Raw genomic sequence first — 72,089 nt, 5'->3', positions numbered from 1 at the left:
TCCCAAGTATTTCATTTTCTGGGAACACCATCTGAAGGGAAAAAGGTCTTCCAGGGCTGTGAATTCCCCTTGTGGGACGGTGATGTTGAGCACTTCACATTTGGATAAGTTAAGTTTAAGCCCTGAGATCTTGCCAAACTCGTCAAAGGCTAGCAATAGGCAGGGCAATGTGATGCGGGGTGATGAGACATAGAATAGGAGGTCGTCCGCGTATGCGGCGACCTTGTGTTCCACCTCGCCCCAAGGGAACCCCCGGATGTCTGGATGTTGTCTGATGGTGCAGAGCAGAGGTTCCAGGTACATGGCGAAGAGCAGCGGAGACAGAGGGCAGCCTTGCCTCGTGCCATTTGTGATCGCAAAGGTTGTGGTGAGGGCTCCGTTAATCCGTACTGTCGCTCGTGGGTTGTTGTAAAGCGCTCCGATCCAGGTGAGCAGCCTGTGTCCCAATCCCATTTTGGTCAGGGTCGCGATCATGTAGGGCCACTTCACCCGGTCGAATGCCTTTTCGGCTTCCGTGGAGAGAAGCAGGAGGGGGTGTTGTGATGTTTTCGCCCTATGTTGTATTGCGAACGTCCGTAAGGTGCTGTCCCTCGCCTCCCGTCCGGGTACGAATCCGGTTTGGTCTATGTGCGTCAAAGCGGGCAGGACCGTCTGAAGTCTCGTGGCTAAGACCCTCGTGAACAATTTGGTGTCCACATTTAGTAAGGAAATAGGTCTATAGTTACCACAGTCCATCGGATCTTTTCCTGGCTTCGGCAGGACGGTTATTATAGCCGCCAAAGAGTCTGGTCCCAGAGCCCCTCCGTCCGTTATGTTATTAACAGCTTTTGTGAACCACGGTAGCAAGATCGAGGAAAATGTTTTGTAGTACCCCGCGGAGAATCCATCTGGTCCTGGTGCTTTGCCTGTTTTAGTTGATTTCAGGGCTGCTGCGATATCTTCTGTCGTGATAGGGGCCTCCAGCCTCTCCGCCTCGTCCGGGCCTATTGTGGCCAGGTCAGTCTTGTCCAGGTAGTCCTGGATGTGCGTGCTATCCATGTCCACTGCGTCCTGCCGATCCCTTGCGTGGATGTTGTAGAGAGTTTGGTAGTAGACCTTGAATTCCTCCGCTATTTTGCTCGGGGAGTTCGATACTATCCCTGACGAGAGGCGCAGGCTACGCACCTGTGTACGGGGGACATTCCCCCTCAGGAGGTGTGCCAAGTATTTACCCCCCTTGTTGGCATGGGTATAAAAGAAGCCTTTGGATTGTTGTAAGGACCTGAGGTAACGTTTTGTGAGGATGTCCCGCAGGTCCCGTCTGGCTTGCATCAGTTCCCCGTATGTTTCCATCAGCTGGGATCGCTTGTGTTGTTGTTCCAATACCGCAATCTTCTTATAAAGGTCCGTCATTTCTTGTAGCGCTCTCTTTTTTTTTTGTGATGCGATTCGTATAAGAGTGCCACGAATTACACACTTATGTGCCTCCCAAATTGAGATCGGGGAAGTTCCCTGTCCGTCGTTGTCCTGAAAATAATGGTTCAGTGCCTGGGAGACTTGCTCGCGAGTATCCAGATCGAGAAGGAGAGCCTCATTGAGCCGCCAGGTCCAAATAGAGGGTCGAAAGAGGGGTGAGTCCAGTTCCACCCTGACCGGACCATGGTCCGACCACGTGGCTGGAGCTATCTTAGCCAAGATCAGACGCTGAAGACCCACTTGTCGTATGAAGATGTAATCAATGCGGGAGTATCGATCATGTAAGGCAGAGTAGTGCGTGAAGTCTTTGGTGGTCGGGTGGAGAGTCCTCCAGCAGTCCACCATTTCCAGGTCGCTGAGAGCTCTCTTCATGGAGCGTAGATGGAGTTGTGAGATACTGCTGTGGCCCGTTGAGGAATCCAAAATGGGGTCCAGAGTAACGTTGAAATCCCCTCCCAGGACGAGGGCTCCTTCAGCGAAGGTGCGCAGTTTATTCAGTGCACTCCTGAGGAATTGCGCCTGTCGTCTATTCGGCAAATAGAGATTGGCGAAGGTGTACATTGTGCCAGCGATGAGCCCTTTCACATATATGGAGCGACCCTGGGTGTCCGTAAGGCAGTCCAGGACCTGGAACCCCAGGTCCGCCGCCAACAGGATAGCAACACCTGCCTTTCGTGCCGTTGGGTGGTCACTAAAGTAGTTCGTCGGGTAAAATTTGTTTTGTAGCTTGGGAGCCATGTCCTTTCGGAAGTGTGTCTCCTGTAACAGTGCGACCGATATGTGTTGTTTCCTCAGGTCTCGGAGCAAGTGCGTCCGTCGCTCTGGTATGTTCAGCCCTCTGCAATTGAGAGTGAGGACATTCAGGGAAGCAGGGCGATACGTAGCAGCGTCACCTAGCCCGCTATTATTATCACCCATATCTATAACTATAGCCTCTGTCTCCCCCTCCCCCCGAAGGGCCCCCGCCAGGCACCTAAATCTCAGATGCAGAGGAGAAACCCAACCAGGGAAGCAAGACCGGACCGGCCCCGCGATAGAGGAGAGGATGCCGCCCACGGAGGCCGGAGCCGAGGGTCGAGAGTGGGAGAGAGAGAGTAGATAAGGAGAAAGAGTTGAGAAGGAAAGGGTTAGGAAGGTGAGGGTGAGGACTGCGGTGCCTGGTACAGCAGGCACTGAGGTCGAGAACAAGGATGTCTCAGGTGTGTCACCTCCTCGATGGAGATGCCTCGTGCTACGACAGATAGCGCTGAGGCTCCGTCCCGGTAACCAGACCAGGAAGCGGGGACCCTCAGGGCTCTGCCGTGCAAAGTGATGCACGAGTGTGGGTTGAGGTACGTGGCCTGAAACCGGTCACAAGGTAAGGATGTGAGAGTCAACGGACAGAGTTTGCCCTCCGCCCCCCCCATCAAAACAATCATTGATTAGTGCGTAAGGTGATCCATAGCAGTTATGAGCTTGAATGTATAACAGTGTAACAGAAATAACATATGAACCATCTAACATTGCAAACATTTGTAGGTCTTTCTTCCCCCCCGCCCTCCAATCATAATGTACCCACCATCCCACCTCCCCCGACCCGTATTGTCATTCTCTTCCCTTTGTTGGCTCGGTGTCCGGACTATCTGACTAATTCTAGCAACCTGAGAGTTCTATCAGTCACATGTCCTAACGTCTTTCCCCCCTGCGGTGTCTTTCGTCACTTTCCCTATTGCGCAACACGCACTCCGAGTGAGTGCTGCGGGGTAGCGTCCGCATGGGCAACGTGTAGGTAGTCCGGTGGTGGCAGCAATGACATCAGTCAGCTCGGGGAGTGGTTTGTCAGGGAACCATCCCAGATAGCATGTGAGCGTGTGTATTGTATGACAGTGCGGGTAGCAAGGGTATGGGGTTCCCCCTGGGGAGCACGGTCTCCCGCAAGTGTATGTCATGGGTGGATAACCTGATGTGTCGCCCCCCCATTCAGCTATAGGCCAGAATTGGGTCCGCCAAGTCCCTGTAGACCTACCCAGTCTGCTGTGCTAGTGCCGGCCCCCGTCACGTCACCCCTAGTATTCATACATAATCACATTGAGGGACTGCAGGTTTCAAAAGACATTTTCATACGCATTTGTTTCCCCACCAATCCCTATAGTTTTAGCAGGCAGTGAAACAATACATGCATGTCAAGTGTGAATTATTATATATAGAGACTATATTAATTACTATGAGAGGCGGTTAACAGTGCCAATAGCGGTAGAAGTGCTAGATTGTCGTGCCTTGAAGCTGGGGGGGGGTGTGCCGGCTCAACTGTGTCGTGCTCCGCTCACAGACAGTGGGCTAGTAGATGCTGTCCCCAAATCCCCCATTAGGATACCCAGGGCGTCAGGAACTTGGCACCACGTGTTGGCTGTCTCTAGTCTCCGGGTCAGTCTGCCATTGCCTTCGTTATGAGCATATGAAGAGGCGGGCAGTGTATCCCCCAGATCCCCCCACCCAAAACGTTGGTTACTGAGCATCTAGGCAGTCGACAGAGGGGCCTCCCAAACACGTGTAGCCCTAGACAAGCATGGGGAGCATTCACCACACCCAAGGGGAACGGTCGGGTGTCATCCATTTAGACTGACAATATGATGCTCTTTGGTCAAAGATTGGAGCGTGTCAATACCCCGTATAGTGCCCATGCCCAGCCCTCCCAAAGGAGTCTCGTCAGGAGCCCCCCCCAATCGTTGCTGTATCAGCTATGTAGGGTGAGACATTTGTACCATCCGTCAGGGGCCCAAATGGTGCTGTAGGGAAGGATGGTCGGGTTCTGGTGGGCTAGTGAGGTACTTACTCCGCAGGGTTGTCAGGACCCTGTCTGCGTCTCGGGGGCGGCCGCCCTGGTGGGGATCTGCCTCCGCGTCTGCGGGCTCCCCGTTGTAGCCTTGGCGGCGGTCCCAGCTGGCCTAGGACCCAGTTAGCGACTGGGGTAGGCGGCAAATTGAGTTCCTCAAGAAAACGTGGTACGTCCTCAGGCCATCTAGCTGCCAGCCACGTGTCATTATGGCGTGCCATTAGTGCGAACGGGAACCCCCACTTATATGGTATATTATGATCTCGGAGCGCTGCCGTCACCGGTCTAAGCGCCCGTCTGGCTTCCAGCGTATATGGGGATAAGTCATTAAATAGTGACACCTGGGCCCCTTGAAATAGCCAAGTGGGTTGTTCTCTAGCCTTCCTAATGATGGCATCTTTCATGGGGAAGGAGCGGAGACAGCAGATCAAGTCTCTGGGGCCTTCTTCAACAGAGCGTGGTCTCAGGGCCCTATGTGCTCTTTCAAATTCAAAGTTTGTGGGGGCGTCTGCTTGTAAAATATGCTGGAATAATTCTGTGAGGAGTTCCACTGCATTTTCACCCCTGTCCGATTCAGGGACCCCCCTAATCCTAATATTGCACCTACGACCCCTGTTGTCAAGGTCTTCAAGGTGTCTGCGCATCTGGAGAAGTAGATCTCCCTGTTTGGCTATGGCAGAGTCAGAGGCCACCTGTCTAGCAGCTTGGGCGTCTGTGGAGGCTTCTAGGGCCTCTATGCGGCCTGTGTGTGCACTAACCTCCGTTCTGATTCCAGCTATCTCCGCCCTCAGAGCGTCTTGTATGGTAGTCGTGAGGGTCAGCAGGTCTGCCTTGGTGGCCATGGCTGCTGCTATGGTCCTCAGTTCAGCTCCGATTCGCTCCAGGGTCGCGGGGTCGCCGCCCGCCGTGGAGGTAGGAGATCTGGGCGCCATGCCAGAGCTGTCCGGGCCGCCATCATTCCCGCGTGGCGGGTGTAAGAATCCGTCCATGGTGCCTTGTTGGGGGTCTGGTTGCGGCTCCCTGGGGTTTTGGGAGTGTTCCGTGCGGCGGTTGCGACCCATCTGTACACTGCAGCTTGTTGTGGATCGCTTGTTGGGGTTTAGCGGTGCGGAGCTCCGGAGTTAGGCTGCCATCTTGGTCGGTGATCAGGCCACGCCCCCAGTAAAAATCTTATATATCTTTTAATTTGTCCGTGCGGATTGCAATATGTGGGCCGGACTATTCGCCCTTTACACAAAAGAGTGTATGAACATATATACAATATAAAAAGGGGTTTTGAACAACACAGCGTTTCAGCTCATTTAGTTAGCTATATAGAAAGATGGATAAGTGGATTTTTAGGAACTTGTATCTTCAAGTAATCGAGAACTAAGACACTAAAGCATCCTATCATAGGGGACCAAGGAAGCATCACTAGCCAATCCATTATATTTAGGATTTATCAAATATCGTCACAATCCAGTTCAGGTGCAGACAGGACACACACTGCATTGGTGGAGAAAACATATATCATAGTGTTCTGTTATAAAGAGTGGTCAAAAGAACTAGAATTGGGGCAATCATCATGAAACCACTGGAACCAGCAGGCATATTCTAATGGTGACTCCTCCCTTTTTCCATTTTTGTACCACTCTTTAGAACAGACACTTTGATAAATCTCTCACATGTAGGGTTGCCACCTAACTGGTACTTTACTAGCACAGCCGGTATTTAAGGTTGTATGGCCGGTGCCGATATTGCAGAAATGCCAGCAATGCAAAGGCCGCTATTTTTTTTTCTGTGCTGTGCTCTGTTCTCAGGTGATGTGGATCCAGTGGGGGAGCAGCAAGAGAAGTGCAACCTGACCATCCAGGTATGCATACTGGGTACTGGTGTTATTTTTCTGTAAATGCATGTAATACTTTATCGCTGATTTGTAGTACATCCTGAGGGGAAAACGTATTCACATAGGATCCTCCTGCTCTTCTGTTTGGGTCCTACTTTCATTCCTCCTGCTGTCCTCACTGGCTCCTCCTTCACATCCACCTGCTGTCCTCACTGGCTCCTCCTTCACATCCACCTGATGTCTTGCCTGACTTCTCCTTCTCACCGTCCTGCTGTCCTGACTGGCTTCTCCTTCCCACCCTCCTGCTTTCCTCACTGGCTTCTACTTCACATCCTCCTTATAACCTGCCTGGCTCCTCCTTCCCTGTCCTATTGATATATCCTGTCTGGCTCCTCCTTCCCTGTCCTCCTGATATATCTTGTCTGGCTCCTCCTTCCCTGTCCTCCTGCTGCCCTGCCTGGCCCCTCCTTCCCCATCCACCTGCTGCACTGCCTTGCTCCTCCTTCCCCATCCTCCTGCTTACCTGCCTGGCTTCTCCTTCCCCATCCTCCTACTGTCCTGCCTTGCTCCTCCTTCCCATCCTCCTGATATCCTGCCTGACTCATTTTCCCCATCCTCCTGCTTTCCTGCCTGACTCCTTTTTCTCCGTCCTCCTGCTGTCCTGACAGGCATCTCCTTTACCATCCTCCTGCTGTCCTGCCTGGCTCCTCCTTCCCTATCCTCCTGCTGTCCTGCCTTGCTCCTCCTTCCCATCCTCCTGCTGTCCTGCCTGACTCCTCCATTCCATCCTCCTGATATCCTGCCTGGCTCCTTTTCCCCCATCCTCCTGCTTTCCTGCCTGACTCCTTTTTCTCCATCCTCCTACTGTCATGACAGATATCTCCTTTACCATCCTTCTGCTGTCCTGCCTGGCTTCTCCTTCCCCATCCTCTTGCTTTCCTGCCTGGCTCCTCCTTCCCCATCCTCCTGATTTCCTGCCTGGCTCCTCATTTCCCATCCTCCTGCTGTCCTGTCTGGCTCCTCTTTCCCCATCCTCCTTCTGTCCTGCCAGGCTCCTCTTTCCCAATCCTCCTGCTGTCCTGCCTGGCTCCTTTTCCCCCCATGCTCCTGCGGTCTTGCCTGAATCCTTTTTCCCCATCATTCTGCTGTTCTGCCTGGCTCCTCCTTTCCCATCCTCCTGCTGTCCTGCCTGGCTTCTTTTTCCCCATGCTCCTGCTGTCTTGCCTGAATCCACTTTCCCCATCCTCCTGCTGTCCTGCCTGGTTCCTTTTTCCCCATCCTCATGCGGTCTTGCCTGGCTCCTCCTTTCCCATTGTCCTGCTGTCCTGCCTGTCTCCTTCTACCCCATCCTTCTGCTGTCCTGCCTGGCTCCTCCTTCCGGATCCTCCTGCTGTCATGCTTGGCTCCTCCTTCCCCATACTCCTGCTGTCCTTCGTGGATCCTCCATAGGAAGTATTAGAAAAGGGACAAAAGGTGAGGGGGCATATGGAGCAATTTATGGTGTGGTGCAAAATATGGAGCAAGTTAAAGGTGTGTGTTAAGGGGATATGGGAAAAGGGGCAGAAGTTGGTGGGATATGAAGAAAGTGGTAGGTGTGTGTCTAATGAAACGACCGCAAATACGATTAAAATGCTGGCTGTATACTGTTGTATGTCTGATTATAATAGAGAAGTTAGGGGACACAAAGTGGGAAGAATATAGAAAAAGGTGAATGTTTGTGGGCAGAATGGGGAAAGAAATGGAGGATAACATACACTAAATGGGTGGTAAGATACAAGTTAAGACATTAGAAAAATAGGATAAGAAACACAAAAGTGGAGTTAAGAGACACACAGGTGAAGATGGATTTTTTTTATAAAAGACTCTAATGCACAGCTTTCTGAATTTTGTGGTGCAACACATGTGTCGGCCACACTGTTTGAATGTGTCGCACAGAGGTGTCCGACAGAAAGGGGAGCACATTGCACAGCGTTACCCTCCTGCTATCGCTTCATGTAGTGTGGCCGAGCTTCTGTTTCCCCCTACCCGGTCTAACAGGAAGTGCTCACTGAGAGCACAGAACTGCTTCCTATCAGACTGGGTAGGAGAAACAGAAGCTCATCTACGAGTGGTCCACCTGCTCGGCCACTCTACATGGAGTGAGGTGAGTTTGAGCACGCATAGGGAAGGGGAAAGACAAGGGCACAAGGGGCAAGGGAGGACTAAAAAAGGGCATAGGAGGGGTGGGGGACAGAACAAGGGCTCAGGAGAGGGGATCTGAAGAAGGGCAAATAGAAGAGAAGAAATAAAACGCTGTCTCGACCATCACCGTGTCGGAAATGGATACATGTCTGAAAAAGTGTGTCACCAATGTGAAAAGTTTGGAAAGCTCTGCTCTAATACTGAGATGGCCTCTGTTAGTGAGACCCCTCTCTGGGGCACATTATTATTATTTCTGGCATTTATAAAGTGCTGTGGGAGGTTGTGAGTGCAACCTGGTGCTGTGATGTGAAAAGTCCTGTGGGTGCAATATGATGATGTGGGTGCAATCTGGTGCTCTAGCTGATGTTGTGCATGTTGCCTATTGCTGTGGCCAAATGCAGATTCTACACTTTTATTTATAATTCAGTTATAGTGAATTAAAAGTATAACAAAAAATAACTCAAGGGGGCGGGGCCGGGCCGCCGAGCCGAGCGGTCGCAGGGGAGAGCAGCTCCTGCTTAACATGCCCCATCCATGCTATAAACTGTGGCTTTCTCGGACCCAGATGACCAAGCACTGCGACCTGCAATGAAGAGGGGCTACCGGAGCCGGGGAGAGGCTTGCTCCCGGAGCTCAAGTCCCCCGGAGGAGGATTACCTGCAGCAACCAGCGGGATCCGGCCTGGCGGTGAGTGGAGCGGACGGCCGCCGCTTCACTATCCTGCCCCACGGAGCCCGTCATGCACAAGGCACAACGGCGGACCCGGTCCTGTTCCCCCCCCCCCTCCGGACCGGGGGGGTTATCCCGGTCCTAGTTCCAAGCCTACACTCGGAGGCATTACTGGACCACCATGCAAACCCAGAGCCAAGATGGCGGAGGCCACGGGTGCTGGGTCCGACCTGCAGAGTCTAAGGCTGTTTACAGATTCCACCTGGCATGGAACACAAAGCAGCACACATATGACGGCCCACACTGTAACGAAGGACTCAAGCCCGGAGACACTCCAGGCACAAAGCACCGAAGACCCTGCACGCTGAACTACTCACGAGGACGACACCGCCCACGAGACCGCTCGCCCTTCTTCTGGGCTGGGTGCTCACACAGAGGAACCCCTCTGAAGCCTGCCATACACCCTGGGGGAAGAATGGGATCGGAACCCAGGGCCCTCGATCCTGCTGAAGGGATCAAGGGCACGAGCGCCTACAAAGGACACAGCGCCACCACAACACTGGGGAAACTTGAAGACTAGCAATATCCACCTCGAGACGCAACAGCAGGCCCGGTTGAGTGTACAGACGGGCAGGGGATAAGTAACGGACACGCTAGCTACTACCACGCGGACTTACAAGTGCTTAACCTGGACTTGGGCCAAAATCTTTGAAACAGCCGGTCGAAACATCTATGTAAGCTACTTTGATCAGCATGGTTGACTAACCACACACACCACGGGGTGCAGCTAGCAGGACCTATGCTCACCGGGACGTAGCGGGCATGTTACACTGGGCAACATGCAGCACCAAGCGGGGCATAATTAACCTAAGCAATTACTGTGTATATTGGGACTCCTGCATAAATTTTCTAATTGTGATTAGTTCAGTGTGAATATACTTCAGCCCACACTAAACGGCGAAACCTTAATTTTGCTGATTCTGTTGTCCCTCTCATGACCCCTTGTGATAGGCAGGATTCAGCAAGGGTTAGCCTGTACAATATAAAATGTTCCTGTCTTAACGCTTCAGCCCTACTACTGTCCTCTAGGTGCAGCTATAAGGGCCTAAGGGGTGATGTTAACCACCTCACATCTAAGCATGTGCCCAGCAAATCATACACAGTATATAATGTCTGCATGCTCCCCCTGTTTTTCCTTCTCTGCCTCCTAGCCACTTAATCTTTAGCCTCCGCATAGCTCAAAGTCTGGTAATGATGCTGTTAGTAATAATACTAATGTTATACAAACGAGATCGCATTCAACTTAATTAAACGGACCCTTATTGTTTAGCTTGATTAGCTTGCTTTAGTCTGTAATAATGATACTAATGGTGACGACACCACTAGCAATAATATTACTGTCCTACTAGCGAGGTCACATTCCACTCAGTTAACCGAACCGTCATTGTCTAGCTTGCTTAGCCTGTAATAATGATACTTCTGGTAGTGTTGCTGCTAGTAATAGTGCTACTGTTCTACCAACGAGGTCACATTCAACTTCGTTCAGCACACCTTCATTGTTTTAATTGCTTAGTTTGTTTAACCTGTAATGACAACTCTACTGTTAAAATATAAAAAAGAAAAAAAAAAAAGAGAGGCCGCTATTCTTGGGAATACATGCAACTATTGTGTACATCACTTATGCAAACTATGTTTTACATGCATTAACCCATTACTTTACTTTCTGTACTGAACCATCATACGCCTCAATAAAAACAAAGATTGACAAAAAAAAAAAAAAATAACTCAACTGGAAAAACTTTGCATTTCGGCTTTGTTTTGAGTTCAGCTACTTTAAAGTGAACATTTTAATTGACTTTAATTCTGACAATTCTCAATTTAGTGAATAACCTGTCTGAGAAGCTTAGAGTGATGGGTATTGGCATACATTAGAAATACCGAATGAGATGGATTTGGTGGCTGCTGGTTCTAGGGTTGATAAGTCTGTGGAGATGATGGCTGTAATGGGAGAAGATGGCGAGTGTTATAGAAAAGGTTCTGGTTACGTTGTTACAGTTTTAGTGCGCAATAGGTATCGTTCTATCTACTGTCCTGATCAAATGGTACAGACGCTATTTTTATTTTTTATTTATTAATGAACAAAGTTTGACATTTATACTCACTGAATATTTCCCTAGTAAGGAATAAATTGGATCTATTTTTCGATTTTAAGGGAGTTTTACTTAGTAAGATATTAAAATAATAGCATTTTCCTCTGAACAATATATATTTTAATAGGATAGGCCATCTTTGTATTCCTTTATTTCATGTAAATAAGTCAATAAAAAGATCAACATTTCATTTCTATACAGGAAATTTCTTAAGGACTATTAAAAAATGACTACAGTTGCAAGAAAAAGTATGTGAACCCTTTGGAATGATATGGATTTCTGCACAAATTGGTCATAAAATGTGATCTGATCATCATCTAAGTCACAACAATAGACAATCGCAGTCTGCTTAAACTAATAACACACAAAGAATGACATGTTGCCATGTTTTTATTGAACACACCATGTAAACATTCACAGAGCAGGTGGAAAAAGTATGTGAACCCTTGGATTTAATAACTGGTTGAACCTCCTTTGGCAGCAATAACTTCAACCAAACGTTTCCTGTAGTTGCAGATCAGACATGCACAACGGTCAGGAGTAATTATTGACCATTCTTCTTTACAGAACTGTTTCAGTTCAGCAATATTCTTGGGATGTCTGGTGTGAATTGGTTTCTTGAGGTCCTGCCACAGCATCTCAATCGGGTTGAGGTCAGGACTCTGACTGGGCCACTTCAGAAGGCGTATTATCTTCTGTTTAAGCCATTCTGTTGTTGATTTACTTCTATGCTTTGGGTCATTGTCTTGTTGCAACACCCATCTTCTGTTGAGCTTCAGCTGGTAGAAAGATGGCCTTAAGTTCTTCTGCAAAATGTCTTGATAAACTTGGGAATTCATTTTTCCTTCGATGATAGCAATCCGTCCAGGCCCTGATGCAGCAAAGCAGCCCCAAACCATGATGCCCCCACCACCATACTTCACAGTTGGGATGAGGTTTTGATGTTGTTGTGCTCTGCCTCTTTTTCGCCACACATAGTGTTGTGTGTTTCTTCCAAACAACTCAACTTTGGTTTCATCTGTCCACAGAATATTTTGCCAGTACTGCTGTGGAACATCCAGGTGCTCTTGTGCAAACTGTAAACATGCAGCAATGTTTTGTTTGCAGTGGCTTCCTCTGTGGTATCCTCCCATGAAATCCATTCTTGTTTAGTGTTTTACGTATTGTAGATTTGCTAACAGGGATGTTAGCATTTGCCAGTGACTTTTGTAAGTCTTTAGCTGACACTCTAGGATTCTTCTTCACCTCATTGAGCAGTCTGCACTGTGCTCTTGCAGTCATCTTTACAGGACAGCCACTCCTATGGAAAGTAGCATCAGTGCTGAACTTTCTCCATTTATGGACAATTTGTCTTACCGTGGACTGATGAACAGCAAGGCTTTTGGAGATACTTTTATAACCCTTTCCAGCTTTATGCAAGTCAACAATTCTTAATCGTAGGTCTTTTGTGCGAGGCATCATTCACATCAGGCAATGCTTCTTGTGAAAAGCAAACCCAGAACTGGTGTGTGTTTTTTATAGGGCAGGGCAGCTGTAACCAACACCTTCAATCTCATCTCATTGATTGGACTCCAGTTGGCTGACATCTCACTCCAATTAGCTCTTGGAGATGTCATTACTCTAGGGGTTCACATACTTTTTCCACCTGCACTGTGAATGTTTACATGGTGTGTTCAATAAAAACATGGCAACATGTAATTCTTTGTGTGTTATTAGTTTAAGCAGACTGTGATTGTCTATTATAAAAAGATATGGAAGGGCTGCGCCAAATAAGGGTAGATAGTCAAGTAAAGTATTGCTAGGGTGCCAATAGATGGTCTAGGATACTTGATAGAGTTCCTCTGTGGATGCGTCTAGTGTAGACCGTTCGGTATATGTAAATACAAGAGAGGTAGAGGCGACTAATGGTATAGTAGGAAAGTTCAGGGTGTGATAGGTAACAAAATGTAGAGAACTCACATTCAAGAGAGCTATGGCCAGCTCTGGTGTGGTTTGCGTACAGCGGTATAATCCCCACTTATGGGATATGTAGGGAGGGGGTAGTCCAGAACTTCTGGTAGTCCAGAACTCGGAAAAGAAAGACAGAAAGCGACAATAGTGCTCTCAATTTTGATGTGGTTCAGTGTGCAGATAAGTAGAGGTAAAAAACTCACATTTGAGGGAGCTATGGCCAGCTCTGGTGTGGATAGCGTACAGCGGTATAATTCCCACTTATAGGATATGTAGCGGCGAAACGTCCGTCAGCACCGTCTGTTGATCCAAGGCTCCAATATAGAAGAATAAAAAGCAGCAATAGTTCTCTCAATTGTGATAGGTTAAGAGAGTAGTAGAGGAAATAAAATAATACAAAGATAGAGCAGAGGTACTGTTCTATGGATAGGCGCTGGTGGTATGATCCCCACCTAGGATTTCTTGGAGTACTGGAACTTTAAAATTGCCAGTGGAAGTAAAAGTAACCAGGAGAGGTTAAAATGCCAGGAATAGGTAAAAAAAAGTTTAAAGTGCAATAAAAAGAGGATTGGTACAATAAAGTAGCCAAAAAACTTTTATTGATCTAAAATACACAATAAAATACAGAATTAATACCCATTAACGCGTTTCACCATAAGTGGCTTCTTCAGAATGGGATAAAAGTAGTAACCTGGCAGGGGTTGTTTAAATAGGGCTATGTTAATTAGAAAATTGTGCCAAAATTGTAATTGGCCAATCAGAGACAATTTTTAAAAACACTTTTAAAAATTAGGATTCAAAAGTATGGGAGTGATGTTATAAAGGTGATGAGTCCATTTAAATTATTTAAATGTAAAAACGAGGGTGAGAAAGTTGTTTTTTAAAAGTAAAAAAAAAAAAAGTTGTTTTATAAAGTTCATAAAAAAAAATACGTCCCATATCGAAAAAATAAATAACACATAAGTAGATGGTTTAAAGGTACAGAGATACAGAGATATATGTAAATGGAGTATGCATGAAAAGGGGGTAATATAATCACAAACATAATGATTTAAATAGGGGTTAAATGATACCCCAGAGTAATAATATATTACAGATGTTAAATGAAAATAATAGATAAAAGAAAAAGAAAATTAAATAAAAAATAACACAGAATACAAGATACATAAATGGAAAGGCATAGATGAAAAATTAAAAATTATTATTATGAGGGTTGGTTAGGTCCAAACATAAAGAATAAAAGCATGTAGATAAGGGTTGTATATAGGAATTTAAATAAAATTGAACAGGTCAAAATCAACATTTAAACCAGATAGGGTAAGAGTTTTTAGATTAAAAACCCATTCCATCTCAGCTTTACCTAATATGTTCTTAATGTTACCACCTCTCCATGGTATTATAATTTTTTTTTATGCCGATGCATTTAAGGTGTCTTATGTCGTTATTATGTGTATAAAAGTGTTTGGAGACTGAGTGATTCAGGTAGCCTTATTTGATATTTCTACAGTGTTCACTCAGTCTCACTTTAAGACTTCTTGTGGTCATGCCTACATACTGGAGACCACAAGGGGACTCCAACAAGTAGATGCCATTTTTGGTATCGCAACTGATAAAATCTTTAATTTTATAGGTTTTGTTAGTGATATTAGATTTAAAACTGGTGGTTTTGGAAGGGACGGAGGGGTCTGTGTTTTTGCATCCGATGCATCTTTTACATTTATAAAAGCCACTGGCATTGGGCATAAAAGAATTAAAAGTAGGTTTGGTTTCTTTTGTAAATTGGTGGTTAAAATGGATTTGAAGTTTGGGGCACCTCTAAAGACAACATTAGGTTTGTCAGGTATAATATTTTTAAGTACTTTGTCTTCTTTTAAGAGGTGCCAATGTTTTTTGATAATTTTTTTGACATGGCCACTTTTGTTATTCAAATTGAAAACAACAGAAAGGGGCATGGGGTTGGTGGTGGGTTGGGTATTGTAAGTTAGGAGGTTTGCTCCATCTTTTTTGGTGATGGTATTTATAGTGGTGTTGAGGCGGGTTGGTGAGTAATTTTTCTCAATACATTTTTCTTTTAGATAATTTGATTGTTTGTTAAAATCTTCTATTTGGGAGCAATTCCTTCTGAGACGACCAAGGTTTGTAATGGCAGCTAGATCTTTCGATAGCTGTGTTGACGCAGACCTTTTTAAAGAATGTTTTGGTGTGGATGGTGTTGTCTGTAATGAAGATGTTGAGGTCTAAAAAATTAATAGATTCCTTACTTGTTTCGTGGGTTAGGGTAATGCCTCTATTGTTGATGTTGAGGTGGTGGATAAAAGAGTAAAAAGAGCTTCTGTGCCATCCCAGATAAAAAACGAATCGTCTATATATCTAAAATATGTTACAAGGTTCGTACACCAAGCATGCCTTCCCCATGTGGCCGTGGATTCCCAGTCGGCCATAAAGAGGTTGGCGTAGCTTGGCGCAAACCTTGTACCCATCGCATTGCCTTGTTTTTGTAGGTAAAAGGAGTCAAAAAAACAAAAATAGTTGTTGGTTAAAATTATATTAATACTCTCTAAAATAAAATCTATTTGGGCTGGGGGGATTCTGTTTTCTTTAGTTAAAATGTCTCTGATTGCCTGGCATCCTATATGGTGGGGTATAATCGTGTATAGGGATTGGACATCACAAGTAGCTAAAATTTAATTAGTTTGCCATTTGAATTTGTCTAAAAAACGTAGTAGTGACATAGTCTTTTAGGTAAGAGCGCATTAATTTAACGGATGGTTGGAGGAGTATGTCAATGTATTCTGACAGATTGCAGAGTAGGGAATTTATCCCTGACACAATGGGTCTGCCAAGGGGGTTATTAATATTTTTATGTATCTTTGGTAAAAAAATATATGACAGGGAGTTTAGGGTATTTGATATTAAGATAGTTGTATTTGTTTTTGGTTAGGATGACAGAATCCAAGCCTTTTTGTAAAAAAGTGGATAGGGTAATTTGGATGGTAGGGGTGGGGTCAGAGGGTAGTTGGTTATATGTTTCCTTATCGTGTAGTTGTCTATGTGCCTCATCTATGTACATCTTGCTAGATAGGATAACGATCCCACCTCCTTTATCTGCCGGCTTTATGACAATATCTTTGTCTTCTTGTAGTTGTTTCAGTGTGTTGCGCTCGGCATGGGTGAGGTTGTGTGAGTCATATTTGTTATATTTAATTTTTTCAAAGTCTTTTAACACAAGTTTTTCGAACATGAGGGGTGCAGATTTGCAGTAGGAAGGGTAAAATTTGGATTTTTCTTTCAAATGAGTGTTGATGTTATTGGGGTAGTAATATAATTTTAACCAACAACTATTTTTGGTTTTTTGACTCCTTTTACCTACAAAAACAAGGCACTGCGAGGGCGGGGCCTGACCGCAGAGCCGAGTGGTTGACAACCTCAGGAGCTCCGGCACAAATCCGAAAATAAAGCCACCTTTCCCGTCCAAAACGGAGACTAATCGGGTCAAAAGACCCAGCAATAGACAGGGAACATCAAGCGGAGGGCAATGATACCCATCAAGCGGCGAAATGAGCAAAAGATACCGGACAAGCGAAGGAGGCCTACCCAACCGGTGGGAGCGGGAGAGGCGGCCGCTCTCCCCCCACCACGGGTGAGGACCTCGGTATGGAAGGGTCCCAGTTCCCCCCCCTCTGGACAGGTGGGGGTTATCCCGGTCCACCAGCATATGGCGAGCACCCACCTTTGGGACGCAACTCAGCGCCACACCACACAGTCTGGCCCACGAGGCCCAGCCAAGATGGCCGACGGTGGGGTTACTGACCTGCAGCAGCAAACCGCTGAGGAATGGGCGACGGCCTTCAAGGCTAAATTTGATGCTGTCTACCTGCGCTTCTGGGAACGAATGGAGGCAAGGCGCTCACATCCCAGACCGATGCCTTCTTCACCGGCAAAGAATCATAGCACACCCCCTAAAAAGCAGCCGGGACACCCATGCACAGCGCTGCCGATGCGGAGGAGCGTGCAGGGCGCTGGAACTCAGCAGATGAAGCGACAAAAGGGCATTACCCGCACAAAGCGGCCTGTTGGAAGCCATGCAAAGGCACCACAGCCACCCACGGGAAGCTCCGGCGGACCGTCCACCACCCTTCAGGGCCACAGATGCCCACAACCAACATGGCACCACAATCAAAACGGAAGCCCAAAGTCATCTCCCGCTCACCGCACCGCCGGCTCCACTAAGGCAAGACTGACGAGCAGGGACAATACAGCTGACTAGTGCTTACATGTGCAAGCCTCCACACCGATGGCAGATCTCTCGGACGGCGTTGTGGGACTTTGCAACTCACCTACCAAGGTCTCTGCACTTCCCGTTGATGGGTGTCGGCTGATCGCGAATGTACCTTCTGCTGCACAGGTCACGCCAGAAGTACCCGATATGCCGGACCCGATTGCCTTATTGACTAGGGACATGGTTAAGTTTGATGCTTGTTTGCCTTATGTTCTCCAGCTAATGACAACCTGTCCCCCCTCTCCCTCCATGAAGCGTAGGAAATATACGTCCCTTGTTCATCCCCCTCCCTAACACACTCGAGACAACCGAGCAGCGCTGTCTAGCATTAATCTCAAATTATATTTCCAAGCCACACATACTACTCTGTTGGTTCCTCAAATATAAAACCTAACTCATACCAAGCGTGTTACAATATTACAGTGCCTTATCGTAAAGGTTAAGTTGGATGTTTTGTTTAGCTAGACAATAACCGATAACTGTTGTACCCTGCATAAATATAGAGAGAAACTTGTGTGACTATGCATGCCACTGTTTAAACTCCATTATATGCTGATATATGTCGATGCAAGCTGCTATGACTATTGTGGAAACTTTGTGGTTCATCTTAAAAATGTGCCAATACTCAAATGTCATACTTGTAAAAACGCTTTTTCTCAACAAAACTTAAAAAAATTGTGCAGTATATTCGTATGCCATGCTTTGAATGTTATGCCTGTTTCCGCTTACGAATACTATTGTGGCTGAATAAGCCTACTGTCATACCATGCACAACAAAAATAAAGATTCTAAAAAAAAAAACAAGGCACTGCGATGGGTACAAGGTTCGCGCCAAGCTACGCCAACCTCTTTATGGCCGACTGGGAATCCACAGCCATATGGGGAAGGCAAGCTTGGTGTATGAACCTTGTAACATATTTTAGATATATAGACGATTTGTTTTTTATCTGGGATGGCACAGAAGCTCTTTTTAACTCTTTTATCCACCACCTCAACATCAACAATAGAGGCATTACCCTAACCCACGAAACAAGTAAGGAATCTATAAATTTTTTAGACCTCAACATCTTCATTACAGACAACACCATCCACACCAAAACATTCTTTAAAAAGGTCTGCGTCAACACAGCTATCGAAAGATCTAGCTGCCATTACAAACCTTGGTTGGAAAGTGCCCCTCAAAGCCAATTCCTTCGTCTCAGAAGGAATTGCTCCCAAATAGAAGATTTTAACAAACAATCAAATTATCTAAAAGAAAAATGTATTTATAAAATTACTCACCAACCCGCCTCAACACCACTATAAATACCATCACCAAAAAAGATAGAGCAGACCTCCTAACTTACAATACCCAATACCCTAATTCCTGTCTCTCAGGGGGGTTAAGGTACGAACAGTGGGTCTGAGGTGGGAGCAGAGGTGGGTACTGGGGGGCTGAGGTGGGTACAGGGTGGCTGAGGTGGGTACTGGGGGGCCGTGGTGGGTACAGGGGGGGCTGAGGTGGGTACTGGGGGGCTGAGGTGGGTACTGGGGGGCTGAGGTAGGAGCTGGGGGACTGAGGTGGGTACTGGGGGGGCCATGGTGGGTACAGGGGGGCTGAGGTGGGTACTGGGGGGTTCAGGTAGGAGCAGGGGGGGATGAGGTGACGTCAGACGGGTAGGAGAGGTCACCAGCGCCGAGGGAGCCCAGCGCTGGATTAAGGAAAGTGGCTGAAGGCGTTTTTAACCCCTTCAGCGCCACGGGAGGGGGACCTTGAGGGTGGGGGCACCGTCAGGGCACTATAGTGTCAGGAAAACCGATTTGTTTTCCTGACACTATAGTGATCCTTTAATTGCTGGGAAGGCACGCCAGCAAGGGTTACTCCATCTAAGAACAGTGTTTATTAATACACTGTTTTTGGTTGGATTAACTCCTTAAAAGTAAATCTGGCCATTTTTGTGGGCTCTTTTAGTGTGGGAGTCAGGGCTGTGTGGCTCTCACACAGCCATTCTGTGTGCTGGGCAGCCTACACATAATATATGTGTAAAAGCAGCAAGAAGGGGGAGACGAGTAGCAGGGGACTAGAAAATCTTGTACCAGGACCAAGAGGGGGGCCCTGTGAGTGGTCAGTCCACCCCTGCTAGGAATAATATAAAAGGGGGGCACATAAGATAAAACAGTAAAAACGTGCGGGCCGGGGGGAGAAAGGAGGGGCACTAATAACTTCCAAAACTAACTTATACAGCTAAAAAAAAACAATGTGACAATGTGTGTGTAGGGGGTGATACTGTGTGGAATGATAGGCTATTTAAGTGAGCAACCTTCCCAGACTAAAATACCTAAAATACCAATGGCCATGATATTCAGTCCGTAACTCTGCCAGGTGCAGAGCTGCAGACCATGTGTCTCGCCAGGGCCGATCCGGGCTGGCTGCTGTGGTTGGCAGGCAGTCTGGCTGCTGTGGCAAGCCGGCTGGCCTCTCTCTTCCACCAGCAGGTGTCTGTTTCTTCCCCCAACTCCTTTGTGTGTCTTTTTTTGCTATCCCAGCCCCACTGTGCGTCTTTGCCCCCCCCCCAGTACTTCTAGGTTCCTCCTTGTCCCACCAGCCCCTATGGGTGTCTACCTGCCCCCAGACCCTCTGTGTGTCTTTTTTTGCTTCCCCAGCCCCACTGTGCGTCTTTGCCCCACCCTAGTACTTCTAGGTTCCTCCTTGTCCCACCAGCCCCTCTGTATGTCTACGTGCCCCCAGACACTCTGTGTGACTTTGTCTCCCCTTAGCTCCTGTGTCGCTCTATGCCCCCCAGACCCTCTGTGAGCCCTTTTCCCCAGCACCTGTGTCTTTGTGCTCCCCCTCCTATGCACTCTTTAGCCCACCCCTCCCCACCTGTGCCCTCTTCCCTCCTGTACCTGTATGTAGCCCCACCCCCTCCCATGCCATTATGTAGCTCTCCTTCCTTCCTATGCCTCTTTAGCCCCTCTCCTGTGCCTTTATGTAGCCCCCTCACCTGTGTCTGCTCACCTTCCAGCTCAGTCAGGTTACCAGGCGCAATGAGGGTGGGGCTTAAAATGAGGGTGTGGCTTAGCACCTCTACTCAGAGAGGTCAGTACCACATTTGAATTGGGGGGGGGGGGGGGGGGCACAACACCATTGTAAATGTTTTCAGTATATTTGCTATTTATGTATGTGGTGCCTAGAAGCCACGTAGCACTGAACAGTCAGTACTGCAGATTTGTAAATACATCTTGGGCTCCAGCTGCAGGTGCACCCCAGTGCCAACATCTTGTGTCGAACTTTTAAACATACAATACTAAAAAAATGTTTTAAAGTTACGGACATCAAATAGACAGAAAGATAGAATTAAAGGACGCTGTATGCTGGAGGTCACTTCCCTTTTTAAAAAAAAATTGTTATGACAAAATATGCCAAACAAGCAACAACTTTCCCATCAGTAGTTACTAATTCTAGTCTGAGGGTTCTGGAATTATCCTATAAACCCTGTACAGCAAATGTTCAAAGATTGCACCTCCAGCAGCAGTCACGTTAATGAGATGTGATTAGAGGAACTGATCAAGTTTTTGGCAGCCATAATGCAGCTCTTATAAGAAGGGCCGTCTTTAATAGTGATTGGACCCTGGGCAAGCATTTGCTTGGGCCTCCCCCTACTCCCTGGCATGCAATCATGCCCTTCACCCCCTCGCAGTGGCAGAACTAAAGTAGAAAGGGCCCTGGTGCAATAATGGTTTTGGGCCCCACTATTGCAAGGGTGGGTAAAAGGTAGATCCCTATCTGTCGTGCAACTCCAGCAATGCTTTGGCAGCTGGATCTCTACCATTTGCCCATGCTTGCAGGGTTGTATGTAGCACTGAGCAGTGTTTTTGTATGGAGTATGTTTGTGTGAATATAGGGTTATAGTGTTGTCATCATCTTGTGCAGGTCAGGGATGAGACTTAAACTGTGGTTAATTGCAGGGTCTTTATTAGAGCTTTTAGACATACTAGTAAACACAGGATATCATATAATTGTAGATATAGGAAGTATAACAGAAGATAAACCTATAAGAGAGATTATAGATTCGATATACAGGAGAAATGGGAAAACAGGATTTAGGTAATATGCCCCAAGTTGCAATACGGTAAACCTATAAAATGTTATAGGCAGTTGGCGTCATGACGTGTGGACGTGCGTATGTACGCTCGCCGGGATGACGGAGTAGGAGGGGAGCCCGCCATGCACTGCCGAGGTAGCCGCGTCTGAATGCCTCTCTCTCTGCCGTGTAAGAGAAGATCACACAAACAGTTTCTCTCCCCAATTGATTGTCCTCAGGGAGGTTTGGTGACGAAGGAAAGGGAAACAACAGCATTTGCGATACACCTCGAAACTATACGCTCAAGGTTCTGAGCGCTGCACTCCGAAAACATTTTTTATTTACTTCTCTACTCTGTAATCGTATGGAAGTACCGTTGAGAGAGAATCACGTGTGTTTTTATACAAACGCCAGGAACAACATGGTGAAGTAGATTTTTGCATATTATAATTCAAACCTCCACATTCTAGCTGCTCTTTGTGGCAGTGAGTATAAACTTATATTTCAATTGGGTGAAACTAAATTTAAACTCAAAGTGCTGACATTTACATTCTGTGTCCTCAGCTCAGTTCAGGTCAATAAGGAAAAGAGAAAAAAAAAAGGGGGGAAGGAGGAAAAAAAACGAGAGAAACACCGTAATGTAAAAAGGCTACAGGTATCTAGACTTAATTGAGGCACTTATAGTTGTGCAATAAGGAGTAAAGGCTAAAAGAAATAGAACAGCTAATTATACCATAGTTAACAGAAAAAAATTAAGACCACATTTAAAAGAAACTTAAAGGAAAGGAGGAGAGGGGCTGAAAAGAAAAAGAGAAAGAAACAGAAGGCAGCAGGGAGAAAGAGAGAAAAAGAAGAAGAGAGAAAGAAGAAACAAGAAATAAGAAGAGAAAGAGAGGAGAATAAGAGAAAATTTCAACAAAACGTGTAAAAAATTTGAAGCCCATAAAATAGCAAGTCTGCATAAAGATCGACTGGTAGGGGCTTGTTCTCTCCATAAGCGGTGAATTGCTACAATATGGCTACGAAAAAAACACACGAAACCAAACCCTGTACAAGGAAAGACAAAAAAGAATCCACCCAAGATAAACTCATGATAAATCACTAACAACATACTTCTCTCCCCAGCAACAAAAGAACTCCAAACAGAGATTAAATGATATGGGCCTGACTTCGAAAAGCCTGGAGCCAGATCCAATAAGAAATCCGGATAAAGATTTAATAACTATCTCCTTGCTCCAAACTAGTCTTAAGCTCAATCTTGATGAGTTTAAAGCTGAACTGGCCTCAACTGCCGCAGATATCAAACTGGATATTAAAACTGAAATAAAAGTTCTCGCTGCAAAAATGGAAATTTTTGAAGACCACCTTAAACAATTAGATTTTCAAGTTAAAAATTTAACAGAAGATTGTGATAAGACACACCGGGAAATTGTAAATTTACAAAATAAATTATCTGATTTAGAAGACCGATCTAGGCGAAAAAATCTACGCTTTAGAGACATTCCAGAAAAAGGCAGACAAGAGGACGTAAAGCAATCTGTGATGGAGTACCTATCTATATTGGGTGTCCCTTTTAAATCTTCAGATCTGATAATAGAAAGATGCCACAGGACATTTAAACCACAAGTAATTCAAAATGATTCTCCTCGAGATATTATTGCATGTTTCTTCTCGTTTGATTTCAAAGAAACCATTTTGAAATTTGCAAGAACCAATCCAGTTTCCGAAGGACCCTTTCAGAAAGTCAAAGTATTTCAGGATCTATCCTTTGAAACCAGAACAAAAAGAAAAGCATTCAGCTTTGCCACCCGATCTTTGAGAAGCCACAATATAAAATACAAGTGGCTTTTCCCCCTAAAACTTAGCCTCTCATATGAAGGCAAAAGAGAAATATTTGAGGCCAATGCGTCTTTAACAGATTGGCTCAAAAATAACAAATTACTGCTGTAGATCTATAACTTTATATTGTAGGGGGTAAATGTAAATATAGGAGGTCAGAAAGTAGAGTAAGAGAAAAAGTGAAAAGAGAGATAAAGGGAAGGGAGGGAATTTGTAGATTTCTTTTTTTTTGTTTTCCTCTCTGTTGCATTATAAGAAAAGCAATTGTTTATGAAACATTTTATTTTCACTATATACTCACTAAGGTAAAACTCTTGTGAAGTAATTAACATATGAAAAAGCAATACTCACTCGTTTTTCTTGGTGCTTTTACAATTGTACTAATTAGTTTAGTCCAGTCACTACAGGCACTTTCCTTGTGTCGTTCCACTAGAAGGATATTCATGTTTAAACTACCACTCTAGTGCCAGGAAAGCATACTCGTTTTCCTGGCACTAGAGTGCCCTGAGGGTGCCCCCACCCTCAGGGACCCCCTCCCGCCCGGCTCTGGAAAGGGGAAAAGGGTTAAAACGTACCTTTTTCCAGCGCTGGGCGGGGAGCTCTCCTCCTCCTCTCCGCCTCCGTTCCTCCCCGTCGGCTGAATGCGCACGCGCGGCAAGAGCTGCGCGCGCATTCAGCCGGTCGCATAGGAAAGCATTCATAATGCTTTCCTATGGACGCTTGCGTGCTCTCACTGTGATTTTCACAGTGAGAATCACGCAAGCGCCTCTAGCGGCTGTCAGTGAGACAGCCACTAGAGGAAAAAGGGGAAGGCTTAACTAATTGATAAACATAGCAGTTTCTCTGAAACTGCTATGTTTATAAAAAAATTAGTTAACCCTAGCTGGACCTGGCACCCATACCACTTCATTAAGCTGAAGTGGTCTGGGTGCCTAGAGTGGTCCTTTAAGTAATGTCATTATCACTTTATATGCACTAAAGCAACATTTTTGCGAACTAACCAATATTTTAAAAAGCAACACTTATTTGATGCTTTAGGTGGTTCTATATATCACAAATCTTTGAATCCTTCCACAAGTTTAATATACTACCTATTAATAGCTAACACAAAATAGATTTATATTACATGCACTATGATTAAGGTAATGATAGACAAATGAAGGCATTTCCAAATGTAATTAAAAAAATATATTTTTTTCTCATAAGAAATATATCTATTTACGAAATATTTTACTTCTACTTTATATTCACTAAGGTAAAACTTTTGTGTAGTAATTAATACCTGAAAAAGCAATATTTATTTACTACTCTTGGTGCTTTTATACTATATAATTTTATTAAATAGGTTAACCACTTACTATAGGTACTATAGGCTACCTGTGTTGTATTATAAGAAGGATATTCATGTTTAAGCAATCTCACTATCACTGTATATGATCTAAAGTAAAATTGTTGCGAATTAACTAACACCTCAAAAGGCAACATTTATTTGTTGCTTCAGGTATATTAATATATCACAAATGTATTAATTCTTTCACAAGCTTAAGTTATTAGCTATTATAGCTTGCACATAATAGATTTATACTATATGCACTATAAGACAATGATAGACCAATGAAGGTATCTACAAATTAAATTAAAAATTATTGATTTTTTTTTCTTCTCTCTCCTCTTTTCTCCCCCCTCCTCTTTTCTCCCCCTCCTCCATATATAAGGGAGAGTGACACTATGAAAGAGGGAGGGCATCTCAGTGGCAGGTTTCTAACTCAGGCATGGTTTGGGGTTTCCACTCTTGTGTAGTTTTGCTACTCGATTTTCATTGCGCCAATATGGCTTTCAATGATTACTACAGCATTAGGTTTTTACCTAAATGGATGACTGTTGATGTGGGTCTTACTCAGTGCCCTACGTCAGATAGTATATGTGTTGGGTTTTATTTTTCTTTCTTTTTCCTTTTCAGTGTGATACGTTATTTTTGGTTTTGTTTCTTTCAGGAAGTCAAAAAATATTGTTTTTATGTATTCCTATGTTGAAGTTTCTATCCTTGAATGTCCAGGGGCTTAACACAAATAAGAAAAGGCATGGATTGTATGACTCGTTGATAAAACTAAACATACAGGTAGCTTTTCTACAAGAAACGCATTGGCTTAAAGATACCAAACAAACATGGGGTGGAGAAAATTTTGTAACTGTGATCCAGGCCTCACTAACAAATAATAAAAAAAAAGGGGTGTGGCAATTATATTTAGAAAAGACATCAATTTCGATATTCTACATATTGAATTAGATCCAGAAGCGAGGTTTATAATTCTGGTATGTAAGATCGAAGATAGAGTCTTTACATTGGTCAATGTTTATTTACCTAATGTTGACCCAATGACCAAATTTTCCCTGATAATGGATAAAGTTGATAAAATTAATAGGGGACATTTGATCATTGCCAGGGATTTTAACTGTGTTAGTGATCCATCCATGGATAGAACTACTTTGTCCACCTCGTCTAATAACAAAGGACCTATTACACAAGCTAAAAAACTAAATAATATCTGTAAGCAATACAATTTATACGATATGTGGAGATTATTGCACCCCTCCGAAAAAGATTTTTTCCATCTATCTGGGGTCTATGGTACTTACTCCCGGATTGACTTCTGTTTAACAAATGCCAATACAATTCCGCTTTTTAATCATATTAATCTTAAGAAAAACACATGGTCAGACCATAGTTTTGTCCTATTTGATCTTGGTAATTCTCCTCCTCTACATCGCAATACTTGGAGACTGAATGACACCATTTTAAAGGACTCAAGTAATAGGGAGGATCTAACCAAATTATTGGAATATTTTTTGGCAGAAAATAATCTGGGAGATACCTCCCCTTTAATAAACTGGTGCACTCATAAATACGTAATGAGGGGCTATATAATTAAAATAGACCATTTTCTTAAGAAAAAGAACGGCACAAAATTGCCTGATTTATATATTGAATTCTACTCATGCTCTAAAAAGAATAAATTACAATCTTCTCCGGAGTTGAGAACTCATTTAAAAGATGTACAAACTCAAATCAATTTAAAAGAAGAGTAAAAAAATAAGCTAAATATAAATAAACTAAAATTAAACCATTATATCTCGGGCAATAGAGCGAGTAAAGGTCTAACTAGGAGATTACGTAATCAATATGCTAAAAATAGGGTAGAAAAACTGGTGGTTGACCAAATTGTATACTCCACCCCATCTGAGATTAGACAAAAGTTTAACCAATTCTATCAAGACTTGTACAATCTAAGGCTGTCCCCAGAAACCAAGGACACCAAGGAATATTTATTAAGTTCCCAAATTCCGAGAATTTCTTCCCAGGATCTGACCAATTTGAATAAAAAGATTTCACTTGAAGAAGTACAATTCCAAATTGATAGATTAGCTACAAATAAAACTCCTGGTCCTGATGGCTTTACAAACTTATATTATAAATATATGAAATCTTATCTTTTAAAACCTCTTACTGAAATGTTTAATCAAGCCGCAGAAAATGAGGCCATACCAAAGGAATTATTACAATCAAATATTGTCCCAATTTTAAAACCTGGAAAAGATAGTAGGGACCCAAGAAACTACAGACCGATTGCACTAATCAATGTAGACATGAAAATATATTCCGCCATTATTGCTGAGAGATTGAAATCTGTTATTACTAAATTGATTCACCCAGATCAAATAGGGTTCATCCCCGGAAGATGGGCATCAAATAACACTTGAAAGCTCATTGATATTATCGGCTTAGCTAAAGTCCATAAGGAGCCCCTCCTGGCCCTGTCTTTGGACGCAGAAAAAGCGTTCAACAGGGTCGGGTGGGACTACTTGAGAGAACTCCTTATGGCTTTAAAGGGTGGATATATACTGCAATTATGGTACTGTACTCTTCTCCTTCTGCCAGAACCGTAGGTCCCAATATTATTTCGACCTGGTTCGATCTTAAAAACGGAACAAGACAGGGGTGTCCCCTGTCACCGCTTCTGTATATTCTATCTCTCGAACCTCTCGCGGTTAACATTAGAAACAATCACTTAATAAAGGGGGTCCTCACTAAATTTCAGGACATAAAGATCGCATTATATGCCGATGATGCTTTGGTCATTCTTACATCTCCGGAGGATTCATTAGCTGCACTAATGAAATAAATAGATGATTTTTCTAATATTTCTAATTTTAAACCAAATGTCTCAAAATCCACTGCTTTAACCATCAATTTATCTCCGATACAGGTTGAAAGGTTATCCCAAAAATATCAATTTATTTGGACTGACACAGAAATCAATTATTTGGGTCTCAGTTTCCCGGCTAACGCCTCCCACATAATGGAGAGGAACGTTATGCAGTTAATGAAAGAAATGAATCAAAACTTTTAAAAATGGAAAAACTTAGAAACCCTATGGACAGGTAGAAATAATATTATTAATTCCTATATTTTCCCAAAATGGTTGTATCTGTTCTCAATGGTCCCTCTCAAAATCCCTAAGGTTTGGCTATTGATGATCCAATCTGCTATTAATAAATTCATTTGGAAAAATAAAAAGCCTAGAATAAGTAAAAAAAAACTGTCCCAGGGAGGGCTAAACTTCCCAAGCATCACTAATCTTTATTATGCGAATACTATACGACATATATACATTTTACAAGAACCAGAATTTTTCTCTGAACCCTGGCATAAAATGGAATCCGAAGCTTTACATGCTTCTAGTCTCTATTCTTATATTTGGTCAGATCCTGGGAAGCTCTTGAGAGGCTTGCCTAATTGCTTAATATCGTTGGCCCCCTCTCTGGAAACATGGGCTGAAATTAAGAAAATTTTGGGTTTAACTAACTTAATCCCTAGAACATGTAAATTAAATATATTAGAAACCAATGTAGAGGATTTATCATTGAGACACTGGCCTAACAAAGATACACTAACTTTTTCGAATATTATGATGGGTGATAATATTCTACCCTTTCAACAGATAGCAGATAACTTTCATATACCATCTAAAGAATTATTTACTTACTTCCGTATCAAACATTATATTCTGAAACATGTTGTCCAATCTTCTTTTCCATGGGCTAAAGAGCTGCAAACTCTATTTTCTTTCCAAACTGTACCCAAGATTATTTCGGTTGCTAACTCGCTTTTTATTTTTTTTAATTCTTTATTTTCTTTGTGCAAGGAATAACATAGCATTTATCAGTGCCACAACAGCATTTTAAAAGACATACACATAGTAGTTTTACATTTATGGCATGAGGTTTTCCGCACATTTTTTTTTTGATAAGTTATGAACATGTTGTTCCGTCAGTAATGCCTTTCTAGGTCGACTATTGTACGAGAGGCAAACAAAGCATAAAGTGAAAATATAAAAATCAAGCTGAGTGCGTGCTGGTCAGCAATAGTGTATTCTTCAGTCGTTTGGTTACATTAGCTTAGGGTTGGTGAGTGTGTTGGATTTCGTCGCTTAAACCTCGGGCCCTAGGTGCAGTCTTGCTTTACTCGGTTAACTGTGCTCTGGTATGACGTGCATGTTTCACGTGGTAGGGAGCAGTGACAGGCGGTCCGACCAGTCAGGTCGTAAAGTAAAACTGGTGGGTCGTGTGTTGAATATTGTGACCGTCTCTAGTGAAGTCGCGTTGCCTAGTTAAATTAAGTGTGCCTATTCAAATCCTGCATTTGTCATTGATCGGGATAAACATCAGTTAAACATATGTTTGTGATTGTAATAAGTGACAGTCTGTAAGAGACAAGCTGGTGAGATCCACAAGCTGGGTGTTCATAATTATGGTGTTCCATAGGCAGGCATCGTGATGGGGCATAGCACCAGGCATCATATCTTAGGCTTTGGTGGTTCCGGAGGGAAAGGTGGCGAAAGGTAAGTCATTCATTTAGAACAAGTCCCTCTTCAGATGGACGGAAAATGTCTCCCCTCTGCAGCTGCTGGTGTGTGGTATCAGGGCGTACATGCTGTAGTGCTTGGCGAGATCTCCGCTGTGCCCTCTCTGCATGCGAGACTCTCTCTGACAGCGGCAATGTGGACGGTCCATTTTTCCCTCTTCCTGTGCCGGTGGGCCCCCCAGTGCAGCGGTAGTGATGGGTTCTTAATGTCCCTGTGGGGCGGTGTGATGCCCTGCTTGGAGGAGTGAGGGCACACCGGGGACCTGCGGTCGGCCTCTGAGGGTACTGTCTCTGCGAGGTAGGCAGCATACTGAGATGCAGGGGTGCTTGCAGGTGTATTTGTGCTACGAGGACTTGTGCCTGTGGTGAGCCGCCGCTGTGTATGAGCAGCCTGGGGAGGTTTTGATCAGCACGCCATCCCACGTGGCCTCCGCCATCTTGGTGTCTGTGTCTGGAGCGCGGGTTATGGTGGCCCTGCTGCTTCAACAGTTATACCTATCGGTGGTCGGGTCCCGAGGGTGTGGACCGGGATCACCCCCCCGGTCCATAGGGGGGGGTGCGGGGCCGGTTTCCCCGTTGGTCTGACTCTGAGCGCTGGACGGTGTGCGGCAGGGCAGCGGCCGTCCGCCCCGCTCGCCTCCGGAGTAGGCCGCAGTGGAGTCAGATCGGCTTCCTCCTCCAGGGGACTGAAGCCCGTTGGGCCAGCCTCACCCTGGTTCCAGGGTGCTCCGCCCGGTGGGGGCCGCCGTCGCTGGTCGATTTTGTGCCTTAAAACGGTAAGATTGCGTGGGATTTCGCTTTAGGCTGCAGGAGCTGGTCTGGCATGCGACCATCCAGCTCGGCGGAACGGCCCCGCCCCCCGCTAACTCGCTTTTTAAAGGTTTAGATTCCTTTCCTCACAAACTGGTTAAATTATGGGAAAATGAACTTAATTTAGTGATTTCCCCAAACGACTGGTTTTCTTCTTTAATTTTGGTAAACAAATTTGTCCATGGCTTAAACCTGACTGAGTGCCACTTTAAGCTACTGTACAGATGGTATTATACTCCGACAAGATTGGCCAAAATGTATACTTCTCAAGACTCAACTTGTTGGAGATGTGGCACCTATTCAGGTACATTTATCCATATATGGTGGTTTTGTCCAGCACTTAAGCCATTATGGGCCTGGACTTTTAATATCTTTTCTGAAATATCTCTGAATGAGGCATCATTTAACGATATAAACAAAAATCCAGCCTCGGCCCTCCTCCATCTGAACTGGCCTTTTAAATCAAGTAAATATAGTTGTTTAGCTACTCATTGCTTTATTGCAGCCAAAATTATCATAGCGAGACAGTGGAAATCTTCTGAGCCTTTTCAGAAGGTTTCCCTAATTAATCAAGTTAAATTTCAACTAACAATGGAAAATGATATTCTTAATACCCGGTCAGTGGTCTCAAAAAAAAGAGACTGGTATTCATTTTGGCTAAAAAACTGTTCCCTACTTTATGGTAATTCATAAATTTTTTAGGTGATGGGGGTCTGGATGATGCAATTCCAATCAGTCAGTAGAAATTACCACATGGACATGGTATCTAAATTTGTGTTTATTTTCAGGGATATACTTCCTACTATATTTCCACAGACTTTTGTTTATTACATATTAATGACTTCCTGGTTTTATTTTATTTATTTTTTTTGTATGGGCGATGGATTGTTGCATCCCAACGAATGTATTCTCTCTACATAGTATGATCTACTTATATTAACTGGTGTAATATGTAACTAATCTTATTGATTTTTTTGATTTGGTAACTAAAATTATAGATCAGGGTGGTGCAGTAGACATTGCTTACCTCGATTTCAGTAAGGCTTTTGACACTGTTGCACATAGAAGGCTTATCAACAAACTACAATCTTTGAGTTTGGATTCCAATATTGTTGAATGGGTAAGGCAGTGGCTGAGTGACAGGCAACAGAGGGTTGTAGTCAATGGAGTATATTCGAAGCTTGGGCTTGTCACCAGTGGGGTACCTCAGGGATCTGTACTTGGACCCATTCTCTTTAATATTTTTATTAGTGATATTGCAGAAGGTCTTGATGGTAAGGTGTGTCTTTTTGCGGATGATACTAAGATATGTAACAGGGTTGATGTTCCAGGAGGGATAAGCCAAATGGAAAATGATTTAGGTAGACTAGAAAAATGGTCAGAGTTGTGGCAACTGACATTTAATGTGGATAAGTGCAAGATAATGCATCTTGGACGTAAAAACCCAAGGGCAGAGTACAGAATATTTGATAGAGTCCTAACCTCAACATCTGAGGAAAGGGATTTAGGGGTGATTATTTCTGATGACTTAAAGGTAGGCAGACAATGTAATAGAGCAGCAGGAAATGCTAGCAGAATGCTTGGTTGTATAGGGAGAGGTATTAGCAGTAGAAAGAGGGAAGTGCTCATGCCATTGTACAGAACACTGGTGAGACCTCACTTGGAGTACTGTACACAGTACTGGAGACCCTATCTTCAGAAGGATATTGATACCTTAGAGAGAGTTCAAAGAAGGGCTACTAAACTGGTTCATGGATTGCAGGATAAAACTTACCAGGAAAGGTTAAAGGATCTTAACATGTATAGCATGGAGGAAAGACGAGACAGGGGGGATATGATAGAAACATTTAAATACATAAAGGGAATCAACACAGTAAAGGAGGAGACTATATTTAAAAGAAGAAAAACTACCACAACAAGAGGACATAGTCTTAAATTAGAGGGACAAAGGTTTAAAAATAATATCAGGAAGTATTACTTTACTGAGAGGGTAGTGGATGCATGGAATAGCCTTCCAGCTGAAGTGGTAGAGGTTAACACAGTAAAGGAGTTTAAGCATGCGTGGGATAGGCATAAGGCTATCCTAACTATAAGATAAGGCCAGGGACTAATGAAAGTATTTAGAAAACTGGGCAGACTAGATGGGCCGAATGGTTCTTATCTGCCGTCACATTCTATGTTTCTATGTTTCTATGTTTCTAATATGTATGTCTGTATGTATGTATTTTTTTGAACTGTTTTGTAATGTAAAAACAAAATTTTTGAATAAAGAAGTATTAAAAAAATAAAAAAAAGTTATAGGCAGTAATAGAGGATAAACCTATAAGAGATTATAGGTTCTAGATAAAGTTGCAATAAGGTAAACCTATAAAAGAAGTTGTAGGCAGTAAAAGAGGATAACCCTTTAAGAGAGATTATAGGAAAAACAGAAAATAGGCAATATGCCCCAGAATAGGATAAGAAAACAAGTAAATAGAACTAGACAGAAACAATAATATATACTTAAATAGGTTGCTGTTGTTCAGTCTCCTTGGTTAAGGATTATATAGAAGAAGTCATGTGTGTTGAATGCAAAGTAGAATGGAATAAAAGTAAATCCGAGGGAGGTGTTAATAAACTTCCACCAAGTAAATGCACCACAGCATATACACAAAATAACAATACCGCCAGTAAAAAGGGAGTCCCAGTAAAAAGGGACTTTCATTTGGCGGTATTGTTATTTTGTGTATATGCTGTGGTGCTTTGCTGCTTTTAATTTTGGCCATTATTGCAGTACCATACCACGCTGTATTTTATACATATATCTGCCTATTTTTGTCCTATATTATTAATATTTTAATATAATATTTCATCAATTAATAAACCCTTATTTACTCTTGAATTTGTGGAGTCTGGGTCTTCAACTGAAAATTATCGAAAGCCTGAATAGGCACCCGAGAGCGAAGTACATAGAGCCTAAGAGGCTCCATCCTTGTGAGTTCAATCCTCATATGATACAATTGTTTGTTTTTACTTATATGGAAAACACTATGTATGTCTCATTTGTTTTACAGATGTAACCACCATATTTATATCTGCAATAGGTGGTATATCCTTTTTACTCTGTATATTTTTCTAAGTGGGTGTGAATTATTTTAATTGTTTCACTTTACCTTTAGGTGTTAAGGGATTACACCTTTCTGTCACACTTACTTTTATTGTCTATTTTAAGTTGGAAGCACCTACACAACTATACACCTTGTGTATATTTTGTTAGATATGTAGTTGTAACCAGACAAGTTGGACACACAGGAACAGAGGGGTTGAGGGCCCTGCTTAATGATCCTACATGCTAGAGGGAGTGGGGTAAAATGACTCAAAAAGGTAAGGATAGTATTAGATTAGTGACAGTTGCAGAAGAGAAATCAGTCGGGAGCTATTAACAATTCAGCTGAAATGCTTTTATGAAGAAGTGGGTTTTTAACGATTTTTTTGAAGGAGTGGAGACTGGGTGAGCATCTAACGGAGGAGGGAAGCGAGTTCAACAGGAACGGTGCAGCCCTCGAGAAATCTTGAAGGCGAGCATCAGAGGTGGGAGTACGGACAGAAGATAGACGTAAGTCTTCAGCAGATCATAAGGGCCTAGACGGGACATAGTTGTGTGTAAGGGAGGATAGATAGGTGGGAGCAGCATTATGTAGAGATTTGAAAGCAAGAACCAGAATTTTAAATTGAGCTCTATATTTTATAGGAAGCCAATGTAGGAACTGACAGAAGGGTGAGGCATGGGTGGTGCGGGCGGACTGGAAGATGAGCCTCGCCGCCGCATTCATTATGGACTGTAACAGCGCAAGTTGGGAGCACGTCCGACCACTGAGAAGCAGATTACAGTAGTCAAGGCTAGATAGGACAGTGGAATGGACCAGCACCTTAGTCGCATCTGGCGTTAAGTAGGGCTTAGTCGCATCTGGCGTTAAGTAGGGACGGATGCGCGCAATGTTTTTGAGATGGAATTGACAGGATTTGGCGATAGATTGAACATGAGGCTTGAAGGAGAGGTTGGAGTCAAAGAGAACACCTAGGCAGCGAGCCTGCGTGGTGGAGCTGATGGTAGCACTGTTGACTTGGAGAGAGACAGACACAGGAGTAGCAACATTTGAGGGAGGAAAGACCAGAATTTCAGTTTTGGTCAAGTTTAGTTTTACCCCTTAAGAACCAAACTTCTGGAATAAAAGGGAATCATGACATGTCACACATGTCATGTGTCCTTAAGGGGTTAAGGAAGTGGGCAACCATCCAGTTAGAAATAGCAGAGAGGCAGTCAGATACACTAGTCAAGAGGGACAGGGAGAGATCAGGAGAGGACAGGTCGATTTGCGTGTCATCTGCATAGAAATGATATTGGAAGCCAAAGGAGCTAATGAGTTTACCAAGGGAGGCAGTATCGATGGAGAACAGTAGGGGACCAAGGACTGAACCTTGGGGGACACCAACAGAGAGGAGTTGGGGAGAAGAAGCAGAGCGAGAGAAAGAAACACTGAAAGAGCGCTGCGAGAGGTAGCAGGAGCACCAGGAGAGAGCAGTATCTTGTAGACCGATATTGCGGAGGATGAGAAGAAGCTGTTGATGATCAACAGTGTCAAAAGCCGCAGACAGGTCAAAGAGAATTTGGATAGAGTAGTGACCACGAGATTTTGCAGCGAGTAGATCATTGGATACTTTGATCAGTGACGTTTCCACAGAGTGCTTAGCGCGGAAACCAGACTGAAGCGGGCCTAGCAGAGAGTTGGACTCGTGGAAGTCTGTCCATCTCGCATACACAATTTGTTCAATGATCTTGGATGCAAACGGCAGTAGCGAGATAGGCCGATAGTTGTATGGGGAGTTACGGTTAAGATTGGGCTTCTTTAGAATTGGGGTTACAGTTGCATGTTTGAAGGGCGATGGAAATATACCAGAGGAGAGAGAGAGAATTTTAGTGAGAGGTGGAGAAAGAGAAGAAGACAGAGTACGGATGAGATGCGAGGGAATTGGATCTAGGGAGCAGGTGGTGGGGCGGGAGGACCGGAGTAGAGCAGAAACCTCTTCCAATGTAGCAGATGCGAATGAACATAGAACAGCAGAGGGAGTGAAGTTAGGGGAAGTATTGTAAGGGGAAGAAGAAAGATGAGAGATCTCTTCTCTGATTGTAGAGATCTTGTCAATGAAGTGAGTTGCAAAGTCTGAGGCGGTCAAGTTAGTGGGTAGAGGAGGAACAGCAGGGCAAAGAAGAGAGTTAAATGTGTGAAATAGTCGTTTGGGTTCACGGGAGAGTGTGGTTATGAGGGTATTGAAGAAATTAACTTTTGCAGAGAAAAGAGCCAAGCTGTATGAGCTCAGCATAAATTTATAGTGGAGAAAGTCAGATGCACAGTGAGACTTTCTCCAACAGCGTTCAGCAGTTCTGAAGCATTTTTGGAGGTATCGAGTGAGCTTGGTGTGCCAGGGTTGTTGTTGGGGGCGCCTGCGGCGTTTAAATGTACAAGGTGCCATGATGTCTAGTTGAGAAGAGAGGGTGGAATTGTAGAAGGAGGTTGCAGAACTAGGACAGGTGAGGTTTGAGATAGGTAAAAGGAGAGTTTGGAGATTAGTGGAGAAATGCTCTAGGTCAAGACATTGGAGGCTTCTGTGAGAGAGATGTTCAGACGGTGGTGTCAATTGGGTCTTAGGTATGTCAATGTCAAAAGTCAGCAGATGGTGGTCAGATAGAGGAAAAGGAATATTGGAGAGATTAGAGGCAGTACAGAGGTTGGTGAAGGCAAGTATGGGTTGCTAAATTGGACCATTGTGTAAGTCCAAAGGAGGAGGTTACAGAGAGCAGACGAGAGGCATCAGTACAATTGGGGTTGTTGATTGGGATATTAAAATCCCCAAGTATAAGGGAAGGAGTGCTAGATAAGGGGAAGTGGGGAAGCCAGGAAGAAAAGTGCTCAATGAAAAGTCTAGGATAACCGGGGGGGGGGGGGGGGTAAATGATAGCAATTCTTAAAGGAGTGGGTTTAAATAGGCAGACAGTGTGAACTTCAAAAGAAGAAAAGGATAGGGCAGGGGGAGTTATGATTGGTTGAAAGGTACATTGAGGGGGGAGAAGGATGCCTATGCTGCCTCCTTTACAGTTGAGTCTGGGAGTGTGAGAGAATTGTAGTCCACCAAAACATAGAGGCAGGAGTAGCGCTATCAGAAGGGGACAGCCAGGTCTCTGTAAGTGCAAGCAGTGTGAGTGAGTTTGAGATGAAAAAGTCGTGTATGGTTGTTGATTTTAAATTACTACAGATGGAGCGGGCATTCCAAAGTGCACAATGAATTTTGGTAAGTGAGGGTAAAGGGCAGGGTATCGTGATGAGGTTTGTGGGGTTTCTGGTTGTCTTCGTGTGTGTAGAGAAGGTGAAGGGCCCTGGATTGGGAGAGACATCACCAGCTGCTAGAAGTAGGAGGAGAGAAAGTGACAGGAGGTGTGAATGGGTTTTGTATGCATGGGGTCTAGGATGAGATCGATTGTGGGTCGGAGTGAGAGTCGAAAAATGAGTGTAAGGAAATAGATGAGAGAAGGGGGGAGTGTAGCAGAGAGGGGCATATGTAAATGTGGATGGGGGGATGAGTGAAGTGGGTGTAAGGAGAGATTTTTATACTGAGGGAGACTAAGGAAATAAAGAGGAGGAGAAAACAGATCATTGCTAAACTGTGAAAAATAAAAATTGGAAATAATTGGTGTGGAGGAACCAGCCCCGCCACTTGTGCCTGGAGAGGACTGCTTGCCAGCATCTTGCCCTGCGACTATGGCCCTGGGATGTATTGCCCTTCTAGGAACTGATTTGGTCATGTTGTATTTTATTATGCTGCTACTGGACCTTTAAGAACCATCTGGGGACATACTGTGGAGTTACTGGGTGGCCACCATTTCATGTATCAGAGGCACATGGTGAGAACAATGGATGAAGCACATTGTGAGAACAATGGATGGCTGCCATTTTAACTCACAGACACTGTGTTGACTTTTCTACATGGTGCCATCTCGCTGGTATTTGGTGCACAAAGACATCATTCAGTATTTTTTTTTTTTTTTTTTTAAATTCTTTATTTTTGGTGCATAGGATAAACAGTACAAATAGTCTGGCAATGCCTCAACAGCTGTTGCCGAGAGATCGTTTAACATAGATCAGTGTTAGTGAGGCATGTGTAACAATGCACATTTTGGTTTTTTTTTAAAGTAGTGTGAACATTAGATTGTTAGTACAGGCTATAAAAGTAAACATCAAGAGTGGTTTTCTGTATGCTTAAATAAATTTAACCACCAGGGGGCAGCAGAGCGCTAGGTTTTCCACATGGTCTCGCTTCATATTTGCTCTCTATGGGGAATTACAGAAGGAGATTCAGCTGCAGTATACACTCGGGATTTTTGTAAAGGTAAGGTGCTGAAACACAGGGTTTGCCATAGTCCACAACCTTATACATACATATACACATGGCATATATAATTAGCCTCCGCTTGATCATCCCTGCCTCTGTGCTGGATCGGTCAGTGTCCTTGATGTAGTCAGGTCTCTTGCCAGGGAGGGGTTAATCTCTTGTTGTGCTAGCTGCAGCTTCTGGTATTTGAGAGAGGGAGCTTGTGACACAGCAGGGTTAGAGTCCCGATTGAGTTCCCTCTGATCCTCCGGTGACCATGGTGAGAGATTGCCTCATGTTATGCAGGTGTGAGCCTTCTTTACAGTCTGAGCGTTTCCTCCTTAGAGTTGTTTGGTGTGCAGCAAGAGTGTGTCTGTGCCTGTGGGTCTCCTGTTCTGCCGCTGGTGATTGATGCGGCGGCCATTTTGTTTTTCGCCATGCGGTCCCTATTTGCGCCGTTTGTCACTGAGGCTACATAGGAGATCGCTGTTTCCCCGGTGGGGTCCGGGATAACCCCCCCGGCCCACAGGGGGGGGGGGGGGTGAACGGGGCCCTCGTTAAGTGCATGGGAGGTCCCGCCGGACTAAGCACGGGAGACCGGCCGCATCTCCCGCCAGAGCCTCATGACAGGCCACAATCCCAGCCATCCAGCGATCATCCTTGCCGGCAGGACGGGGGTCAGTATTCACCCCTTAAGTTGTGCTCGGGTCCCCCCTCGCCTTCTTGTAGCAGCTGTTCGGGTATTCAGGAGAGATTAGGGTGTTTTGCGCTGGATATTGGGGATTCTTTGAGGAGCAGAGGTGCCCCACGTCCAGCCAGCTCGGCGGTCAGGCCCCGCCCCCATCATTCAGTAGTTTTAAACTACAGAACAGGGGACACATTTAACAGTAATTATTTTTCATATAGCCTGTGTAAGAAATTGATATGCCAAACTGCAATATTGTATATACCTTTCTGTGTATGTGACTGGTTTCACAAGTTGGGGTCATTTACATGATAAAAGTGTGATAAGGATCAAAGCTTTCAATTTCATTTTACAACATCCAGCTAAAACAAAAGCTTACATCCCTCCAGCAGTTCTCCTGCCAACCTGTTTTAACATCTAGGTGTAACCATGGAAGTGTGTGTTTTCCCCAAGCAATTCTGTCTAACCTACCCAGAAACCAAGAGATCAAAGGGAAAGACTTGTGTGAAGACAGAACTCTCTGGCGAAAGAGGGCGGGATAAACCACTTTTGGGAGGGAAAAGGAATTCTGGGACTTGTAGTTTATTACTCCAAGAATCAGTCTTTAAAAGGCCAACATCCAAGGAACTCTCTCTCTGTTTGTCTCTTTGGAGAGGACAGCACAGCAAGCAGGGCCATGGTGAACTGATAGTCTGTCCCAGATTACCCAAGATGAAGGCGCAAGGGGAAGACCTCCATTGAAATGTTTAAGTATTGCCCTTTTATTATGTATCTTTTGGTTTTGGACTGACTATGGTTATAATGTGTAATGTGTATATCCTTTTTAAAATCTAACAGTATCCTTAAATTAATATTACCAATACATTTTATTATACACTTGTGTTTGTGTCTTATTTGTCACACATTCCCTAAAAGAATATCCTTGGAAGAGGGTCATAATTTCTTACAGCCTGTATATGTTCTATGGAATCTGCATTAACCCGTATCTTTCAAACTACTGAACGGATCTGAGTGAATTTTGGATATGTGGTTCACCCAGATCCCCCGGTTCTGAGGGATTTTGGGGTCTGTGTGATATGTTTTATAATACTGTATTTCTCTGCCTGTGATAATGATATTAACCATTGTGTTCAGTAATCATATCACAGGCAGAGGGGAGGGTTTTGTGTGGGAGTGTCTGCGTGTATTGTACAGATTGATTGGTTGTATTTCAAAACCCTGTGGGCAGTACTAGGTTTGTGGATTTGGAATAAAAGAGGCTGTATGTGCCAGTACAGTCAGTTCTGCTTGAACTCAAAACGAAGTGTCGTCTCATTATTGGGGGAATTGGATTGTATGCTGATTGCCAGGAGTGTAAGCTGATTGTATGCTTTTCCTGTTCAGCTGTTTACAGCATTCATATGCTTGAGAGCATTCGTATGCTTCTCCGGTTCGGTGGTTGTGGTGTCTGCTGCAGTGCTTGGAGTCCTCAGGAAGCGCTAGGAGCATCCATCAACGGAGGTACCCAGTCGGGGTGCCCGTCGATCCGTTACAATTGGAATATCAAGAGCATTGCATTCAAGCGTATTGCAGGATAAGTAGATAATAAGGAAAACCCCAAATCTACAATCTCAGTAAATTAGAATATTACATGCAATCAATAAAACAAGGAGTGTAAATAGAACAATATCGGACCTCTGAAAAGAATGCATATGTACTCAGTACTTGGTTTGGCCCCCTTTTGCAGCAATGAATGCCTCAATGCGGCGTGGCATGGACCGTTGAAGCCAAGTACGGGACCTCCTCAAGTACCACCGCATCAGGGGTGACCCTGCTCCAGCCGCACGGCCCAGCCAATCGACTCCAAATGAACCCACTCAATCGCTGTACCGCAACACGGCAACACAAGCATCCGAAGCAAAGATGTACCCAGCCCCAACGAGGCATAGGGTGAACCACCCAGGGCATATCGGGACGCTGGTTTCCTAGCCGGGAGACCTCACACAGCACCTTGAGCCACGGCACAAACCCATGATCTTGGTGGCGCATTTCTCTACTTGCCGGCTAGCTCGAAGAGGAAATCATACCTGGGACACCCCAGAAGTCTTTAGTATAGTATTTGTTTATTATAATTTGGTTTATTCAGCTGCTGTATTACTTTACAGTTTTTTCCAGGCACCAGCACACCCATGCTATATGATTTCTTATCTTTACAGTTGTTATTTACGCAACTCAATGGAAGGCCTTTGTGGGGTTATTTGAACAGTCTAATGGCTATAATGCCACAAAATCAGACATATGACCATCTCTGAAAATTCCAACTACAGAAACTGAAATAGCATGGTCTCCTATATGGCATTGTAGCTTCACATAATAGTGGCAAAGGCATACAATGGGGGTATCATTGTACTCTGCAGATGTAGCTGAACACAATATGGGGTTCTGTACAGGGATAGCACACACCAGCTTTACGAAATACACATTACAAAATCCTTGTTATAGGTGTATATGCCAAAATAGAAAAAAAAAACTTTTACACCAATATTTAGCAGAGATTGGCGGTGAAGTGGCTACGTAAAAAGTGTCAAAATAACGTTGGGTAAATAGCCTGTGATGTCTAATTTATATAAATATATACTTTTGTGTGGCAATTTTGTTTTCTGTGATTGGTATAAAACTTCCAAGGCAAACATACCAACTTCTAAAATTGTTTCACAGTGATATTTTATTGTAGACCTTGTAGTTTGTGTCCTGTAACTTTCAAAATAAACTGAAATCCTACACTTATTATGTACTCTGTAAATCAAGAAACATACCGTATATACTCGAGTATAAGCCGACCCGAATATAAGCCGAGGCCCCTAATTTTATCCCAAAAAACTGGGAAAACTTATTGACTCGAGTATAAGACTAGGGTGGGAAATGCAGCAGCTACTGGTAAATTTCTAAATAAAATTAGATCCTAAAAAAAATATATTAATTGAATATTTATTTACAGTGTGTGTATAATGAATGCAGTGTGTGCGTATGTGTGTGTGTATGAGTGCAGCGTGTGTATGAGTGCAGCGTGTGTGTGCATGAATGCAGTGTGTGTGTGTATGAATGCAGTGTGTGTGTGTGTGAATGCAGTGTGTGCAGGGCCGGTGCAAGGATATTTGCCGCCGTAGGCCAGCCCCCCTCTCCCCCCCACTGGACCACCAGGGAAGGAGAGCCCCCCTCCCTGCCCTATATCAAGCAGGGAGGGGGGACGAAAAAAAATATATACAAATAAAATAAGAAATAATAATAATAAAAAAAAGGAGTATAAGGACCACTATGGGAGGGGGGGGGGGTATAAGGACCACTATGGGAGGGAGGGGGGTTAAAGGACCGCTATGGGAGGGAGGGGGGGGTATAATTATGGCAATGCAAATTGCCATAATACAGACCTTGACTCGAGTATAAGCCGAGTTGGGGTTTTTCAGCCCAAAAAATGGGCTGAAAAACTCGGCTTATACTCGAGTATATACGGTAAATGAATTGATTTTGAATTACTTTTTGTAAGCTGGACATATACACACGTTATTATTGCCAAAAGCTGGGAAAATGCATTTTTTTGTTATAAATGAGAATTTATGTATGTATATGTCACATCAAATTAAAGCCATTTTCGTCGTCTAAAAAAACTATATATAAAATGTGTTGGTACAATAAATGAGAGAGATGCAAATTGCAGTTGAACACTAACAGCAAAACATGCAAAAAAAAATGCTTGTGTCCTTAAATGGATACTCCAGGCACCCAGACTACTTCTGCCCATTGGAGTGGTCTGGGTGCCAACTCCCACTACCCTTAACCCTGCAAGTGTAATTATTGCAGTTTTCATGAACTGCAATGTTTACCTTGCAGGGTTAAGTCCTCCTGTAGTGGCTATCTATCAGACAGCCACTAGAGGGACTTCCGTGTTCTTAGAACACGAAAAGTGTTTTAAGCAATGCTGGACATACTCACGCTATGTGAGGACCTCCAGCGTCGCCGAAATCCCCATAGGAAAGCATTGAATAATGCTTTACTATGGGGAGGTCTAATGCACGTGTGCGGCCATTGCCGCGCATGCAGTCTACCCCGCCGTCTGACGGCGGGGGAGGAGAGTAGGCGGAGCCTGACCAGTGCCCAGGGACATCGGCGCTGGACTCCAGTAAGTCACTGAAGGGGTTTTAACCCCTTCAGCAACTTGGGATGGAGGGTGGGAGGGAGAGGGGCACTACAGGGTCCTGCAGTGCCAGGAAAATTGTTTTCCTGGCACTTGAGAATCGCTTTAAGGGTATGTCCAGCTTCTGAAGCTTTAAGGGGTTAATGTGTAACATTATGTACCATAAACATGTTAAAATAAATGCTGTAATGACTTTCACTAACCTTCAGTGCTACCCAACTTATATCATTAGTATGCTCTGGAAAACTTTACAAAAAATGCATTCTATCACCAAAAATATTTATTTTGTTTATTTTCCTTTTCCTAGCTTGAAGAAAGATATTGCAAATACTGAGGTGGCAGAAATAACACATTTCATTAAGAACTGCAGGAACCTAACCGGTAAATAATAATATTTTTTTCTTGCAAAAGAAAAAGAATGGATAAATGCTGAAATAAAGGATACGGATGTCAGCCATATGCTTGATTGGTTAAACACTCATAAAAGTCTCTGCCTCATTATATTTGCTTTGTATCAGTCATTGTATGAATCAATATATTTTTCACCATTATATAAGAAATGTATTTACCCGCTGAGTTGCCCGCATTGTAACTCTTTCAAAAAAGAAGCTCTCTAAGAACCTGCCTAGTGTGGTCTAACTTAGTATGTAGCCTATTGATCATTAACAAATGTTCCAATCGAGGAGAAGTGAGAATCACACAGAAAGTGTTGGTGTTTAAAATGTAGCCACCGTTTGCAAATAATGATTACTTTTTTCACATTCCCCTCTTATAAGCCTTGAATGACGGTTCAGGCTCCAAATATATCCAGGTTATTATCACAGCGTACTATGATAATGTGAAGGATTGTGGCAGTTGAGATGTTATATTAGCTGTTGTGAGCTACTACTACAATTAACCTTAAACTTTTCCTTAAACCAACACTCTAAGCACCATCACCACTACAGTGAACTAATACAGTAGTTAATTGGGTGCTCCAAATAGATTGAAAAAGGGCGCGGAGTGAAGCACTGAAGTAAAGGCAGGAATATTGATTAAATAAGAAGCTGTGATCCAATTAGGACCACAGCTCTTATTTATATTATATTCCTGCATTTATTTGAGGATTATTTAATGCTTGCACAAAGACATTTTGTCGACAATTTAGTTTTACCTCCTGGGAGTATCCCCATTTCTTAACGTGACTCTTCACTCCGCCTCCCCTCCCTCGTACCAGTTTTTACTCTCTTGTCAGTTTGGAAAACCCAACTAACTATTGTATTAGTGAACTTCTACCCCTCCCCTTTGGGAGGTCTTGGTTTAACTGGCTATGTTCACTCTCTTACCTCGTTGAGTTTTGAGAGGTCTGTTTCACTATTAATCACTTCTCATGTAACGTGAAAGGCTGGAGAGTGTGAGAGTCTGATTTATGTCTCAGTGTTGTCGTCGCTTAACAGGCAAAACACGCACGTCTGGACCCTGCTGCAACCACATCATTTTGCTGTGTTTGAGATGGTATATTTCATGGTGTTGTTAAAGCAGCTAGCTATTTCCCTCTGTTTTTAAACCCTTTTTATTTTAGAATTTCCAATATAACAAAACAATTACCGTATTTTTCGCTCCATAAGACGCACCTAGTTTTTAGAGTAGGAAAAAAAAAAGTGTTCCTTACCACTCACTCCCCTCCCCTGTCCCATAGTTTTCTCCCCCCCCCCCCCCATTCCCGGTCCCATAGTGTTCCTTACCACCCACTCCCCTGTCCCATAGTGTTCTCCCCCCCCTCCCCTGTCCCATCATGTTCTTCCCCCCCGTCCCATTGTGTTCTCCCCCCCCCCCCCGTCCCATTGTGTTCTCCCCCCCCCGTCCCATTGTGTTCTCCCCCCCTCCCCTGTCCCATAGTGTTCTTTTCCCTCTGTCCCATAGTGTTCTTTCCCCCCCTCCCCTGTCCCACAGTGTTCCTTACCACTACTCCCCCCGTCCCTTAGTGCCCCCCATCCCTGGTCCCCGGTAAGTCTCCTACTTTCATTGTACCATGGCTGAGGGGAGCAGTGCGCATCGCGGAGATTCAGTTTCCTGGTAAGGGGCGAAACGCGTTTCGGACACTTGACACTTATTTGCCAACTGGCAGGACTGACTTTGAGTCATATTGATATAGTAATATCATTTTGATTTTGTTCTTATCTGCACTTTATTTTTTATCAATTTTACTCCACATTGGGGAGCAATAAAGTTTTCTCCTGAAAAATCTAATTCAAGTTGTGGAACCTGGATTTGCACTCAACCGGAGCAACCAAAAGGTGATCTGGGAATAGGAGAGGGACATCCTAAAAAGTCCCACAGCGCCATCCATGAGAGCCATATGTTGAAATTTGGCTCTAGGCTTGTGAGTACCTGACTCTCATCTTGATTTATACAATTGTATTGACATATTACACTATATTATTTTTTATATATTACAGATTTATTCTAGAAGTGGGATCCACCTACTACATTGTATGTATTTTATGTCCTGTACCCGGCCGGACTGAAAGGAAGTGCTCTCTCAGTGAGTACAGAAGGTTCTGTACCGCGGTGCGCACACATTCGCTCCACAAGAGCAAGGTAGAGCAAAAAATACGGTGATCACTATAAGTGTAAATATTAGTGAACTGGAGCTACTAATGGTGAACCTCACAAGACCACCAAAACAAATCATACCCAACCATTATATATATAGAAAATATATCTACATAAGCTCAAGACTGTTACAATCTAACAAAGATGGATACCACCTAATAAATAAACAAGGACTTAGCCAGGTATATCTGTATAAAGATAAAAATAGAGAAACTGCATATGGTGGCATATCGTAAAAATAAATAAAAGCAAGAAATGGAATTAAAAAGTTCCAACATGTCAATTCAACGTGTTTCGTCCAGGAGCAGACTTCTTCAAGGATATATCTATATGTAGATATATTTTATATATATTTTTATATATATAATTTTTGGGTATTTTAGAATTTCGTTACAGCTCTACTATTATTTAAACACATTTAGGGATAATTAAATAGCTTAAAGTGGATAGGTGCCCTCGAAGGCACAGTAGAGTTTATTAAGGTTATAGACCACTATCACTGCAGACAGCTACATAGATTAGACTTCCTGCTTTTCTAATTATTTAAATCTCTAACTGTGTCCTTAAACACTCTTGGACTGGTGTTATCTTGATAGTGTTGTGTTTGCTGTGGGGATTTTGATGCCACACTTTGTTATTAAATGTTACCTTTTGTAAATACATTTTTAATAAGACAATAAAGTATATGTTTTACATTATTTGCATGGGAAAACAAGGGGCTGGCTGCACTCACCTAAACATGCTTAAATGGGGTGCTGCTGGGGGCCAATAAGTACAGTAAAAATAGAAATCCAGCGCACTCACGTATCAACTAAACAGCTACTTTGATGCTGACAGATTTGACTAGTTTTATTAAAACACCTAATCTTGGCAAAAAATAATGGGGGTTTAGTTACACTATATGATCATACAATGCATAAGCCTGCCACAAACGTCAATGTACCCCATCTTTGGCAGGTCCTACTCTCACTGCCAACTGTCTACTAAATGAGCTACTCACTTGGGGAAATCCTTCCATCTCGAGTTCTCTGCAGTACAAGGCTTAAATAGGGTCCTGAGATGAGACACCTGTGACAGGGGGCGGTGCAAAACCAAGGAGCTGGCTAGACTCCTAAATTTTCCCATATATATTTAGGAGTCTAGCCAGCTCTTTGGTTTTGCACCTCGACCTTGATTTGAAGTCTGAGGACACTGCACCCTGTGACCCCCCTTTGGACCGGTGGGGGTTATCCTGGTCCCAACTGATGATTTGGATGAGTCGCCAAGCCGAAAATCATCTACCCACCCAAAGAGTCGAGGCCTACCTACCAAAATGGCAACCCTGCAAGTGCCTGCAGCAACGCACGTAGAACCACTGCTCCAGGCCTTTGACAGAGTCTGCGCAACCTTCTGGTCAAGGCTCTATGATCGTGAGCTTACTTGTAGTCTGGATGTAGTCCGGGGAACCATCCAAGGAACCGTTGCCGCATGTACAGACATCGCCCACGTGTTTCCAGAGAGGCACGGTGTAGGAGATAGCGCAAAAGGCAACCACAGCGAACATCTGTATCCCATTGCTCAGACAAGCATCCTCACTACCACTCACCCAGAGAGCAGCAGCACAAATCTCCTCACCCCCAGCGTGGCCAGCGCTGTTCACCTTTTTTTATTTTGTAATATCTGTCTTGTCTTTCACAAGGTTGGGGGAACACCTTGTTGGTGAATTGCAGCTCACTTACAGAAAGAGAGCACTTATTTTTGTTTTTTTACACTTAGCACTTTCATGGTCCAGGGGTAGCTGAAGCTAAATGGCGAGCTTGGAGGACTGGGACACCACGGATGTGGATTCTGGCCAGAGATCTATTGACCTTCCTGTGGAGGATTCTGCTGGACTGACATGGAGCTTAGGCTCAGTGGGGCGGGGGGCCTCACCGAGTTAGCAGATGGCGGGAAAGGCTGGGACCCTATATTAATTGGCATAGGGTAAGAGTCACTAGAGCCTTGCTTGCAGCTAGGATGTATCACTGCTATAAGCAACACAATACAGTTAAGGGCTATTGCTTTTTTTTTTTCTATTACTGTGCTTTTACCCACCTACATTCATTTCATCAAATCACCAGGTGGTATTTGTAGCCTGATTTGTAGCCTGATCGTCAGTGCAGGTAACAGCAGCTAGCGCATCTTCTTCATCACCAGATAATCTGAGTTACGGAAATATCACCCCAATAAGTCCTAATGAGCAGGACATGGTTTCCCATAATTCCCATAAAACAAGTATTTCTATATGTACCTGTATTATTTATATATTTGTTTTCTCTTGTAATAAATGTATCTTTTTATAGTCTATGTTTACCATGGACCAACTATTTATTATCTGTTACACACATTAAATCGGACACTATAGGCACCCAGAACACTTCAGCTCATTGCAATGTCCCTGTCTCCTTAGTCCTACAATGTAATTATTCACAATTGTGTTAGAGACTACAAGTGGGCCTCATTCAAAATTGATCATGGTTTGATCATGGTTTCTCAAGAGAGAAATCATTGCATTCTGTAAATGCCATCGTTGTAATTGACGCCTATAGCGACACTGTCAACAACCCTTGAAAAGTGAGTATTTCATACAGGTTGAATCTTTTTGAAATACTCATTTTGACTGTGCTGGAACGTCAGAGAGAGAAATTCCAACCCTAGTTAAGAGATATACAGAGACAAAGCAGGTTCTAATTTCTCTCTGTATTTCTCCTCAGTCTGACTTCCTTACACTCAAGGTCATAGGCGTGCGCAGCCTGTTGCATTAGGGTGTGCACCCTAAAGCACAAACACACACGCCGCGTGTATATGTATTTTTATATACACATACACACACACATACATACATACATACACACACACACATATATATATATATATACAAATATACATAGATGCAGTGTGTGATTGTGAGCGGTGCAGCGTGTAAGGGGTGCAGTGTGTGTGATTGCGAGGAGTACAGTGTGGTGTAATTGTGAAGGGTGCAGTGTGTGATTGTGAGGGGTACAGTGTATGTAATTGTAAGGGGTACAGTTTGCGTAATTGTGAGGGATTCAGTGTGTGTGGGGTACAGTGTGTATGATTGTGAGGGGTGCACTGTGTGGGCGACAGGGGTTAGGAGGGTGGAGGGGCAAAGACAGGGGTTGGTGGTAGAGGGACAGGAGGTAGGGGGGTAGAGGGGCAGTGACAGGAGGGAGCGGGAGTAGACGGTTAGTGACAGGGGTTAGGGGGTAGAGGGGGAGTAACGGGTTAGGGGGATAGAGGAGTAGTGACAGGGGTTAGGGGGATAGAGGGGTAGTGACAGGGGGTGGGGGAGTGGAAGGGCAGTAACAGGGGTTAAGAGGCAGTGACATGGGTTAGGGAGGTAGAGGGGCAGTGACAGGTGTTAGGGGTAGAGGGGTAGTGACAGGGGATATAGGGGTAGTGACAGGGGTTAGGGGGGTAGTGACAGGAGTTAGGGTGGTAGAGGGGCAGTGACAGGGGGTGGGGGGGAGTGGAGAGGCAGTGACGGGTTGGGGGGTGGAGAGGCAGTGACATGAGTTAGGGGGTAGAGGGGCAGTGAGAGGGGTTAGGGGGGTTGAGGGGTAGTGACAGGGGTTAGGGGGTAGTGACAGGGGTTAGAGGGGTAGTGGCAGGGGTGAGGGGGTAGTGACAGGGGTTAGGGGGGTAGTGACAGGGGTTAGGGGGTTAGAGGGGTAGTGACAGGGGTTAGAGGGGTAGTGACAGGGGTTAGAGGGGTAGTGACAGGGGTTAGGGGGGTAGTGACAGGGGTTAGGGGGTAGTGACAGGGGTTAGGGGGTAGTGACAGGGGTTAGGGGGTTAGAGGGATAGTGACAGGGGTTAGGGGGGTAGTGACAGGGGTTAGGGGGTAGTGACAGGGGTTAGGGGGTTAGAGGGGTAGTGACAGGGGTTAGAGGGGTAGTGATGGGTTAGGTGGTAGTGACAGGGGTTAGAGGGGTAGTGACAGGGGTTAGGGGGTTAGAGGGGTAGTGACAGGGGTTAGAGGGGTAGTGACAGGGGTTAAAGGGGTAGTGAAAGGGGTTAGGGGGTAGTGACAGGGGTTAGGGGGGTAGTGACAGGGGTTAGAGGGGTAGTGATGGGTTAGGGGGGTAGTGACAGGGGTTAGAGGGGTAGTGACAGGGGTTAGAGGGCTAGGGACAGGGGTTGGGGGGGTATGGGGGCAGAGGCAGGGTGGGGGGGGCAGTGAGTGACAGAGGGCAGAGGGGGGTTTAAATACCTGCCCTGGTGGTCCAGTGGGCGCCATCTTTCTTCAGTCTGCAGCTCCGCCGGGAGTGAGCTGCAGACCACATGGTGAGTCTCGCGATCTCCAGGCAGAGCGTTGCCGCGGCAACGCTCTGACAGGCTGGAGATTGCGAGACACCTCAGTCTGCAGCTCACTCCCGGCGGAGCTGCAGACTGAGGCTGGATCTCCATCAGGGCAGACGGACAGGAGGGGCCTCTCACCCGGCGGCATTATGGGCAAGCCGCCGGGCCCCCTCCTGTGTCGGGTCCTCGGTCATAGACCGAGGACCCGACATGTCAGTCTGTCCAGAGGCAGTGCAGCACGGAGGTGTGATTAGGGTGTGCCCAGGCACACCCGGCACACCCCGTGCGCACGCCTATGCTCAAGGTGTAAGTCTAAGAGTCAATCCTGACAGTCGTTACCAGTGATCGCTGCAGAGAATTGGGTGTGTCTATGGAGGATCCGGCGATGTTGTGGGATCCTCCATAGACCTGTCACGACTAGTAATGTGGTCCAGCACGCAGAAACTATGTGAACATATACATAAGTAAGAAAAGGAAAATAACAGGATAGAGCGTAAACCGGACCTTAGAATGGCCGGACTAATACGCTAGAGACAGAGAATGGTCAAAGGGAAAGCCGAGGTCAAGGAAGCCAGAAAATACTCAATACCGATTAAACAAGCCAAGTCAGGGAAACCAGAGATCAGAATAACCAGGGAAACGCCAAGGATCAGGATACCAGGAAATCAGAAACACGGAATTAGCACTTTCAGGAAACCAGGAAACTGAAACCACGACATGGCAAAGTACTGGGGTGAATTAGGGGTTTAAATACCCCTCTCTAAGCTATGATTGGTCAGAGGGCGACCTCTGACCCCAGAACGTGCTTGTGCGTTGACGTCGTGACGTCACGCACACGTTAGTATAATTCTCGGGGGCGGGGCTATCCACAGACGCGACCACGTGGTCGGTGCCATATTGGATTCTGGCGTGATGCCCGGAAGAACTACGTGCGCGGTTCCCGGCTCGCTGACGAGCAGGTAAGCTCGTGTAGTCGGTGCGGTCGTGCCGGTCGGGCACGACCGTGAGGCTCGGCGGGCCGGTGACTGCAACAAGACCTCACTGATGTACTTTCTTGCATGCGCAAGAGTACAGCAGTGATGTCTGCTCCTGACGATGAAACGTTAGGAGCTGCAGGGAAGCAGTACGATCAAGAGGACGGCGCCTACATGGGACAGGTTCAGTTATGTAATTCTCACCTTTCTTACCCCCCAAGGCCACCGTACGAGCATCAGCAATGTCACTGTCTGGGAATTCGGCAAAGTCCACAGACATTGACAGTCCCGCCTAGCCATTCACAATATACATTGTATACTTTGAAACACTTACCACGACACAGATGTCACTGTAGATACACAAATAAAATTTGAAGAAAATGTGTTGTATTCTTAAAAAAAAAATAATAATAATAATAACCACAAAAAAACCCCAAAGAACTCACAATATACAATAATGAGGTTGAAAAGGAGAAATGTCGGTAATGAACTTTATTTTTCATAAAATTTAAATTCTGGATGAATATTAACAATGCATACTTGGTAATAAAATGCATAGATAAAGATTATAAGCCATATCAATGGTATTATAGTCGTGAAGTTTAATAACACTGACATATGCATTGTCTGGGAAATGTGAACCAATAGCATTAACAGCACATGTCGGAATGGGCCTGCGATTCCTTTGTCATAGGTAACCGTGAATCCAAGTTGTAAAGCCTCAGGATGCTGTCTTCCTCATTTACCTACATAGATAAACTTGGGTCAGTTTTTTAAAAACAAGATGCCGAAGAAATACAGGTTATGACACTGTTGTATAAAGCATGGAAAATACAAACGCAAAATATTACTTATGTTGTCTTAGTATATTTTTAAAACACAAAGGGAGGGAGGGGGTAGAGGTGAGTTTACTTACCTGAACCAATTCCTCATGGATCCCAACATCTTTCTCGGTCAGCTCCTCTTCAACTCCTGGCACTATAGCCTTAAAAGTCGATTACAATATCGAACACAGCCAGAGCCGGCCTTAGGGGTGTGCGAGCTGTGCAGCCGCACAGGGTGCCATGGCAGCAGGGGGCGCCATACGGCTAACATAGCTCACACATGCCTAGCTGTGAAGTGGGTTCAAAAGCAAGTCCGGCTACCCGGGTGCAAGATTTTTATAATTCTTCACACGGGACTATCAAAGAAAACAATAAGGTAGCAGGGGCGGGGCAAATAACGCCCATTAGCCGATGCCTGGTAACTTCTGGTACTTTACCAACAACTATCAGAGTACAGGAACTGCACTGACTCTACTCATCCCTGGAACGAGGTAACTGTGTGTGTGACTGTCTGCCTATAACTGTGTGTGTATCTCTGTGTGTATGTCTGCCTGTAACTGTGTGTGTGTGTGACTGTCTGCATACAAGCGCATGTGTGTATTACTGTCTACCTGTAACTGTGTGTGAGACTGTCTGCGTGTAACTGCATGTGTGTGTTACTGTCTACCTGTAACTGTGTGTGTGACTGTCTAATTGTGTGAGAGTGTGAAACTGTCTGCCTGTAATTGTGTTTGTGTGTCTATCTGCCTGTCTGTAACTGTGTGTGTGTGTTGCTGTATGTGTGTGACTGCCTTCCACTACCTGTGTATGTGTGTGACTGCCTGTGCCTGTGTGTGACTGCCTGTACCTGTATGTTTGACTATATACCTGCAACTGTGAGTTTGACTATGTGCCTGGGACTGTGTGCATGTTGCTGTATATGACAATGTAAATGTATAAATCTGTGCATCTGACTGTGGGACTGTGTGCATGTGACTCTGCAAAAAATATACACATGGGCATACATGCACATTTTTATCTGAATGAAATACTCATCGCACACAGTACACAGCCAATAAACCCATTACAAATATCACACACAAACAACACACACTTTACATCATATTATAGTGATATGTATTATCGTGGAGCTCTGGCATCCAAAACGCACATTGCTCTGTGTTTTATAGTGGGGGAGCTCTGTGATACACTAATAGGCATATTACTGGGAGTTTTATTGTTGGGGAGTTCTGTGATATACAGGTACACACCCCCTAGTACTGTGAGGGGTTTTTTTTGTTGCTGTGGAGTTCAGTGATACATGTTTTTTATTCCAAAGAGGTCAAGGTAAATAAGGAAAATCCAGAGCTCCAAAGCATAACAACTCGCAGTATTATGTGACATATTTAGTCTGCCCCTCTGTAATGCTGAAGAGGCAGTATGGCACCTCTGGCCTGCACTTCTGTTGGCTGAAGATCATTAGTAGCTGTCTTCCTAGCTCAGGCCATTTAGAGCATTGTGCGCCATTCCCGAGTTGCGTGGGGGTGTCCAGATTCCCAGTGTCGTCCCCTGCTAATCTATGTCTCGGGAGAGTTCGCTACTAGTCCAAGGTTCCCAGATTTTTTCAAACCTGGACATGGAGCCTCTCACTGTGGCCGTCAATTTGTCCATTAAAGGGACACTCCAGGCACCCAGACCACTTCAGCTCATTGGAGTGGTCTGGGTGCCAACTCCCACTACCCTTAACCCTGCAAGTGTAATTATTGCAGTTTTTTTAAAACTGCAATATTTACCTTGCAGGGTTAAGTCCTCCCCTAGTGGCTGTCTATTAGACAGCCACTAGAGGACACTTCCTGCTTCATAGCACAGGTTTTCTGTGCTAGAGCGTCGCTGGACGTCCTCACGCTGTGTGAGGACCTCCAGCGTCGCTCTATTCCCCATAGGGAAGCATTGAAATTCATTTTCAATGCTTTCCTATGGGGTGCGCTAATGCGCATGCGCGGCATTTCCGCGCATGCGCATTAGGTCTCCTCGGCCGGCGGGCGAGATCAGTCTCGCCCACCGGCCGACGTAACCAGAAGGAGGAGCGGCGGGGGAGGAGGAAGCAGCGACGTGGGACCTGTCGCTGCCCCTGGTAAGTGACTGAAGGGGTTTTCACCCCTTCAGCAACTGGGGATTGGGGGGTGGGAGGGAGAGGGACCCTCCAGTGCCAGGAAAACGGATTGTTTTCCTGGCACTGGAGTTTCCCTTTAAGTGTACGTCTTTCAGGTTGGAGATTACCTTCCGAATGGGGGGCAAGTCTACCTTTAGCCAAGCCTGTGCCATGGTTCTACGTGCTGCTAATGTTACTTTGTGTATTAATTTTTGTTCCCTGATGGTCCAGTTATCCAGTGCTCTATTCAATAAATATGTCCAGGGGTTAAGCTCGGGTGCCCTGTGTAGTATCTGTTGAAGTAGGTCAAATATTTTCGACCAGTACTCTTGTACCCTTGGGCATTCCCACCACATGTGGAGATACGTGCCTCTGAGGCCGCATCCTCTCCAGCATTCATCGGTCGGTGTTTGGTGCATATGAAAAAGTTTCACCGGGGTGGTATACCACCGAAACATAGTTTTATAGGATTGTTCCTGGAGGGAAACACATATGGACACTGCAGTGTTTGCTTCCCATATTTCCCTCCACTCTACGCCCTCCAGGACCTCTCCCAGTTCCCTCTCCCATGTCTCCGTGTATGTTAATGTACCCCATTCCTCTGTTTCTGCACAAACGTGTGTGTACAGTGTCGTGATGAGGCCTGATGGTGTGGATTCTTTTAAGCACATTTTCTCATAGAATGTTAGTGTGGCTGTTCCTGCTCTCTGTATGTGGGGGCTACGTACAAAATCTTTGATTTGCATGTATCGAAAAAAGTCCCTGGGGGTGAGATGTGTTTCTTGCTTTAATTGTTCGAACGTAACAATGTTTTTGCCATCAAACATGTGGCATATTCTCTGCAATCCCACCTTTTCCAGGTTCGCGAACTCCCTGGCTGCCATTCCCGGGGGAAAGGCTCTGTTTCGTAGAAGTGGAGTAAGTGGGGAAGGGGATGTCGCCAGTTTATATTTGGACGCAGACGCGTCCCATAATCTCAAGGAGTTATGTATGAATGGACAAGAGGTTCTCAGTGTTGGCCTGTCTCCTCCGGATACCCACATATGATATTGTGGTAGATCTGGGTCGGTGAGAAGGGACTCCAGGTGTACCCATCTCCTCACCGTCGGTGGTGTGTGCCACATGGCTACCTGTGCTAATTGCGCTGCTACATAATAAAAGTAAAAGTGGGGGAGTCCCAACCCTCCTCTCTGTTTGTGTCTATATAATATGTTTCGGGATATCCTGTGCCGCCTATTCTGCCATATAAAGTCCCCGGCTGCCTTTTGCAACGGTGCTAGATCCGATTTTAGTAGTTTAACTGGGAGCGCCTGAAAGAGGAATAGAATACGGGGTAGCACATTCATCTTTACTGCGTGAATACGCCCTATCCAAGAGATAGGTTTATCTAGCCACTTATCCATATCGTGAATGAGGGTTCGTAGCATCGGGGTGTAGTTTAGGTGGTATAGTTTGGCCGGGTCTTTTGGAAGTTGAATCCCCAAGTATTTTATGTGATCTGTAGCTATTGGGATGTTATATGTGTCCCCCAACTCTGCCGTGTCCGCCGCGGACATGCCCATTGTTAGGGCACTTGATTTTTCTAGGTTAGCCCTGTAACCGGAGAATTCACTGAATCGTGTTAATACTTCTTGCAGAGCCTCCATGGAGTCTTTCGGTTCTGTAATCGTTAACAGGACGTCATCTGCATAGGCGGACACTAAGAACTCTTGTCCTCCTATTGTTACGCCGTGTATCCGTTGGTGTTGGCGTAGGGCTTGCAAGAGCGGTTCTAGGGTCAGTACAAACAATAGTGGTGATAGGGGGCATCCCTGTCGGGTCCCGTTGCTCAGTTTAAAAGGTGTGGACCTCGCTCCCGTAATTTTAACTTGTGCATTTACTTGATTATACATTGCTTTAATTGTGGCCACATATTTCTCCGGGAATCCCTGGTGTTCGAGGAGGTGGAATAGATAGGGCCATTTCGACCCTGTCGAAAGCCTTTTCGGCGTCTATTGCTATGATTGCCGTGGGAGTGCCCACGGTTCGCTGGTGCCATATGAGGTCTATGTTCCGTCTGGTATTTTCAAACAGTTGTCGCTCTGGTATAAAGCCCACCTGGTCCGGGTGTATCATTGCTTTCAAGTGCGGGTTAAGGCGGTCTGCCAGGACTTTCGCTAAAATTTTTATGTCATGGTTAATCAGTGAGATGGGCCTGTAGTTCTCTGGTAATAGGGGGTCCCTGCCTGGTTTCGGAAGGAGTATGATGTTGGCCAATGACATCCCACTCTCTGGGTTGCCTCCATCCATAAAATTATTGAAGAGTCTTTCGAGGCGAGGTGTAAGTTCTTCCCTAAACGTTTTGTAATAGGCCCCGTCGAATCCGTCTGGTCCTGGAGCTTTGTTGCCTTTCAGTTGTGTTATTGCTTTATCTATTTCTTCCTCAGTAATTGTTCCGTTCAGTGTCTCTGCTGCTGCCGTCGGTAGCTTTGGGATGTCTAGGCCTTGCAGGAACGTTGTCATGTTCTCCCTCGCCGCTGCTTGCGCCGTGGGGTCTCTCGTGGTATGATTATAGAGTCTCTTGTAATAGTCTGTGAATATCTGTGCTATTTCCGTCGGAGTATTCTTTATGGTTCCATCCCTGTGTTTGATTGTGGTGATATGAGTTCTACTCTGTCGTGGGCGTAGGGTCCTTGCTAGCAGGGTGTCCATCTTGTTTGATTTTTCGTAAAACGTCCTTCTGGACCAGGTGATGGCTTTGGCTGCGTCGTCCAGAAGCAATTCCGTTATTGATCTTCTGGTGTCTTCCAGGCGCTCTAGGATCTGTTGGGTTGGGGTAGTCTTGTGTTGTTGTTCTTGTTTTCTCAACAAGGCGAGCAATTGTGTCAGTCTCTGCGTTTTCTGTTTCTTCTTTCTTGTGGCTAGTTTTATGCATGTGCCCCTGATCACTGCCTTGTGAGCTGCCCAGACAGTGCTTGGTTTCGTTTCTAAGTATTCTTGTATGTCTTTTCGGATTACCTCCTGTGATTCTGGGTCCCTCAGCAAATGTTGGCTAAGTCTCCAATTCCACGACGTTGTTGTGCATAGAGCACCCAGTGTTATAGCAATATCTGCGTGGTCTGACCACGTTATGGAATGAAATACACTTTTTGACTGTGTTGGAATTATACTATATTCCAACCCAGTCAAGAGATATACAGAGACAACGTAGGGACAGCTTTGTCTCAGTATATCTCCTGAGATTATTGTGAAACTCCAACACAGTCAAAATGAGTATTTTATATTGATTCTATCTTTGTGAAATAATCATTATTCAGGGGTGGTTGACAGTTCAGCTGTAGAATTAGCTAAACTAGAATTTAATAGAAAGAATAGAAAAAGTACCTTTTCAACAGCATTCAAAACCTGAGAAGTTCCAGGATCCAATGTGGATTCCGAGTGCATTGTACCTAAAATTGGAAATAGATTTTTTTAAAAATAAGTATAAAGTATTACACAGAAATTACAACCCAGTTAAGAGAAGTACAGTAGGGACCCCAGCCAGTAAGAGACAAAGTAGGGACCCCATCCATCATCCCACCAGCAGCGATTCAACATCAGTGGTCTTTGCAAATTTGATGAAGTACACAGACGGTAACAGTGCTGATTTAATACATGTCATTAGTAGTAGTATTATGGAAGGTGTTAGAGTACCTGTTCCTTTATCTCTTCAATCCACGTGATCAATGTTGGAAGCCATAAGAAATCCAATTGAAAGAACAGATAACGAGAAAAAAAATACACAAATTAAACACAGTGCATTATGTGGCTTCCACAAGATGCCCTCAGACATATATACACACAGAAATCTCATGAGAGATGCAGAGATCCATACACTGACACACACACACACACTGACAGACATGCAGAGATCCATACACTGACACACACACGAACTGACAGACATGCAGAGATCCATACACTGACACACACACACGCACACACACTGACAGAAATGCAGAGATCCATACACTGTCACACACATACTGACAGACATGCAGAGATGCATACACTGACACCAAGGCACACGTCAAAATACACTGGTAAAATCACTTACTGTAAGTTGAAGTAGAAACGTGATTGTCCTCTGAATGTGTGCCACCGCAGTACCTCTTGCAGAAATCAGTCTGTGGCGGAGCTCCTGTACTCTGACTGAGTACCTCCACCCAACTCGCTTCCTGGAGCGGTTCAACCCTAGTCACTGAGGCTTGACTGGGGTCTCTCTGGAGCTTTTCCACCTGACTAGGTTGCAGGTCTCCTACCAGGCAGGTATCTTCCCTTTTGCCTAATCCACTGCAGCCCTTCTTCCAGGCAGATGTCGTCCCCTCTGCATATTCCTCTGTAGCCCTTCTTCCAGGCAGGTACCATCCCCTCTGCCTATTCCTCTGCAGCTTTCCTTTCAGGCAGCAATGTGATATTGGCTATTACTCCAACTATGTTAGTACTTCTGCTCTTAGCTAATACTCCAGTTCGGGTAATACTTAGGCTCTTTGCTAGTACTCCAGTTCAGCTCTTACTTTGGCTCTTGGCTACTACTCCTGCTCAGCTAGTACTCATGCTCTGTAGTAGTATTCCGGCTCGGCTAGTACTTCAGCTCTCGGGTAGTACCTGTCAGGGGTCCGCGGGCGGCTATGAGGGGAGGCTGCACGCAACTTGCAGCACTCACCCTCAGTCCATCGCCGCCCGTGGTCTCTCCTCCTCCTACCTGTTGGCAAGCGGCGTCTCCTCTCCGCCGCTCGCCGCTCGCATCCTCCACTCCTCCCAGCGGCAGCATGTATAACACTGCACACTGGAAGGTCGTTAATTTATGCAAACGCCGGGGTCACGTGAGTGACCCGGCGTTAAAGCAACAGTATCACAATCACAGTGGGAGGCGTAGATATCTCCCACGTGTGATTGTTAATTCTGATTGGTAGTTATCCAATCAGAATTAAACCTAGGGTATTTATACTTACCTTTCCTGTCTCTCAGTGCCCTGTTGTGGTCTTGTGATACCTGTAGTGCAGTCTTCTCGTGTTGTTCTCTGGTTACCGATTGTTTTGCTCGTTATTCCGATTATCCTGTCTTCTCCTCTCCTTTGACCTTGGCTTGTTTCTCGTTCTCCTGTTTTCTGGCTCCCTTTACTTGGCTTGTCTCCTGACCATTCTTGTGTGCTTAGCCCGGCCACTTTAAGGACCGGTATAGCACCCTTCCTCTCTGTGACCTGTTAGCGTGTTTGGTTCCCGGAATCGTGACATTACAACAGGGCCATAATGGAACCTGCTGACATTCCACAGCTCCTAGTTAATCAGGAGGCTAGAATGGATGGTTTAGACCATCGTATGGATCAGTTTGCCCAGGCTTTACAAACCATACTGGCTCGTACTGCCCACTTGCAACCTGCCGTTCAAGAAGTTGTTGCTGCTGGGCCAGAACCCAGTCCTGATCCAGTACCCGCTCCTGCTCACGTGGTTCACATGACGCCACCTCAGCGCTATAGCGGTGATCCAGCATCGTGCCGTGGTTTCCTCAACCAAATTGATGAATTGATGAATCCGCGTTCCTACCCCACTGACAGAACCAGAATTGCTTTTCTGATCAACCATTTGTCCGGGAGACCTCTAGCATGGGCCAACCGCATGTGGGAGAATACGTCCCCAATGTCCTTTGCAGACTTTCTAACAGCATTTAAATGTACATTTGATCAGCCCGGCCGGGTTGCTTCTGCTGGCAAAGATCTGCTTAGGATCCGACAGGGCAATAGATCAGTAGCGGATTATACCATTGAATTCCGCACTCTGGCAGCTGAAGTGCTTTGGAATAACGATGCCCTCGTAACAGCTTTTCAGGAGGGTTTGGCCGCTTACATATTAGACAAAATAGCATCCAGAATTGCCTGTTCTTCTGGATGATGATATAGATTATATCATTTTAATTGACAACCGTATAAGAGAGAGGCGTAGTCAAAGAAGGATGAATACACAGGGGTTACCTGCTTTACCCAGTACTGCACTATTAGCATTACCTCCCCCTAATCAACCACCTCCCGAACCCATGCAATTAGGTGCTGTAGGCTTATCTAAAGCTGAAAGAACGTACCGCAGAAGGGAGGGCTTGTGCCTTTATTGTGGAAAGAGGGGGCATCTCCGAAGAAACTGTCCTAGTTTGCAGGGAAACTTCAGCACCTAAGGCCTAGAGAGGGGTCGGCCTCGGGTGTTATGGTTTTTTCCCCTCATGTGTCCATCTCCAGACCATTCATTACGGTTACTCTTTTGGTCAATCAAACCACTGTAACAACTAAAGCCTTGATCGATTCAGGTGCTGCAGACAACTTTATCGATGAGAACTTTGCCAAAACCGCAGCCTTGAATTTGATCCAAAATGTCACACCCTTGGCCGTTGAGGCCATAGATGGTAGACCACTTGAGAAACCTTTGGTGACCCATGAGACCCAAGAAATGGTTATGGCCATGGGTGCCTTACACAAAGAAAGGATAACCTTCCAAATAATTGACTCCCCATACAGCTTCCATCATACTGGGCTTCCCCTGGTTAGTTAAGCATAACCCGGTACTTGATTGGGGTTGTTTAGATATACTCTCCTGGGGGGAATCCTGTCAACAAGACTGTATGGCCCATTTACGTCCCGTTTGTTTACTTAATGTGCCTACAGCTAAACCACTTTCTGTTTGTGTCCCTCCTGTGTATGCAGACCTCGCATTGGTCTTTGAAAAAAGGGAAGCTGATAAACTACCCCCACACCGGGATTATGATTGTACCATAAACCTGTTACCTGGAACGATGCCTCCTAGGGGCAAGGTCTACCCGCTTTCTGAGAAAGAAAACCAGGTCATGGAGGAGTACATACAGGAATCCTTACGTAAAGGTTTTATCAGAAGGTCCTCCTCTCCGGCTGGTGCTGGTTTCTTTTTTGTTGCCAAGAAAGAGGGCGATTTAAGGCCATGTATAGACTATAGGGGCCTGAATAATATAACAGTTAAAAATGCGTATCCTATCCCTCTCATTACTGAGTTGTTTGACCGTGTCAAAGGTTCTAGATATTTTACCAAACTAGACCTCAGGGGGTCTTATAACTTGGTTCGTATAAAAGAAAATGATGAATGGAAGACAGCGTTCAATACACGCAGTGGGCATTACGAGTATCTAGTTATGCCTTTTGGACTGTGTAATGCTCCTGCTGTCTTTCAGGACCTCATAAATGATGTCCTTAGAGATTTACTACACGTCTGTGCCGTGGTCTATCTCGATGATATAGTTGTATTTTCTCCTGATTTGGAGTCTCATCATGCCCATGTGAGGAAGGTACTTAAGAGATTGCTACAAAACGGTCTTTATTGTAAATTGGAGAAATGTTTATTTGATCAAAAATCAGTACAATTCCTAGGGTACATCATTTCTGAACAGGGGTTCAGCATGGATCCTTCAAAATTAGAAGCCATGTTGTCTTGGCCTCTTCCTCAAGGCCTTAAGGCAATATAGGCTTTGCCAATTATTATCGCAGGTTTATTAAAAACTTTTCATCAGTCATTTCTCCTATCACTAAACTGACTAAAAAGGGTTTGCACCCCAGGGTTTGGACTCCTGAAGCCATTAAAGCCTTTGAGACTCTCAAAAAGGCATTTTCCACTGCCCCTGTCCTACACCATCCCGATCCTTCCCTTCCCTTTGTAATGGAAGTAGACGCTTCAGAATCAGGTGTAGGAGCTGTATTATCACAACCTATCCTATAACGAACCCCTCCATCCTTGTTGTTACTTTTCTAAAAAACTATCTGATTCGGAAAAGAATTACGACGTCGGCAACAGGGAACTATTAGCTATTGTGATGGCTTTTAAAGAGAGGAGGTACTTATTAGAGGGAGCCAGACACAAAATCCTGGTTATAACTGATCATAAGAATCTCTCCTATATAGCTGATGCTAAAAGGTTGTCCTCTCGTCAAGCCAGATGGTCCTTATTTCTTTCACGCTTTCAGTTCATTATCACGTATAGGCCTGGGTACCGTAATGTCAAGGCTGATGCTATCTCCCGACAATACGAACCTTTGGAGTCTGTTGCCCCCGCTCCTGAACCCACTGTACCCACGTCTAAGATAATAGCCGCTACCCGTTTGGTTATTTCGTCCCTTTTCCTTGATGGTATCAAGGCATACCAAACCCAAACACCCTCTGAGACACCTTTTGATAGGTTATACGTGAAAGAAAAAGATAGAAAGAAATTGTTAGCTCTATTTCACACCGCCAAAACGGCTGGTCACCCAGGGGTTACCAAAACATACAAGGGTCTCCTTCAACAGTTTTGGTGGCCTTCACTTAAGCAAGACGTAGTGGATTATGTGCAGGCTTGTCGTGTGTGTGCACAGTGTAAGTCCCCTACTGTTAAACCCCCGGGACTCCTAATGCCTCTATCCGTACCCAGGAAACCATGGACCCACTTATCCATGGACTTTATTGTGGATCTTCCTTCATCCGATGGAATGACAGCGATTTTGACTGTGACTGATAGGTTCTCTAAGATGGCACACTTTATTCCACTTAAAAAACTACCTTCTGCGGTTCAGTTGGCTCAGGTATTTGCCAAAGAGGTTTTCCGCTTGCATGGTATACCACAGGATATCGTATCCGACAGGGGTCCTCAATTTGTCTCTCGGTTTTGGAGGGGCTTTTGTGCTGAGATGGGGATTTCCTTGTCATTTACTTCCTCCTATCATCCACAATCTAATGGAGCTGCCGAACGGGCGAATCAATCTGTGGAGTTATATCTACGCTGCTTCACGAACGCACACCAGGACAACTGGTCTCACCTCCTTCCCTGGGCTGAATTCGCCAGGAACACTGTGACTCATTCGTCCACTGGCTTAAGTCCTTTTTTGGTCGCTTATGGGTTCCAACCCTCTGTCCTTACCGGCGTATTCTCCGACAAGGGAATACCCGCTTTGGACGAGCACCTCGCCTCCTTACGGAAGATGTGGGATCAGGTCCATGCTACTCTTTCTCGTGTGGCTGTTACTCAGAAGAGATTTGCTGATCGTCGTAGAAGTGCTGCTCCTTCTTATGTCCCGGGTGATAGGGTTTTCTTGTCCTCTAAGAATCTCCGCCTCAGGGTCCCCTCGATGAAATTCGCGCCCAGGTTCCTTGGCCCCTACAAGGTGTTGCGTAGGGTCAATCCTGTGTCCTACTCCCTGGCCTTGCCTCCTTCCATGCGTATACCTAACACTTTTCACACCTCCCTTTTGAAGCCCCTGCTCTGTAATCGATTCTCTGCTCCTCTCAGTCGTCCGGATTCCCTCCGCGCTGTCTCTAGTGACGTGTACGAAGTGGCTGCTCTGCTTGATTCTCGTTTTTCTCGGGGTCGCTTGCAGTATCTGGTTGATTGGAAGGGTTACGGCCCTGAGCAGCGGTCCTGGGTTTCATGAGCGGTTTCCTTTGAAGCCTTCGGCTTCCCGCCCGTTGGGCGGTCCTCGGGGGGGTTATGTCAGGGGTCCACGGGCGGCTATGAGGGGAGGCTATAAGGGGAGGCTGCACGTCTCCTCTCCGCCGCTCGCCGCTCGCATCCTCCACGCCTCCCAGCGGCAGCATGTATAACGCTGCACGCTGGAAGGTCGTTAATTTATGCAAACGCCGGGGTCACGTGAGTGACCCGGCGTTAAAGCAACAGTACCACAATCACATTGGGAGGCGTAGATATCTCCCACGTGTGATTGTTAATTCTGATTGGCAGTTATCCAATCAGAATTAAACCTAGCGTATTTATACTTACCTTTCCTGTCTCTCAGTGCCCTATTGTGGTCTTGTGATACCTGTAGTGCAGTCTTCTCGTGTTGTTCTCTGGTTACCGATTGTTTTGCTCGTTATTCCGATTATCCTATCTTCTCCTCTCCTTTGACCTTGGCTTGTTTCTCGTTCTCCTGTTTTCTGGCCGGTATAGCACCCTTCCTCTCTGTGACCTGTTAGCGTGTTTGGTTCCCAGAATCGTGAAAGTACCCGGCTCTTGGCTAGTTCTTTGGTAGTTCTCCAGCTCGGCTGGTACTTCAGCTTTAGGCTGGTACTTCAGCTCTTGGCTAATACTCCAGCTCGGCTAGTACTCCATCTCCTGGATAGTACTCCAGCTCGGCTGGTACTTCAGCTCTTGGCTAGTACTTTTTCTATTGGATAGTACTCCTGCTAGGCTAGTATTCCAGCTCTTGGATGGTACTCCACCTCTTGGGAGCTACTCCTCCTCTTAGCAAGTACTCAAGCTCGGTTGGTACTCCAGCTCGGCTAGTATTTTAGCTCTTGACTATTACTCCAGCTCTTAGGCAGTCATTCAGCTCTTAGCTAGTACTCCTGCTCACCTAGTACTCATGCTCTTGGCTAGTACTTCAGCTCGGCTAGTATTTCGCTTCTTGGCTAGTACTCCAGCTCGGCTAGTACTTCAGGTCTTGGCTACTGCTCATGCTTAGCTAGTACTCCGGCGCTTGGCTAGTACTCCAGCTTGGCTAGTACTTCGACTCTTGGCTTGTACTTTTGCTCTTGGCTAGAACGTTGGCTCTTGGTTAGTACTCCAGCTCGGCTAGTACTTTTGCTCTTGGTTAATAGTTTAGTTCTTGACTAGTACTTTAGCTTGGCTAGTACCTCGACTCACGGCTAGTACTTTGGCTCATGGGTAGTACTTTTCTTCTTGGCTAGTACTCTGGCCCTTGGCTAGTACTTTGGCTCATGGCTTGTACTTTAATTCTTGGCTAGTACTTTGGCTCTTGGCTAGTACTCCAGCTCGGCTAGTACTTCGGCACTTGGCTTGTACTTTTATTCTTGGCTAGTACTTTGGCTCTTGGCTAGTACTCCAGCTCGGCTAGTACTTCGGCTCTTGGCTTGTACTTTTGCTCTTGGTTAGTACTTTGGTTCTTGACGAATACCTTAGCTTGGCTTTTTCTCCAATTTGAGTAGTATTTTCTTCGGGTAGTAATTTTGCTCTTGGCTAGTACTTTGGCTCTTAGCTAGTACTCCAACTCGGCTAGTACCTTGGTTCTTGGCTTGTACTTTTGCTCTTGGCTAGTACGTTGGCTCTTGGTTAGTACTCCAGCTCGGCTAGTACTTTTGCTCTTGGCTTGTACTTTTGCTCTTGGCTAGTAGTTTAGCTCTTGGCTAGTACCTCGGCTCACGGCTAGTACTTCGGCTCTTTGGTAGTACTTTTGTTCTTGGCCAGTACTCTGGCCCTTGGCTAGTACTTTGGCTCTTGGCTTGTACTTTAGGCTAATGGGTAGTACTTTTGCTTGGCTAGTAATTTTGCTCTTGGCTAGCACTTTGGCTGTTGGCTAGTACTCTGGTTCTTGGCTAGTACTCCAATCTGAGTAGTACTTTTGCTCTTGGCTAGCACTTTGACTCTTGGCTAGTACTCCAGTTCATCTAGTATTTGGTTCTTGGCTAGTACTTTTGCTCTTGGCTAGCACTTTGACTGTTGGCTAGTACTCTGGTTCTTGGCTAGTACTCCAATTTGAGTAGTACGTTTGCTCTTGGCTAGTACTTTGGCTCTTGGCTAGTACTCCAGCTCATCTAGTACTTCGGTTCTTGGCTTGTACTTTTGCACTTGGCTAGTACTTTGGTTCTTGACTAGTACCTTAGCTTGGCTAGTACACAATTTGAGTAGTACTTTTGCACTTGGCTAGTACTATTGGTCTTGGCTAGTACTCCAGCTCGGCTAGTACTTTTGCTCTTGGCTTGAACTTTTGCTCTTGGCTTTTACGTTGGCTCTTGGCTAGTACTCCAGCTCTGCTAGTACTTCAGGCTCATGGGTAGTACTTTTGCTTGGCTAGTACTTTTGCTCTTGGCTAGCACTTTGGCTGTTGGCTAGTACTCTGGTTCTTAGCTAGTACTCCAATTTGAGTAGTCCTTTGGCTCTTGGCTAGTACTCCAGCTCATCTAGTACTTCGGCTCTTGGCTTCTATTTTTGCACTTGACTAATTCTTTGTCTTGGCTCGTACTCCAGGTCGGCTAGTACTTCGGCTCTTGGCTTGTACTTTTGCTCTTGGCTAGTACTTTGGTTCTTGACTAGTACCTTAGCTTGGCTAGTACCTCGGCTCATGGGTAGTACTCTTGCTCTTGGCTAGTACTTTGGCTCATGGCTTGTACTTTGGCTCATGGCTTGTACTTTGGCTGTTGGCTAGGACTCTGGCCCATGGCTAGTACTCAGGCTCATGGGTAGTACTTTTGCTTGGCTAGGACTTTGGCTGTTGGCTAGTACTCTGGTTCTTGGCTTGTACTCCAATTTGAGTAGTACTTTTGCTCTTGGCTAGTAGTTTGGCTCTTGGCTAGTACTCCAGCTCATATAGTACTTTGGCTCTTGGCTTGTACTTTTGCACTTGGCTATTACTTTTGCTCTTGGCTAGTACTCCAGCTTGGCAAGTACTTTGGCTCTTGGCTTGTACTTTTGCTCTTGGCTTGTACTTTTGCTCTTGGCTAGTACTTTGGTTCTTGACTAGTACCTTAGCTTGGCTAGTACTCCAATTTGAGTAGTACTTTCTTTGGTTAGTACTTTTGATCTCGGCTAGCACTTTGGCTCTTGGCTAGTACTCCAACTCGGCTAGTACTTCAGTTCTTGGCATGTACTTTTGCTCTTGGCTCATACTTTGGTGCTTGACTAGTACCTTAGCTTGGCTAGTACCTCGGCTCACGGCTAGTACTTCAGCTCATGGGTAGTACTCTTGCTCTTGGCTAGTACTTTGGCTCATGGCTTGTACTTTGGCTCATGGCTTGTACTTTGGCTGTTGGCTAGGACTCTGGCCCATGGCTAGTACTCAGGGGCTTGGCTTGTACTTCAGGCTCATGGGTAGCACTTTTGCTTGGCTAGTACTTTTGCTCTTGGCTAGCACTTTGGCTGTTGGATAGTGCTCTGGTTCTTGGCTAGTACTCCAATTTGAGTAGTACATTTGCTCTTGGCTAGTACTTTGGCTCTTGGCTTGTACTTTTGCACTTGGCTAGTACTTTTGCTCTTGGCTAGTACTCCAGCTCGGCTAATACTTTGGCTCCTGGCTTGAACTTTTGCTCTTGGCTTGCACTTTTGCTGTTGGCTAGTACTTTGGTTCTTGACTAGCACCTTAGCTTGGCTAGCACTCCAATTTGAGTAGTACTTTCTTTGGTTAGTACTTTTGATCTCGGCTAGCACTTTGGCTCTTGGCTAGTACTCCAGCTCGGCTAGTACTTTGTTTCTTGGCTTGTACTTTTGCTCTTGGCTAGTACTTTTGCTCTTTGCTAGTAGTTTAGTTATTGACTAGTACTTCGGCTCATTGGTAGTACTTTTGTTCTTGGCTAGTACTCTGGCCCTTGGCTAGTACTTTGGCTCATGGCTTGTACTTTTACTTTTGGCTAGTACTTTGGTTCTTGGCTAGTACTATGGCCCTTGGCTAGCACTCAGGCTCTCGGCATGTACTTCAGGCTCATGGGTAGTACTTTTGCTCTTGGCCAGTACTTTGACGCTTCGCAAGTACTCCAGCTCGGCTAGTACTTCGGCTCTTGGCATGTACGTTTGCTCTTGGCTCGTACTTTGGTTCTTGACTAGTACCTTAGCTTGGCTAGTACCTCGACTCACGGCTAGTACTTCAGCTCATGGGTAGTACTCTTGCTCTTGGCTAGTACTTTGGCTCATGGCTTGTACTTTGGCTCATGGCTTGTACTTTGGCTGTTGGCTAGGACTCTGGCCCATGGCTAGTACTCAGGGGCTTGGCTTGTACTTCAGGCTCATGAGTAGCACTTTTGCTTGGCTAGTACTTTTGCTGTTGGATAGTGCTCTGGTTCTTGGCTAGTACTCCAATTTGAGTAGTACTTTTGCTCTTGGCTAATACTTTGGTGCTTGGCTAGTACTCCAGCTCAACTAGTACTTTGGCTCTTGGCTTGAACTTTTGCTCTTGGCTAGTACTTTGGTTCTTGACTAGCACCTTAGCTTGGCTAGCACTCCAATTTGAGTAGTACTTTCTTTGGTTAGTACTTTTGATCTCGGCTAGCACTTTGGCTCTTGGCTAGTACTCCAGCTCGGCTAGTACTTTGTTTCTTGGCTTGTACTTTTGCTCTTGGCTAGTACGTTGGCTCTTGATTAGTACTCCAGCTCGGCTAGTACTTTTGCTCTTTGCTAGTAGTTTAGTTATTGACTAGTACTTCGGCTCATTGGTAGTACTTTTGTTCTTGGCTAGTACTCTGGCCCTTGGCTAGTACTTTGGCTCATGGCTTGTACTTTTGCTTTTGGCTAGTACTTTGGTTCTTGGCTAGTACTATGGCCCTTGGCTAGCACTCAGGCTCTTGGCATGTACTTCAGGCTCATGGGTAGTACTTTTGCTCTTGGCCAGTACTTTGACGCTTCGCAAGTACTCCAGCTCGGCTAGTACTTCGGCTCTTGGCATGTACGTTTGCTCTTGGCTCGTACTTTGGTTCTTGACTAGTACCTTAGCTTGGCTAGTACCTTGGCTCACGGCTAGTACTTCGGCTCATGGGTAGTACTCTTGCTCTTGGCTAGTACTCCAGCTCGGCTAGTAATTCAGCTCTTGGCTTGTACTTTTGCTCTTGGCTTTTACGTTGGCTCTTGGCTAGCACTCCAGCTCGGCTAGTACTTTGGCTCTTGGCTTGAACTCCAGCCCTTTGCTAGTACTCTGGCTCTTGGCTTGTACTTCAGGCTCATGGGTAGTACTTTTGCTCTTGGCTTGTACTTTTTCTCTTGGCTCGTACTTTGGTCCTTGACTAGTACCTTAGTTTGGCTAGTACCTCGTCTCACGGCTAGTACTTCGGCTCATGTGTAGTACTTTTGCTCTTGGCTAGTACTCTGGCCCTTGGCTAGTACTTTGGCTCATGGCTTGTACTTTTGCTTTTGGCTAGTAGTCTGGCTCTTTGCTATTACTCTGGCTCTTGGCTTGTTCTTCAGCTCATGTAGTACTTTGGCTCTTGGCTTGTACTTTTGCACTTGGCTAGTACTTTTGCTCTTGGCTAGTACTCCAGCTCGGCTAGTACTTTGGCTCTTGGCTTGTACTTTTGCACTTGGCTATTACTTTTGCTCTTGGCTAGTACTTTGGTTCTTGACTAGTACCTTAGCTTGGCTAGTACTCCAATTTGAGTAGTACTTTCTTTGGTTAGTACTTTTGATCTCGGCTAGCACTTTGGCTCTTGGCTAGTACTCCAACTCGGCTAGTACTTCAGTTCTTGGCATGTACTTTTGCTCTTGGCTCATCCTTTGGTGCTTGACTAGTACCTTAGCTTGGCTAGTACCTCGGCTCACGGCTAGTACTTCGGCTCATGGGTAGTACTCTTGCTCTTGGCTAGTACTTTGGCTCATGACTTGTACTTTGGCTCATGGCTTGTACTTTGGCTGTTGGCTAGGACTCTGGCCCATGGCTAGTACTCAGGGGCTTGGCTTGTACTTCAGGCTCATGGGTAGCACTTTTGCTTGGCTAGTACTTTTGCTCTTGGCTAGCACTTTGGCTGTTGGATAGTGCTCTGGTTCTTGGCTAGTACTCCAATTTGAGTAGTACTTTTGCTCTTGGCTAGTACTTTGGTGCTTGGCTAGTACTCCAGCTCATCTAGTACTTTGGCTCTTGGCTTGTACTTTTGCACTTGGCTAGTACTTTTGCTCTTGGCTTGTACTCCAGCTCGGCTAATACTTTGGCTCCTGGCTTGAACTTTTGCTCTTGGCTTGCACTTTTGCTGTTGGCTAGTACTTTGGTTCTTGACTAGCACCTTAGCTTGGCTAGCACTCCAATTTGAGTAGTACTTTCTTTGGTTAGTACTTTTGATCTCGGCTAGCACTTTGGCTCTTGGCTAGTACTCCAGCTCGGCTAGTACTTTGTTTCTTGGCTTGTACTTTTGCTCTTGGCTAGTACGTTGGCTCTTGATTAGTACTCCAGCTTGGCTAGTACTTTTGCTCTTTGCTAGTAGTTTAGTTATTGACTAGTACTTCGGCTCATTGGTAGTACTTTTGTTCTTGGCTAGTACTCTGGCCCTTGGCTAGTACTTTGGCTCATGGCTTGTACTTTTACTTTTGGCTAGTACTTTGGTTCTTGGCTAGTACTATGGCCCTTGGCTAGCACTCAGGCTCTTGGCATGTACTTCAGGCTCATGGGTAGTACTTTTGCTCTTGGCCAGTACTTTGACGCTTCGCAAGTACTCCAGCTCGGCTAGTACTTCGGCTCTTGGCATGTACGTTTGCTCTTGGCTCGTACTTTGGTGCTTGACTAGTACCTTAGCTTGGCTAGTACCTCGGCTCACGGCTAGTACTTCGGCTCATGGGTAGTACTCTTGCTCTTGGCTAGTACTTTGGCTCATGGCTTGTACTTTGGCTCATGGCTTGTACTTTGGCTATTGGCTAGGACTCTGGCCCATGGCTAGTACTCAGGGGCTTGGCTTGTACTTCAGGCTCATGGGTAGCACTTTTGCTTGGCTAGTACTTTTGCTCTTGGCTAGCACTTTGGCTATTGGATAGTGCTCTGGTTCTTGGCTAGTACTCCAATTTGAGTAGTACTTTTGCTCTTGGCTAGTACTTTGGTGCTTGGCTAGTACTCCAGCTCAACTAGTACTTTGGCTCTTGGCTTGTACTTTTGCACTTGGCTAGTACTTTTGCTCTTGGCTAGTACTCCAGCTCGGCTAATACTTTGGCTCTTGGCTTGAACTTTTGCTCTTGGCTAGTACTTTGGTTCTTGACTAGCACCTTAGCTTGGCTAGCACTTCAATTTGAGTAGTACTTTCTTTGGTTAGTACTTTTGATCTCGGCTAGCACTTTGGCTCTTGGCTAGTACTCCAGCTCGGCCTACTTTGTTTCTTGGCTTGTAATTTTGCTCTTGGCTAGTACGTTGGCTCTTGATTAGTACTCCAGCTCGGCTAGTACTTTTGCTCTTTGTTAGTAGTTTAGTTATTGACTAGTACTTCGGCTCATTGGTAGTACTTTTGTTCTTGGCTAGTACTCTGGCCCTTGGCTAGTACTTTGGCTCATGGCTTGTACTTTTGCTTTTGGCTAGTACTTTGGTTCTTGGCTAGTACTATGGCCCTTGGCTAGCACTCAGGCTCTTGGCATGTACTTCAGGCTCATGGGTAGTACTTTTGCTCTTGGCCAGTACTTTGACGCTTCGCAAGTACTCCAGCTCGGCTAGTACTTCGGCTCTTGGCATGTACGTTTGCTCTTGGCTCGTACTTTGGTTCTTGACTAGTACCTTAGCTTGGCTAGTACCTTGGCTCACGGCTAGTACTTCGGCTCATGGGTAGTACTCTTGCTCTTGGCTAGTACTCCAGCTCGGCTAGTAATTCAGCTCTTGGCTTGTACTTTTGCTCTTGGCTTTTACGTTGGCTCTTGGCTAGCACTCCAGCTCGGCTAGTACTTTGGCTCTTGGCTTGAACTCCAGCCCTTTGCTAGTACTCTGGCTCTTGGCTTGTACTTCAGGCTCATGGGTAGTACTTTTGCTCTTGGCTTGTACTTTTGCTCTTGGCTCGTACTTTGGTCCTTGACTAGTAACTTAGTTTGGCTAGTACCTCGTCTCACGGCTAGTACTTCGGCTCATGGGTAGTACTTTTGCTCTTGGCTAGTACTCTGGCCCTTGGCTAGTACTTTGGCTCATGGCTTGTACTTTTGCTTTTTGCTAGTAGTCTGGCTCTTTGCTATTACTCTGGCTCTTGGCTTGTTCTTCAGCTCAAGTAGTACTTTGGCTCTTGGCTTGTACTTTTGCACTTGGCTAGTACTTTTGCTCTTGGCTAGTACTCCAGCTCGGCTAGTACTTTGGCTCTTGGCTTAAACTTTTGCTCTTGGCTAGTACTTTGGTTCTTGACTAGTACCTTAGCTTTACTAGTACTCCAATTTGAGTAGTAATTTCTTTGGTTAGTACTTTTGATCTCGGCTAGCACTTTGGCTCTTGGCTAGTACTCCAGCTCGGCTAGTACTTCGGTTCTTGGCTTGTACTTTTGCTCTTAACCAGTACGTTGGCTCTTGGTTAGTACTCCAGCTCGGCTAATATGTTTGCTCTTGGCTAGTAGTTTAGTTATTGACTAGTACCTTAGCTTGGCTAGTACCTCGGCTCACGGCTAGTACTTCGACACATTGGTAGTACTTTTGTTCTTGGCTAGTACTCTGGCCCTTGGCTAGTACTTTGGCTCATGGCTTGTACTTTTGCTTTTGGCTAGTACTTTGGTTCTTGGCTAGTACTATGGCCCTTGGCTAGCACTCAGGCTCTTGGCATGTACTTCAGGCTCATGGGTAGTACTTTTGCTCTTGGCTAGTACTGTGGCGCTTCGCAAGTACTCCAGCTCTGCTAGTACTTCAGGCTCATGGGTAGTACTTTTGCTTGGCTAGTACTTTTGCTCTTGGCTAGCACTTTGGCTGTTGGCTAGTACTCTGGTTCTTAGCTAGTACTCCAATTTGAGTAGTCCTTTGGCTCTTGGCTAGTACTCCAGCTCATCTAGTACTTCGGCTCTTGGCTTCTATTTTTGCACTTGACTTATTCTTTGTCTTGGCTCGTACTCCAGGTCGGATAGTACTTCGGCTCTTGGCTTGTACTTTTGCTCTTGGCTAGTACTTTGGTTATTGACTAGTACCTTAGCTTGTCTAGTACCTCGGCTCATGGGTAGTACTTCGGCTCATGGGTAGTACTCTTGCTCTTGGCTAGTACTTTAGCTCATGGCTTGTACTTTGGCTCATGGCTTGTACTTTGGCTGTTGGCTAGGACTCTGGCCCATGGCTAGTACTCAGGCTCATGGGTAGTACTTTTGCTTGGCTAGGACTTTGGCTGTTGGCTAGTACTCTGGTTCTTGGCTAGTACTCCAATTTGAGTAGTACTTTTGCTCTTGGCTAGTAGTTTGGCTCTTGGCTAGTACTCCAGCTCATCTAGTACTTTGGCTCTTGGCTTGTACTTTTGCACTTGGCTATTACTTTTGCTCTTGGCTAGTACTCCAGCTTGGCAAGTACTTTGGCTCTTGGCTTGTACTTTTGCTCTTGGCTTGTACTTTTGCTCTTGGCTAGTACTTTGGTTCTTGACTAGTACCTTAGCTTGGCTAG

This window comes from Pelobates fuscus, chromosome 13, assembly GCF_036172605.1.
Source record: "Pelobates fuscus isolate aPelFus1 chromosome 13, aPelFus1.pri, whole genome shotgun sequence".
In the NCBI taxonomy this organism is placed as follows: Eukaryota; Metazoa; Chordata; class Amphibia; order Anura; family Pelobatidae; genus Pelobates; species Pelobates fuscus.
Note: the sequence above shows the minus strand (reverse complement) of the source record.